This window comes from Triturus cristatus, chromosome 1_2 (assembly GCF_964204655.1).
Source record: "Triturus cristatus chromosome 1_2, aTriCri1.1, whole genome shotgun sequence".
Taxonomy (NCBI): Eukaryota; Metazoa; Chordata; class Amphibia; order Caudata; family Salamandridae; genus Triturus; species Triturus cristatus.
The window spans coordinates 1,153,759,864-1,153,831,952 of record NC_140580.1 but is presented as its reverse complement, the minus strand read 5'-3'; positions in this window follow the sequence as shown (position 1 = coordinate 1,153,831,952).

The following is a 72,089-nucleotide window of genomic DNA, read 5'->3' as shown; positions in this document are numbered from 1 at the left end:
TAATAAAAATACTTTATTAAAAAAAAAAAGTCTACTTGTGATAAGAGCCTGGGTGACCGTTCGTCTGGTGTTGAGTGGGATCCACTTTAAAATCTTGCGTAGCCTTTACAGGATGTGGAAGCATGATGGGGAGAAGGTGTTCATCTGTCTGCTCATTGAGAGGTTGGTGTCCAGGATGATCCCTAGGTTTTTGGCATGGTCCGCTGGGGTGAGTGAGGGGCCAATTTCAGAGGGCCACTAAGAGGCGTCCCAGGGGGTGTGGTTGTTGTCCAAGATTAGGACTTTGGTTTTGTCTGTGTTGAGCTGGAGGCAATTGTTTTTCATCCAAGCAGTGACGTTTCTACAGCAGTTGGCAAAGTTTGCTTCGGCGGTGCTGGTTGAGTCTGTGAAGGAGAGGATGAGCTGTGTGTCATTGGCGTCGGATACTATGTTGATGCTGTGGGCTCTTACGATGTCCACGAGGGGCATCATGTAGACGTTGAAGAGTGTTGGGCTGTGCGTTTATCCTTAAGGGACTCCGCAGAATACGTTTCTTGGGTTCTGAGGTGTAGGGGGGGGGGGAGTCTAACTCATTGAGTTCTGTCTGTGAGGAAGAATAATATCCACTTGAGGGCTGGTCTGAGAAATCCAAGTGCTGAAGCTTTCCGATGAGTGACTTGTGGGAGACTATATTGAAAGATGCGGAGAGGTCAAGGAGGAAGAGTGCGGTTGTTTCTCCTCTGTCGAAATGCTTCTGATGTCATCAGTCGCAATGAGGGCTGTCTCTGTGCTGTGGTTGGTGCTAAAGCTTTACTGAGAGCTGTCTAAGAGCTGATTGAGTGCTAGGTGGTCTGCGAGTTGGGTATTGGTGGCTTTCTCCATTACTTTTGTCTGGAAAAGACAGGAGAGAGATGGGCCTGTAACTTCTGAGGGTGTTGGGGTCCGCTGTTGGTTTCTTCAATAGCGTGTTGACTTCTGCATTTTTCCAGCAAGACCGGAAGGTGACAGTGGTTATGCAAGTGTTGATGACAGTGGTGAATGTAGGGGTGATAGATTATGGTTCTTCCAAAGTTGTATGTGAAGTGGGGACATGGGTCTGAAGGGACTCCTGAGTGGATGGTATTCATCAGGGCAGTAATTGCATCGTTTGAGAGGGGCTTCCAGTTGCTTAGCTGCAGTTTGGTGACGAAGGAGGTGTCTGGCTGGTCGGGGAGATCATATCGGTATGCTATGGGTCATTTGTGTTGTAGCTCTTGGCATAGAGATATTATTAACAGTTGGTCACGTTAACAGCAGTCGGTCTTGAAAAGAAGAAAAAGTATAAAAGAAGGTATCAACCATATGACGGATGCTTTTTTCTCCAGAGCTTTCATGTCCCTCAATGGTCACAGTAATACAAGAGACAGCCTTACCAACCTTGTAAGTCCTCCAGAGGTAGAGGAGGCCAGCCATCATCTGAGGTCACAGGGAAACCCCCTACCAAACCAGGACTTCCTTTTTCCTTCCTCTCCATTAGTCACTCTGGAGGGGGTAAACATAGTCAATCTACAAGAGTGGCTCTTAATACTCTCAGACAGATGGGCTTTGAATATTGTTCAGAATGAAACCTGACCATCACTTCAGTTCAACTGACAGTCATTCAAAATACAAAAGCAGACTCGGTCAGTCGTACATTTCAAGAAAATCCTCACTGGGCTCTTAATGACAACATCTTACAAACCATCTTTCAAGATTGAGGTTATCCCCATATAGATTTGTTCGTACCAACCAGGTTCAAAAGGAAATACTCTTTTGATAGATTGGCCAAAGTCATTTCTGTATGCATTTCCTCCTGTTCCACTGATACCCAGTGTTATGATCAAGTTTTCTCATTTCATGACCAGAAGGATTATGATAGCACCAGCATGGCACTAACAGTGGTGATTCATGGATCTATCCTTCTATCCGAGTGACCACACAGGAAGCTGCCATCCAGACAATACCTCTTGAACAAGTTTGAGGGCAGCGCCCTGCATCCAATCCTTCCATCATTGAACTGGGCAGCCTGACTCCTGAATGCCTACAATATAGACTTCTGAATCTGTAGCAGGCCTGTATTGACATTCTTTGAGAGGCCAAAAGTTCTTCCTCCAGAACTTCTTGTGCCTTCAGATGGGAACGGTCCTGTATTTGGTGCATTCAAAATAATCACAATCCTTCCAGATGTCAGGAAGAGGTGGCAATTCCTTGTTTACTTCATATGAAGAAGTTCGGTCTGCATTTGTCATCTCTTAAGGTACATCTTGCATGCATCGGAAATCTCCTCCATCAATGTCATTAGAATGTCTGTTATAAAGGATTTCTTGGAGGATGTTAGGAAAGTGTTCCCTCCCGCTAGATTTCCTTTTCCTCTTTGGGAACTTAATATAAAACCTTCCAAATCATACCCTTTGAATCTGTTCACAAAGCTTCGTTACAACATATTGCTTGGAAGGCCACTTTTTTGTTAGCCATCACTTCTTCCCGTAGAGTGAGTGAGATACAGGTCTAATGTGCTAGACAGTGTATCACAAGCATAGAGTAGTCTTGAGAGCCCACCTCAATTTCCTTATGAAGGTGTGCTCAGACTTTCATGTCAATCAGACAATTTCTTTATCAACATTTTTTCCAGATCCTTCAACCCCAGCAGAGAGAGCCCTTCATACACAGGATGTAAAAATAATTTTATAATTGTATAGCTAAAACAAAAGAAATAAGACAATTGAAATCTGATCATGTATTAGCAAATTATCATCCTGTAAGAACAGGTTTACCCGCAACAAAACATTCCTTCTATAGACAGAAAGTCTGTTGCATATTACTATTTTACCAATTAGCTAACAAGCCTTTTCCTGGTAGACCTAAAGCGCATTCAATAAAAGAAAAGCCACAACAAGTGGCTTTTTTGAGAATGTTCCCATTTCAGAGTTTGTAAAGCCGCCACTTGAAAATCTATACACCCATTCACTAGAAACTACTGTCTGGATTCGGACTCCATGGTTGTTGCTGAAGAAGGGTAAGCTTTCCTGAGGAACCTTTCGGATTAGAGCAGTTTTTAGGTCTCGCCTGAGCCAGCGCTTTAGCGTTGCTCTGGCGAGAGCTATAGAAAACGGGGATTTGGAAGTGGAAACGAGTGCTTTTCAGGCCCCCAACTACAGTGCATGTGCGCCCGGCGCGCGCACCATTTGGCAGCCTGCGTGTACATTTCGCGGACGCTTTGATGTTCTCAGTGAGCCGCGCGGCCACTGCGAACATCAAAGCGCCCGCGAAATGATTACTTTAACTTTAGCGGCCGCACAAGTGAAACATACCCTCTAATTCTTCTTTGGGCCACACCTAACCAACCCTTTCATCCTTACAATCTAACGTTCGCACCTACTTGGCAGACAAGGGAACATTAGCACCCCATCTCTACCTCACATACATGTTTTTTTTTAACTAAGGCCATGTGCTATACTTTTGTGATTTAAAATAGGGTTCCCTTTTTTAAAAACTATATCGGTACTTAAATGGAACAGAACAAGCTTTTGTAATTACTTCTTGATCCAATGCCATACCTAGATATCGCCAACTCTAAAAGTTTCACTACTTTCGCTGCAAACAAACACGGTAAGTTTTTTAAATTACAGAGCTACATCTCCTATTTGTGCCGTTTTTAAGGGTTCCTAAGTACTTATCCGATTTGTGAAACCATCCCTTTTAATATAATTCCTTAAACAGCTTTTTTGTTCATCAGTAGAGCTAACAACTGGCAACGTATAGTCTTTTTACTAAAAACAAAGCTTTGTATGTATCATAATCACTTGCCTATGGACTGGATTTTAACTATACAGTTACGTTAACTAATAATCTTTTTGGGGAACGGAAACTGTAGGTACCATCTAACACATTAAAATATATATAATACGCTTAGGTATTTTTAGATATATACACACTATAGTAAAGTAGACACAAGCGTTAATGAGGCACAGAGTATTTGCAGCTACAACGTTCTAGAAGCGCGCCAGAATTAGCGCCCCTGATGCTCTTACTTATTTATTACATTAATTTAACGCAAAGCAAAAGGGAGTCTTTTACAGCCGCCTTCTCTGTATGTGCACTTTTTAGTATAATGCAATCCTACGCACTACATACTCCTAATATACAAACTAGCTTTCGCTCTGTGCCTGTACATGCTACTACCATAGCTTGTATAAGCGCCAGCCTTCAACATGGTGCGGATTAAACATCGAAGTGGTGCCTTCCCTTATTTAGACATTTTGGCCCAGCAGCTACTTTAACCGCACTGCTGGCTTCTTTTATTTCTGAGGCCCATGTTCTTTCTTACAGTTCGCTAGGCTGCAGTGTAAGCTTGTACAGTTAGTGTTAATTTCTTTATATACAGGAATAGAATACTGCATGCATTTAAAATAGTGACTACACTTACAGGCTCATATACATCATTGTTTCACACACACACTACTTTGAAGAGCACTTTGCATTACTTTTTAATTTGCGCACTAAATGTCACTGCACTTGCAAGTGTGAGATCGATATCACTGTAGATATAGGTGTGATATCACTATTACTGCAGATGTAAGTGTGGAATATCTATTATAGCAAATATTGGTGTGAGATTGCCATCACTGCAGATATTGGTGTGAGATCACTATTGCTGCAGATATAGGCCTGACATCACTATCACTGCAAATATAGGTGTCAAATCACAACAAGCATTGGCATAGCCAATAGTTTGCGCCTTTGGGACCTTATAAGTGTTTAGCCATGCAAAAGTTGCATAACTAAATACTTATAAGGTCCCAAAAGCGAGACCTATTGGCTATGCCAATGCTTGTTTCTTCTTCCTCTCATTTGTGGGATGGGCGTACTATTCTTTTCAATGCTTATGACTATTTTATTAGAATCCCCTGGAATAGAAGGAAAAGTTACTTTCCTCTAATCCTAGTTCTCTTCCAGGGGAATCCGCATCATAGTCTTGAGCAACCGTCCCACCTCCCCAGACAAGAGGGCATATAGTGGTTTTATCCGTTAACCCAGGGTCCTCCTATTTCCTATAAAAATGATCTGACCGGACTGTCACCAATGGGGGATGATGGATACACGGGGTACAGTGAGGCTCTTAAAGGGACAGTGAGAGTTTTTGCATGCTTTGCATTTCAGCCTGGCTGCTAACATTGCCCTTCATGCCCTTTCCTTTTAAAAAAACGGGTTGTGAAAGATTTCTTTGGGTCACTTTATCTATTTAGTGACTATTTTATTGATATATACATATATATATTTTATACATAGATATATATATATTAAAGTGCTCTGGGATCATGCGCATGGGTGGAACTATTTAGCGCTTATGACTATGATGAGGATTCCCCAGGAAGAGAACTAGGATTAAAGATAAGTCACTTTTCCAGAAGTTAACCCGACATGTCTGACTCTGCCTAGCCATGCCAGCCTTTCAGGACAGTGCTGACTTGTGCCTGACCAAGACAATTCTAATACCTTTTAGAGGCAAGCCTACCTTGTGACTTGACTTTGACCCAGCCCTACTGTCTTCTCGATTGTTTGTGTGATATGTAACTGACTCTGCTCCGGTGCTATCGGCCTTTTAGAGCTGATCCTGGGTTGTGACCGACTGTGCTCCAGGCCTGCGGGTCTTTCAGGGGTAAGACTGACATGTGAGTTGATTCTTCCCCAGATCTACTGTCCTTTTATTTATTTTGATGTGTACAGAGTCTCCAGATGTTCCTCTGGGCCAGCCCTCTTCTCTATCTTTATCCAAATTTAAATGTTTTTGTGAAATCTTCCCCTGGAAACAGAGACAAATTGAGAGCCTCTCATCTCGTCACACTTGCATTATTACTTGCTGTAGAACCCGATTTATACTAGTCCTCCCCAACCCGAAGTATCGCAGCACTGAGCCTCCATCCCAGCTGACCATCAAGGGCACGCTATCACTCTGCTGGGATTCACCGCCTGCAGGATCCGAAGGCCCTGTGGCAGGCCAGGGGGCTGGTTCTCCAGAATGGCATATTTCATGACCTCGTCTGCTTTAAATAACGTTTATTCCTCAGCCTAAAGGTCTCTGAAGTAGGCAACCTGATTTTTTTTCCTCCATTTACATACTCTATCACCAGGTCTTCTTGCAAGTTTACAAGTAGGACCAATGTATACTGGAGAAGTTTATCTATCATAAGACACATTGAACAACTAGAGGCATCGAGGAGTGAAGTCTTCTAAAAAAAAAACATAAAGTGATAAAATACCTCACTGGAGCATCAGAGTGAAAGACTGTGACATGCACTTAAAAAAAATCTTGTTTACACGTTTTAAGACGTACAGCCTATATTAATTAGCTGTCTCCCTGCATCAAGAGTGCCGGGTGGTGCTGCCGCCTTATACTATGGCTCTGAGTTCTAGGCTCACACCCATGCTACGAGCCCCTTCCTAGCCTTCTCCCTGCCTGAAGAATGCCAGGTGGTGCTGCCCCCTTATACGAAGGTTCTCAGTTCTAGGCTCACACCCATGCTGCAAGCCTCTTCCAAGCCTTCTCCCTGCCTCAAGAGTGCTGGGCGGTGCTGTCCACTTATAGTATGGCTTGGAGTTCTAGGCTCACACCCATGCTTCGAGCCTCTTCCCAACTGTCTCCCTGCATCAATAGTGCCGGGTGGTGCTGTCACCTTATACTACGGTTCTGAGTTCTAGACTCACACCCATGCTACGAGCCTCTTCCTAACCTTCTTCCTGCCTCAGAGTGCCGAGTGGTGCTGCCCCCTTATACTATGGCTCTGAGTTCTAGGCTCACACCCATGCTACGAGCCTCTTCCCAACTGCCTCAAGAGTGTCGGGTGGTGCTGCCGCCTTATAGTATGGCTCGGAGTTCTAGGCTCACACCCATGCTTCGAGCCTCTTCCCAACTGTCTCCCTGCTTCAAGAGTGCCGAGTGGTGCTTCCACCTTATACTATGGTTCTGAGTTCTAGGCTCACACCCATGCTACGAGCCTCTTCCTAGCCTTCTCCCTGCCTCAGAGTGCTGAGTGGTGCTGCCCCCTTATACTATGGCTTGGAGTTCTAGGCTCACACCCATGCTTCGAGCCTCTTCCCAACTGTCTCCCTGCATCAATAGTGCCGGGTGGTGCTGCCACCTTATACTATGGTTCTGAGTTCTAGGCTCACACCCATGCTACGAGCCTCTTCCTAGCCTTTTCCCTGCCTCAGAGTGCTGAGTGGTGCTGCCCCCTTATACTATGGCTCTGAGTTCTAGGCTCGCACCCATGCTACGAGCCTCTTCCCAACTGCCTCAAGAGTGTCGGGTGGTGCTGCCGCCCTATAGTATGGCTCGGAGTTCTAGGCTCACACCCATGTTTCGAGCCTCTTCCCAACTGTCTCCCTGCCTCAAGAGTGCCGAGTGGTGCTGCCACCTTATACTATGGTTCTGAGTTCTAGGCTCACACCCATGCTACGAACCTCTTCCTAGCCTTCTCCCTGCCTCAAGAGTGCCGGGTGGTGCTGCCGCCTTATACTATGGTTCTGAGTTCTAGGCTCACACCCATGCTACGAGCCTCTTCCTAGCCTTCTCCCTGCCTCAAGAGTGTCGGGTGGTGCTGCCCCCTTATACTATGGTTCTGAGTTCTAGGGGCACACCTATGGTACGAGCCCCTTCTCACCTGTCTTCCGGCCTGAAAAATGTCAGGTGGTGCTATTGCCTTATACTATGGTTCTGAGTTCTAGGCTCACACCCATGCTAAGAGCCTCTTCCAAGCCTTCTCTCTGCCTCAAGAGTGCCGGGTGGTGCTGCCCCCTTATACTATGATTGTTAGTTCTAGGCTCACGCCCATGCTATTTGAGGCGAAACTAAAAGTCCTGCCGAATTTGCCTTTATTGGACTTAAAAATGTAAACAATTAACTCGAAATGATTTTTACGAGAATAAAAGGAAAATACATTTTCCAGTGGCCCTGCCAAGGCTCAACCCCTCTGTGTCAGTTTGTAACCCCAAGCTACGACAACGTTACAAAATTCATAGTGCCTAAGGGGATTTTTATAATGTGGATGATCTAATATCAAAATTGAAGTAACACCAAAGATAATCAGAGTCACGGTGAGAAGAACAGTTGCTACAGCTCTTATGTCTAGAAACAACAACGCTGATATCAATTGAAGTCAAACAAGTGTCTGTTTGTAGAACTTTTTGTCGATTATTTGTTTTGATGTAAAGATGTAGATGTAAATTGTTGGATTATAACAAATACATTTGTCATTAGCAGAGAGTTTCTTATTGTGTTTTTCTTTATCTTTGGATTGATTTACCAATTTTTCTTATATATGCTCCCACTGTAAAAATAAATAGTTGATTTTGACTTTAAAAATCTGGCAGTCGCTTACCTTATTTTGTTCATGGCGTGAAAGCACATGAAGGGCATAAATGCAAAGTAGTGTAGCCGTGAAAATGTTGACACGTTTCACTGCCTCTTATGTCTGCAGCTTCCTGAGGATAAATCCGTCTTTACAGGACTGTGCATACTCACAGCATCCGGTGTTTGTCATTCAAGCCCACACTTTCGAACTAAAGGTGGGTCATCTTACTGAGGGCTTTATGACCTGCTCTTAACATGTTGACTTATGAGATAAATCATCATTCACACTGCTGTACGTTTGCAAGGTTGCAATCTAACAACTCACAAGTAGCACATACAAGACTGCAAATACTAGTGCAAGCCACTCGGTGGATGAAAATGTCCTTAAATCAAAGAGGGTCTCCTGTCTCAAGAGTTTTTACTTAATGGAGAGTCAGTCACCAGCCAGGGTGTTTACTTAAAGGATGTGCAGCTGTCGGGAGTGGTGCCCCTTCGTAAGTGTGTTTACCCCAGTATTGGAACTTTCATAGATTCTCATGCTTTGTATCATTCCCCGTCGTCGGAATGGGAGCCTCGGTAAACAAAAAAAAAATATATATATATCATAACCATAGAAACAAAAGAGAAAAATAGGCCTAGGCCTCATCTCATTTTGTAGTATATCACCCTCTTTGTGTAAAAGAGCCCAAACTTTTGCCAGGACCAATCAGCACAGCCTCACCCCTTGGAACCTTCCTGAGAGAGCTCAGAGCCTCAGATTTTTCTACCGCACGTTGTGCTAGGGAGTCTCCACTGAGCTCTGCTCAGTTTCTCAGAACTTTACTATTAGACATCTTTATTTGCCATCTTTTGTGACATTATGTCAGAAAAGGAGAAGAAAGCCTTATTCAGACCTTGTGCTTCTTGTGGGAAGAAGAGACTTTTTGTGGAAGATAAGCATGAAAACTGTATTTACTGCTTATACCCGGAACACAAGGCCACAGACTGCAAAATTTGTCGGACCTTCTCCACCAAAACCTTGAGAGACAGAGAGGGTCGGTTGCTGACGTGGCTACAGAAGCTGAAGACCAGGACGGAGGTTCTCTCTTCGGATGAGGAGGATTCAATTTCTGGCACCTCCTCCAGGAGGTCTAGGAAGAGGGGTAGGTCATCTCCCTCCACCTCTGCGGAACCCCCTGTCAAAGCCCCTCACGGGATCTCTGAAAGGTCTGAGGAAGCTGGTCCCATGCAATCTCCTCACGGAAGTGTAAAGGAGAGGCAGGGACGGGCTGCTGGTGTGGATGTAGCCCTTAGGGACAAGAAGGAGTTTGCAACATCTTCTCCTCCGTCCCAAAAGGAGAAACCTGTGAAGAAACATGCTGCAGGAGCTCCACAGACAGTTCCAGTGAAGAAACAGCATCCGTCGACGCTGGCTAAAGCAGGTACGTGGACGACGATCTCCATAGTTAAGACTGTTTCCATGGGGTCGTCGACGGGACCGTCGACGATATCTACTTCATCGTCTACGACGGCTTCTTTCTCGTCTTCGACGGCGGTGTCGACGACGAAGACCACATCGACGATGACGACGACGAGTTCGTCGATGTTGATGACGACGAGTTCGTCGACGAGACCGTCGACGGTTGTCCCGTCGACGATGAAACATGCTCCGTCGACGAAGAAGAAGGCTCCGTCGACGACCCTACCGTCTACGACGATTCCTGTATCGTCGACGACCTCGTCGTCGACGACAATTCTCGCCCCGTCGACGACGGCTACCCTTCAGTCGACGATGTCATCGTCTAGTTCGTCGACGCATGGAATCCCTTTGACAACGACTCTGTCGACGGGACCGTCAACGACGAAAAATTCAGGATTTGCCATCCAGAAGTTAAAAATTACACCGGACATGACTTCACCAAGGCGGGTCACGCCTTTGCCACCATCCATGCTTCTCGATGACTCGGAGGAGGAGGAAGAGGATGGGCAGTATGGGGACGCCTACAGCCCTTCAGATCTGAATGTGAAACAGCAGGACACGGATACTGAAGAGTTTTCTGGTCCAGAGGTGCAGGAGGAGCGACAAAGCTTTTCACAGGAAGTACATCCCCGCTCTCTGAGGCAGGATAGGATAGCCTTGCCAGTGGCTTTAGTGACGGATTTGCAGATGATGCTGCAAGACTATAAAGCTCGTTTTCCGTCACTCCCAGACATCACACCGGTGCGCCCATCTACGTCTGTGGTACCGCGAGACATGGCAATGGACTTGCCACCTCTGCCTAAGGATATACCTCGTACCGCTTCACCAGTGGTACCGTTAGTGGTTCCGCAGTCTTCATATTCGGAACCTGCCAATCAGGACACACAAGATTTGGATACAGATGACGACGATGAGGGGCACGTGATTCCCCTTACTGATCCAGGGGATCCGGATGGGGACCCTGATGACACTGGTATGCAGGATCCGGATGCTGTAGGCCGGGAGACAAATGTATCGCCCCCCGGCAGATATTGGGGGTTTCCATAATCTGATGGAGCGTGCATCCAAGAGGTTTGGTCTGCCTCTTACAGTGGAGCAGTCGGACTGTTTCCTATATGACTTTAAAGCACAATATAGAAAGTCGGTCAGATCAATTCCCATCATAGAACATGTCTGGGATGAGGGAATTAAGACGATGCAGAACCCAGCGACGGTCATCCCGGTTCTTCCCCGGCTGGAGAAGAAATACAAGGCCCCTGAGGGCAGTCCTGCATGTCTCCTAGGACAACCTAAGCCGGATTCCGTAATATCTCAGGCCGTGCAGAGCAAGTCAAAAAATCCGTCCACTCCGTTAACCACGCCTCCGTATAAAGAAGGCAGGCGGCTGGACAATGTAGGAAAAAGATTCTCCACCATGGCCAGCTTGTTGGTCCATGCGGCTAATTCTTTGGCTATTCTAGGCAGGTACGACCGCCAGATGTGGTGCGACATGGAGCCGTTTATGGACCAGCTACCAGAGTCGAGTCAAGAGGAAGCCAAGCAGGTTCTCATGGAAGGAGAAAGATGCTCTTCGGAAGTCATTGACTGTGCGATGGACATAGCCTCTACTGCTTTCAGGGCTTTGGCAGGATGAGCGGTCTTGCGCCGTCAAGGCTGGTTGAAGGCGACCTGGTTTCGCCAGGAGGTCCAGAATAAGATCTTGGACCTTCCCTTTGACGGGGAGATGCTTTTTGGTAAGCATGTGGATGACGCCCTCCAAAGCATAAAGAAGGACACGGACACAGCTAAGTCCTTGGGATCTTTGAATTATCGCAAGGTGCCATTCAGAGGAGCACGTGGTCGAGGGTTTTCTACTTACAGAGGAAACCAACGTCAGTATTCCACACAATCAGGACAGTCCTATAAAGGTCAATACTCCAACCAACGCCAAGGTCATTTGGCGTCTTTCTCTCGTCAGTCCCAGAGAGGACATCAAAATCGTCAGGGACGAGACAATGCCAAGAGGCAATAGCGGCCTCCTGGCTCTGGCTACTGTTCCTCCCCTACCAAGAACACCGGTTGGGGGCAGGATCTCTTTTTGTCTGGACAGCTGGGTCCTTTTAACATCGGACAGGTGGGTCTTGAATATTGTTCAGAATGGCCATACGTTGGAATTCCAAGATCTTCCTCCAACGAGAGCTCCGGACGCCCGTCCATCAAAACATCTCCGCTTGTTGCATCTCGAAGCCCACCAACTTTTCATCAAGGGGGCGATAGAGCCCGTACCTCTTTCGCAGAGGGGCAACGGGTTTTATTCCAGGTTCTTCCTGGTTCGGAAGACGGAAGATACATGGCGTCCTATACTAGACCTAAGGGAGCTCAACACCTATCTCATCAAACTCTCTTTCAGGATGGTCACTCTCCAAGATATTCTACGACTACTGAATCCGGGAGATTTTTTGGCGTCCCTGGATTTGGAGGATGCATACTTCCACGTTCCGATCCACCCAGCTCACAGGCAATATCTACGCTTCACAGTAGGCAAGAGCCATTTCCAGTTCAAGGTGCTTCCGTTTGGCCTTCGGTCGGCACCTCGGATATTCACGAAGATGCTGGCACCAGTCGCAGCTTTTCTAAGGAAGCAGTCCTTGGAAGTGTTCCCATACTTGGACGACTGGCTCGTCAAGGCTCCGTCGTTCAAGGCAACTTCTCAGGCCGTGTCAACTTGCATACGGTTGTTCGCCCATTTGGGTCTTCAGCTCAACAGGTCCAAGTCGGTGCTGATACCCTCCAGGTCACGAAAGTTCCTTGGGGATATTCTGGACACAAAGCTATGCACGGCTCGTCCGTCGGAGGAGCGTCAAGGCAAACTGACCACCTCCGCTCGTCAAATACTGCACAGGAGATATGTATCGGTTCGACGGTACAAGTCCTTACTCGGATCGATCTCATCCTGCATACCTTTAATAACGCATTGCAGGCTTCATATGCGTCCTCTGCAGGAGGAGTTGGACAAACAATGGCGCCAGGCAGAAGGGTCGTTCAACGACAAGGTGTGGATAACACCTGCTATGCGCAAAGCCTGCGAATGGTGGCTGGTGAAGGAGAACATCGCAGGAGGATTAACGTTTCGGATCCCTCCTTCTCCTATGGTGGTGACCACAGATGCTTCCTTAGAAGGCTGGGGAGCTGTACTCCAGGAGCTTCAGGTCAGCGGTCACTGGAATCCAGCAGACAGACTACGCCACATCAATCTCTTGGAGCTGAGGGCCATTCACTTAGCCTTGCTGGCGTTCCTTCCCAGACTTCAGAATCGTGCAGTGCTGGTCCGGACAGACAACACGACGGCCATGCACTATATCAACAAACAAGGGGGAACAAGGTCGCGGACTCTGTCCAAGGAAGCTCAGATGATCTGGGATTTTGCGATCTCTCACAAGATCACTCTGCAAGCCGAGCACCTAGCAGGGTGCCTCAACATCACAGCGGATGCTCTAAGTCGACAGACGGAAGTGACTCACGAGTGGGAGTTACATCAAGCCACGCTGGAGGCAGTGTTCGAGAGATGGGGTACTCCGACCATAGACCTCTTTGCGTCCCCGGAGAACGCCAAGTGCCGGTTTTACGCAAGCAAGGTTCCCCATCAAGGATCTCTGGGGAATGCCCTTTCGATTGCCTGGTTCGGCGCATTTTGCTACGCCTTTCCTCCCATTCCCCTCATTCCTCGAGTTCTCAGGAAGGTCAGGGCAGAACCATGCAAGATGATTCTCATTGCTCCAGCGTGGGCACGGCAGTTCTGGTTCACGGAACTCCTACTTCTCTCCCAGGATCGCCCGATTCGCTTGCCACTGATTCCATCTCTGTTGTCGCGAGATCAGGGGCAGGTGCTCCATCCGGATCCGAAGTCACTTCACTTGACAGCGTGGCTCCTGAACACAGAGAATTCCGTCATCTGAATCTCTCCAGGGAGTGCAGGGATGTTCTATCTCGGCGCGGGCGCCAAGCACTAATAAGACATACAGGGCAAAATGGAAGAGATTTTGTCTGTGGTGCCAGAGGAATAAACTCCATCCTTATAAGTCCCGGCCACATCAGGTTTTGCCTTACATCCTGTCACTGGCTAAATCAGGTTTGGCGCACTCTTCTGTCAAGGTGCATTTGGCTGCCATCGCCCGTTTTAGGAGGAAAACATCGGGGCCATCTCTATGGTCCTCAAGGATTGTGAAACAGTTCCTTAAAGGGTTGTTTCGGATGTTCCCTCCAGTCCGAGCCCCCCTCCAATCTGGCGGCTCAACCTGGTGCTGGCGCAGCTCATGAAAGCTCCTTTTGGGCCGATTCACAGGGCGGACTTGAAGTTCCTGTCGTGGAAGCTAGCCCTCCTTTTAGCATTAACTACGGCGAGGAGAGTGAGTGAACTCCAGGCTCTATCCATAGTGGAGCCTTTTCTGCAATTCAAAAAGGATGTGCTAGTGTTGAGAACCAACCCAAAATTCATCCCGAAGGTGCCTTCGGAGTTTCATCTGAATGAACCTTTGATTTTGAATTCTTTTTTTCCGCGGCCTTCTACCCAGGCGGAACGACCTTTGCATTCTTTGGATGTCCAGAGATGTCTGAAATTCTATCTTGAGCGCACACGCTCTTTCAGGAAGTCTACACAGCTATTTATTGCCTACAGTGCACCACGGAAGGGGTTGCCGCTCGCCAAGAGTGGCATTTCCCGCTGGATTTCCAGTGCATATCAATACTGTCATCAGGCTGCGGGCAAACCCTTGGATAGAAGGGCCCGCGCTCATTCTACGAGAGCGATGGCGTCTTCAGTGGCTCTTTTTGCTGGAGTGGCTATCAAAGACATTTGCAGGGCAGCTACGTGGAGCAGTGTACACACCTTCACGAAACACTACTGCCTGGAATCGGTGGGACGAGATGACGCTGCTGTGGGTCAAGCAGTCCTCCGGAATCTTTTTCAATGAGAGGTGAGCTTTCCCTACAATCCCTCCATCCTGGTAAGCACATTTGGTTCAGTGATAATTGTTTTTTCATGTAAACTGAGATGGTTGTGTAAGGCCATGTGTCTTCCAAATGTGCTTTTCTGATGTACTGCTTGCTATTCTGATACAAAGCATGAGAATCTATGAAAGTTCCAATACTGGGGTAAGAAAACAAGTTACTTACCTGTAACTTTGGTTCCCCAGTATTGGTAACTTTCATAGATTCTCATGCGCCCACCCACCTCCCCTGGGAAAGCTCTGCCGGTTTACTGAGGTAGTGGCTGTTAGCACAACGGCTACGAAAATCTGAGGCTCTGAGCTCTCTCAGGAAGGTTCCAAGGGGTGAGGCTGTGCTGATTGGTCCTGGCAAAAGTTTGGGCTCTTTTACACAAAGAGGGTGATATACTACAAAATGAGATGAGGCCTAGGCCTATTTGTCTCTTTTGTTTCTATGGTTATGATATATATATATTTTTTTGTTTACCGAGGCTCCCATTCCGACGACGGGGAATGATACAAAGCATGAGAATCTATGAAAGTTACCAATACTGGGGAACCAAAGTTACAGGTAAGTAACTTGTTTTCTACTACTGGCCTTGTTTCAAGGTTTAGTCCTCTGCCCCTTTGAAAGACCTGCCTTATTCGGAAACTGCCGAGACAAAGACCTCAGGGACCTTGAAAATAAAGGGCCCAATTTACAAAGCCATTTGCATATGCAAATCTGTCTTACACAAACAAATGGCTCGGTTTAGGACTATAAAATATTCCTAAACAGTCACTTTGCAGACCCAAATCCTTTTACTCCTGAGCAATATTATCCCACAATTGCAAAATATTGCCCATGCGTGAATCCCAGTCTAGTGGTCGGGAGTGGAGGTTGCACTGTGTTGGTTTCCTTGGAAAGTTAGGAACAGCCACAACCTGCGAGTATTTTGATATTCTTAAACTTCTCTCCAGCTGTTTCTCACTCTACAAGTAAACATTTACTCTTGGTAATGCACAGGGTAGTGGAACATCCCTATAATGTGTGGGAATATAGGCCGAGCTGTTTCTCCACAACACAAATATCTTTACATTTGTACTGTACAAAGAAACTCGCATGTCACCATATTTAATTGTATAATGTGTACAATTGCACCTTGGGGAAATGTTTTTGTCACAGTGAAAAAGGAACTTGCAAATAATTTCCAGGATTATACCTGAAAGCTGCAACTGGCGGAGATAGTCACACATACCCTAGATTTTTTTTTTAAAGAATTCTAGAAAGCGGTAAAACTGTGCCCATGTGAGGGTGGTGCAGTTCAGGTTCTTCAATTTCCCCCTATTACCACGGACAGAGTGATTTTGCAGTCACACACACACATACACATCATACGCTGGTGGGGCCCATAACACCAACATTCTTTCTATCAATCTCTCCGCACCTACTCAGAGGGGAAAACATTGGTTCCGAACTACACTGCTTCCTTGATGGGAACTTTATCACTTTTCCTCTGGTATCAAACCCTCGCTTCTCTTCCCATCAAGAAATATAGGTCAATGAATCATTTAGTTGGGATTAACTTAATGACTCCTTAATTCTCTAAAATTATTCAATAATACATTTCAATAAAAGAACAACCCGACACATGAATTCAATTAATATTTCTTTATCTAAATCAAATGCAGGTTAAATCCTAGTTAATAAATTTCATCTTTTGTCATATTTACCTATTCTGGCTATTTGTCGTTTTCTAAGTCAGAATCTGGTCCTCAGTCAAATCGTCAAAGTTCTGTTCTATCATGCAGAGTCACCGTCCTCTCCGTCAGCATAACATCAGGATACTGGAAATGACGTTCAAGAAGTGGCGCGCTCATACCTCTCTAGTCTACCATTATTTATACTAAAATTTACATTCCAAATGTTGCAATTGACATTTTCAGAGATTCTCATTGGCTAATTGAAATACATTTAAATGCATCAGGAAACATTCAATGTCGTTCCCACGTATTAAAAGTTCCAAAACAAATGTATGGGAATATTAGCAATCCATAGTTCAGGTTGCAACAATTTCTGTTGAAGGGTTGGCCTTTCGCCCAGAGCAGCCTTGATGGGCACAGTGATGACAGTTCACCGGCAGGTCGCAGCTGCTGAAGTTTGCGCAGGCGCATTTCTCCTTTCCCTTCATTGATTTGATTTTCAACCATGAAGGATGCGGGTGTTTTCGTCGGAGGAAGTAACTGTCCTTCCCTAGTCACAATCTCTTTGTCCTTCACAAACCATCCTTTTATTTTACTAAACAAGGATTTTTTCTTCTTCTCGGCTGAATGATAATACATTTTCCTTTCTCCCGTGAACCCCTTAGTCTTTTCTTCAACTGTACGATCTTTAGTCCAATAGCAGCGCGACTCTCACTAACGCACCAATCCTGGCGCGTCTACGTCACTGTCACAATCCTCAAATCCCAGCGCGACTCACACTAACGCACCAATCCTGGAGCGTCTACGTCACCCTGTAATTCTCCAATCCTAGTGCGGCTTTACACTAACGTACCAATCCAGGGCGTTTTACACTTCTGACTAGCTGTCCAATCCCAGCGCGGTCTTCCTGACGTCAGCAGTCGCTGCGGCAGCTCCTGCTCCTGACTCCTGTCTCCAGTCTACCCCTCCTTTACAAGACTACTCGGTAGACTTTGTTTCAATTTTACAATATCATTAGTTACAACATATAAACATCTCCATTGTCTGCTTCGCTAACCACAGAATAGCAATAGACCTTTCTCACGAGAATCCTGTTTTTCCCGAGAGCAGCGCTTACCTCTGCCCTACTACAGAATCGTTACTTCCGTTGATAAAGTAGCACATCCCTCTACTTCACCCTTCTATCAAGCATCAATTAACTGTTTCTCCAGAATTAAGACACATAGTTGGAAACGCAATGCTCCTGAGAAATAAAACCAGAGTTTCACAATTAACCCGAATGCTATTTCATTCACGCACTTTCACACAAGAAAATGTAGTACATTCACACAGAATCCTGTCTTTTCCGAGAACAGCGAACAGTCTGTCCTACTACAGAATTATGAGATACGTTAACAAAGCAGCGCTTACCTCTACTTTGTCCTTCTAACAAGCTCAGACAACACCTGCTACCTTTTCAGTGATAAGCGTTATCGGTATGCCAATTGGTTTCCTGGTACTTAAAGACCAAAATTTCACAGGTACCCTTCGCTATCATACACACTCTTTTTACACAGAAATGTCTCTAACAGCAACATACGACGATGTCACCAAATCGAACCCAAACAATGTGACGCGCAACTTCAATTGTTACACGCTTTTCCTTGTGTACCTACAGTGCCAACAATTCCGTCTTTCCCGAGAGCAGCGTTTTCTTTTCTCTGCCCTACTACGGAACTGTTACCGACTTCCTACATCCCAGAAGCCGTACAAACTACATAAAACTCAATACGACTTCAACATATAGTGTTAGTACATATATCAATACCAATCAATAATCGATAAGCTATATACAGGCCAAAAAAAATCATTAAACCAAAACAATAAAAACCATCCTCTGCTACCAGAAAAACTGGTGCAGTTCAGGTTCTTCAATTTCCCCCTATTACCACGGACAGAGTGATTTCGCAGTCTCACACACACACATACACATCATACGCTGGTGGGGCCCATAACACCAACATTAATTCTATCAATCTATCCTCACCTACTCAGAGGGGAAAACATTGGTTCCGAACTACACTGCTTCCTTGATGGGAACTTTATCACTTTTCCTCTGGTATCAAACCCTCGCTTCTCTTCCCATCAAGAAATATAGCTCAATGAATCATTTAGTTGGGATTAGCTTAATGGCTCCTTAATTCTCTAAAATTATTCAATAATACATTTCAATAAAAGAACAACCCGACACATGAATTCAATTAATATTTTTTTTTTATCTAAATCAAATGCAGGTTAAATCCTAGTTAATAAATTTCATCTTTTGTCATATTTACCTATTCTGGCTATTTGTCGTTTTCTAAGTCAGAATCTGGTCCTCAGTCAAATCGTCAAAGTTCTGTTCTATCATGCAGAGTCACCGTCCTCTCCGTCAGCATAACATCAGGATACTGGAAATGACGTTCAAGAAGTGGCGCGCTCATACCTCTCTAGTCTACCATTATTTATACTAAAATTTACATTCCAAATGTTGCAATTGACATTTTCAGAGATTCTCATTGGCTAATTGAAACACATTTAAATGCATCAGGAAACATTCAATGTCGTTCCCACGTATTAAAAGTTCCAAAACGAATGTATGGGAATATTAGCAATCCATAGTTCAGGTTGCAACAATTTCTGTTGAAGGGTTGGCCTTTCGCCCAGAGCAGCCTTGATGGGCACAGTGATGACAGTTCACCGGCAGGTCGCAGCTGCTGAAGTTTGCGCAGGCGCATTTCTCCTTTCCCTTCATTGATATTACTTCGTAAATGTTGGATTCAGTCGGTGGCCATTTTATAGCAGGCCCAAATGGTCAACTTAAGCAAAGAAACACAAAAACGTAATTAATACATTGAAATGGTTAAACAGTGTTATTTCCCTTGCTAATACCCATATGTGTGTGCATTTATCTAGCCATATGCAACGTTCAAAGCCATTAATACTCGTTTATTTAAGCATAATTCACGATAAGATCACATAAGCAACGTTTATCCTATTAATATGCATACAAACTTAGTTTACATATTATTTTAGCCATGCAAAGCAATCCCACGTGTATTCTCTCGGTTAATAAGGTTGATTAGTTTCCATACAACAAACTGTTAATTATTATGATTAATTATTAATCGTTTTAATACAAACATACATAAATGGATTGGGTACATAAAAGGAAAACATTTTACCCACTCCATCAAGGGTGCAGGTCAGTGGTTGCAGGTTTACAACATGCTGTGTGAATCTGGCCCAAAGGGCTGGCGGTGGGCAATCTGCCACCCTATTCAGGGGCAGATGGACTACAGTTTTTTGCAGTCGCAAACGGGAATACGGCCCATTTGCATCCGCAAAATTGGTCAGTCCCATGTACAAACCATATTTTGCCAGTTGCTGACCTATTACGACTCGCAAAATATGTTTGCGACTCGTTATTAGGAAGGGGCGTGCCAAAGGCGTCCCTTCCTAATAGTGAGTCTGACTGCAATGTACGATTGTTTTGCGACTGCATTTGCGGTCGCAAAACACTCTCAGTTTACCATCCTTTTCAAAAGGCTGGTAAGCCACTCGCAAACAGGAAGGGGTCCCAAGGGGACCCCTTCACCTTTGTGAATGGGAGCGAAAATATTTTAAGAGCAGGCAGTGGTCCGGGACCACTGCCTGCCCTTAAAAAAATTAAACTGAAAAGTTTCATTTTTCTTTTTTAAAATGCATCCCGTTTTCTTTTAAGCAAAACAGGCTGCATTTAAAAAAAAAAAAAAACAGCTTTACTAAAAAAGCAGTCACAGACATGGTGGTCTTCGGACCCCAACAGTGGAGAGGTGTGGCTCACTGGTTAGAGGCGGCAGACCCGTAAGCAGAGGACGGCCCGGGACCAGGGTTCGATTCCCGACGCGGCAGGGTCGTGGACCAGGGTCAGCGGGCTCGATAATTCTCACCTCGGTGCCTACTCCAGTCAGGGACCACACTCGGCAACTCTGGGCATTAACTTGCCTCATCTTCACAACGGCCCCCCCAGACCGCCGGGGATGCTTGGTCGCACCTTAGAGATACCCATTAGGGACCATCTCTCAGGGTGAGCCAGGACGGTTTCCCCAGCGGTCAAAGCGCGGAGATACTCCTCCGGGAGTCGATTCTAGCGCTATATAAACCCACAATTAAATTAAATTAAATTAAACAGGCCTGGAGTGCTAGCCATTCCCAATGGGGTCGCAAATTGCGGCTGCCTCATGAATATAAATGAGGCATGCAATTGGCCACCCCATTGGGAATAGAAACCAGTGTCTGAGACACTGTTGTACGTTCACTTTTGCGAGACCCAGATTGCGAGTCGCAATTCGATGCAATTTGTGACTCGCAAAAGTGAATGTTCGTAGATCTGGCCCTCAGATTCCAGAGCATACCACCAAACATTCCACAAGAAAAATCAGCCTGTCCACTCCATCTGAACTGGTTGCTTCAAGAGGAACAGGTGATCCAGGCAAAAAGTGGAAGCAAAGCAGGAGTATAATCGTATCGGGAAAGTCATATTCTTCCACTATCTGTTGTAAACTGTTATAGAAGCAATATAAGGGAAGATAAAAAGTAATTGTATTCTGCTGGCCTATGAACTGAAAGAGAACACAGACCATCTAAAATGGTACACAAATGTTATACCAAAAAGATGAATTTTTTTTTACTTTTCACCAGATGTTTCCACAACTTATGTTAGAGTAATTTATGTTGGTGGAGCCCTTCTCAAAGCAAGTTAAATCTTATTCCTACCCATATTGAATTATTGGAACTCTTGAAGAACTTTCTGGGTTTGATTGTCCAGTCTCCAATGTTCTCTAACATCTGGGGATCGGGATAAACCGCAGCAAGAGGACATCTCTCCCAGCGTCGAGTCCAAAAATGTAGAAGCTTTTTTGGACACAAGAAACACAAATGTGTTACCTTCAGAAAACAGATTATTAAAGATGTGCCTTATCTTCAACCAACAACAGAACAGATGTTATTTTATATAGAATCATTGACATCCCACAGCAGTGTCTCATGCTTGTTTGCACTTGAGACCTCTTCAGGAACAAGTCGAAGACTTATGGCGTCAAATATGTGGAGGCTACAAGGATAAGCTGTTGTTAACTCGTTCTGTTTTCAGATCTCTAGGGGTGGTAGTGTCTGAGTATGCATGATTCAGATCATTTCCTTTTAAAAAGAAGGGCATCAGTTCTATCGCTCCTTTGAAAACGGCACCCTGGAGAAGCTTCTAGAGGTTTTCGAGAAAGCATGCAATCTTCATAGACTTCCAGAATCTTTAAAGGAAGCCCTTGATCTGATGCTGTTGTAACCGGATAGGGATCTGGTGGAATTTGGGTTTATAGACTCCTTTTGATGATAAATACCAATGTGAAACTGTTGGCGAAAACTTTAGCAAACCTGCTCCTTCCAGTGATGACCTCACTGGTCCTCCCGGACCCGTGCAGATTCATACTAGGCCAGAGTACCCAAATGAAACTGTGTAAACTCCACCACATCATGGACGCGGTGGCAGAGACTGGTTTAGAGGTATCCTCGGTGGCTTTGGACAGAGAAATGACTTTTGGTATGCTGGAATGGACTTGTATGTCTGCAGTGCTGGGGGCTACGGGGTTCAATCCCAGATTCCAGTGTTGGATCAGCTTACTATATACAGCTCCGGTGGCCAAGAGTCAAGACGGGGGCATATATTTAGCACAGTGGCCTACAAAGAGAGGCACTAGGCAGGGATGTCCGCTTTTGCCCTTACTGTTCTTGCTAGCTGTGGAACCTTTGGCTTTACGACTCCGGGAACACATGAAGGGCTGGCGTATAGTGATAGGCAACATGACGCACATAGTGCCCATGTATGTGGACGATACCTTGGTGTACCTTACCCGTTCGATAGAGGCCATCCCGAAGCTGCTCCACAAGTTTCAAATGTTCAGAAGCTTGTCTAGATGGCACCTTAAAGGGCGCAAGACAGTACCATTCTCACTGGCAGCATATGCTCTGCTATCTCCAAAGGAGCTGCCAGAGGTCAGACTGACTTGGGATATTGACCAATATCAGTATCTGGGCATACAGACTAAACACTCGCATGAACTCCAGCATGCAGTCAATATTGATAGCGTACTTACAGAAATGGAGAACTCTCTCAAATTTTGGAACATGCTTCTAATATCGGTAATGGGGAGAGGCATTGGCAAACATGTCTCTACACCCGCCCGGATGCTATTACCAGAATCCCTTGGGCGACATTCTGGGAACTAGGTAGACTACTGATTTCCCTGTATGAGCGGGGAAGAGGAGCAGAGTACAATTGGTGCACATCAAGAGAGATAAGAAAAAGGGAGGCCTAGGACTATCGGATATGAAGCTTCATTAAATAGCATGTAGCTCCAACAAGCGGGCCAGTGTTGCAAGGAGTGGGATAACTGGGAGAAAACATTGCTGAGCAGTTTGACTGATACTGATAAGGTGTGCCATTATTTGATGCAAGGCCAGAATCAAACCAGAAGACTACCAGCAGGAGTTAAAGGGTAGCCACAGCATGGGTTGCAGAGGTCACCGTTTTCTAGGACACTGCCAATGGAGTGGATCAGACCATTCTGGGACATAGCTTGGGACATGTCAACGGAGCAGTGGCTAGAGGGCAGTTGTCTCTCCATGGTGGACCATTACTTGGCAGACTCCTTTATCACCTTTGTTGAAGCCTGTGAGACCTTTGAGGTAGGTTGAGGCCAATTCCTGCAGTTTGCTAATCTGACCAACACCACAAGAGAAATCTGGACAGAATTCCCCAATTCTCCCAAGGTGCGTGCTTTGGTAGAAGTAATGATAGACGGGGCTGGGGCCACCACCTGATAGCCAGAGTCTATAAGGCTCTGAAGGCTGATGCCCGGATGGTGGCTAAAACACAGTGGGAGCAGGGTTTACGGGAGGCCGTACCCAAGAGTGAATGGGTGACCGCGTGCACCCTATTCCAAACGATCGCCAGCAACCCAAGGCTTCAATTGATGCATTTTAATGTCTTACCTAATCCTAGCGAGATTCAATAGACTATTTCCAAATAAACCCCCCACCTGTCCTAATTGTGGATCTGATAACGCCACATTTGTACATATGCTCTGGGATACCATACAGATCCAACATTACTGGGAAGAAATTGCAACGACACTCAGATGAGTGACACGGATAAAGCTGGTTCCCACAATGAAACAGTGTGTGCTGGGGCTCGTTCCGAAACCCAGGAAAGGGTGAATGATGTACAAATTCACTGTCCTGGGTCTGGTGTTGATAAAGAGGCACATAACCATACATTGGATCTCGAATAGGGTGCCTGCGTCCACGACCTGGTTGAGTGATATATTCGAGAGGGACGGCGGAGGGTGGTCCAGATGTATGACAATGCTTCGGATGAGCTAGAGCTATGGACAGAGATGAGACACCTGCTCCCTTCTCCTTGGAACCAGGCGACTGGAGAGGAGGAGACCGAATAATCAGACGACTGATTGACTGGTATTACCTACAAGTATCTCGTAGCAGATTGCTGGACTCTGGGTTTAGCCACATAGAGGCCAAGGGAGCGGGGTGTAGGAGAGGAGCGGAAGGTGATATCTGTTCTATTATTATGCTGAATAAAAAGTGTTGTACCATAGACCTCCAAAGGATTGTTTTGTTTTCTCTCATATTTTTGTAACTACATTGTTTTTCTCAGCAAAATTGTTTAAAAAGAGCACGAACAGGCACTGTCTGAATTGGAGAGGACCACTGGCTTCACACTCTTCTGTTGCTGAACTTGACAGCATGACTCCTGAAATGTCTCAAGAACAGACCTTTCTAATTTACTACAGACTGCATGAGCAGTCCATAAGTTCTTCCACTGCTTCTCAGTGAAAGTGACTCTGCTTATGATGCTTGAGTAAGTAGAGGGACCCTGGAACATGTCAAGGTGAGAGGGCCCTCCCTCACCTTCTTTCCTTGACCAAGCCTTTCCTACAAATCATTGTCATCAAATTTGATCTAGCAACATTTAAGTCTTAAAAATGCTCTGCTAATACATCTTTCTTCAGTATCCCAGCAATTAAGTATTTGTATATGGAAAGTCTGTCCACCTGCAGGAAGGTCATGTTCTCCTTGGGATCTAACTGAAGCCCTTTGTAAATTAATAGAACCTCCTTTGTAACCTCAATCGCCTGTCTTGAATAGTAGAATACTAGTGAGAAGAATGAACTCCTTGTGGGCCATAGAGTTGTACACCAAAAGAACTTGTTGTTTTCTCCTTCTGAGGGGATTTTTTATTTTCATAAATGTCAAACAGCAGAGAAATGGTTTTATATATTCAGTGTCAAGAGAGGTAGTAAGCCCTGCTTTTACGGAATCAAGCGTATTGAGAATTAAGAATAAGTAATTGTAATTTTTGGAGCAATTTGTAAACTATGGAGCTATATGACAGACTCACCTGCTGCTACTCAGTTCATGGCGAGGTTGATCCTGTCATACTACATAGCACCAAAACACCTTATATGGGGGGAGTTCCAGAGTCACAACAACCAGGGCAAGAGCCAGCTAGTGCTGCACATCTGTGTGGCCAGTGGGGAGATTGTCATCACAGCTACTTGAAGGTAAATCAATCAAACAGAACTTCTAAAGCGAGCCAATCACCCTAGAGGTTATTCAGGGGAGTCAGTTCATACCTTTGCAATACATAACTCCTGAGGTTGGTTTGTTTTCAGAATCTTTGTTTATCTTCAGATATCTCCATGTTTGCCTTTAATTCTGATGATTTTAACACCCCTCTTCTTGGAGTGGATTATGGGCTTACTGTGGTATTCAGTGTTTATGCATATTATGAAGATCTCATGTCAGAGAAATGAATTACTGGTGATCCTAGTTTTCCATCATGGGCACCTCTATCCAGAGGTGAATGTACATGACACCGAGGGACTTTGTATTGCTTTAAAATCCTAATCACGCATTCAAAGGGGGCATTACTAGATGGCAACCATACAAGAGCGTTTAGTATCAACGCTAATCTAAACTTACGAATGTTACTCTCTGTAGCACTACTAAGCTCTTAATCAATTGGTGGAGAATATTTGTGCCAACCAAAAACAGGAGCAAATAGTGGGTAGTAATGAGGCCCATATAAAAGCCTCATAGAAACCGCCATTCCCCCCAAAAAGAGCATAATGAGCAACACTACAGGTTGTAATACCTCATCACATCCACAGAATCCTGCAATTGCCAACAAATGAACCCAGGAGAAGTCGGCACATATAATAAACAAAGTAAGGATTACATTGTTTTGGCTACTAAAGGAGATCGTAAAGCAAAGAGTACAGATTCAATCATAGGATCATGTTAGATATAATTGAAACAAGCATTGGCAAAGTCAATAGGTTTTATTCTGCAAGAGCTTTTGGCTTTTTCAATGTCTTTTAGCCATGTTGTACAATGGCGTGGAGTGGAGTAGCATGGTGTAGAGTGGTGTGGAGTGGCATAGAGTGGAGTGGCCTATAGTGGAATGGTGTAGAGCAAAATGATGTGTACTTGTGTAGAGTAGAGGGGTGTAGAGTGCAGTGGCATAGAGTGGAATGGCATAGATCAGAGTTGAGTAGACCAGACTGGTGCAGAGTGGAGTGGGGTAGATTAGAGTGGAGTGGCATGACCGAGAGGCATGGAATCGAGTGGAGTATAGTAGCATAGAGTGGAGTGGAGTAGAGTGGTGCTGTATGGAGTTGAGCAGGATAGAATGGTGTAGAGTGGCACTGTGTGGAGTCGAGTTGCATGGCGTAGAGTAGAGTGGCATAGAGTGGAGGTGCAAGGAGTGGTGTGGAGTGGCGTAGGGTAAAGTGCACTGATGTAGAGTGCAACAGCATAGATTTGAGTGGTGCAAAGTAGAGTGCAGTGGCATAGAATGTTGCAGATTAGAATGGCGCACAGTGCACTGGGCTAGAGTGCAGAGGAGAGTGGTGTAGAGTGCAGTGGCATAGAGTATACTAGTGAATAGTGCAGTGGTGTAGAGTGCAGTAGCATAGAGTAGAGTGGTGCAAAGTAAAGTGGTGCAGCGGGCAGTGACGTTGAGTGTAGTGTGTAGAGTAGAACGGTGCAAAGTAGAGTAGAGTGGTGTGTGTAGTAGAGTAGAGTGGTGCAGAATAGAATGGTTTAGAGTGCAGATGTGCAGAATAGAGTGGTATAGACGGCAGTGACATATAGTACAATGGTGCAGAGTAGAGTGAAGTGGCATAGAGTAGAGTGGTGTACAGGAGAGTAGCATAGAGTGCAGTGGTGTAGAATGGTGTGGAGTAGAGTGGAATAGAGTGCAGTCGCACAGAGAAGAGTGGCATAAAGTAGAGTGGTGCATAGTAGAGTTCAGTGGCATAGAGTAGAATGGTACAGAGTAGATTAAAGTGGCTTATAGTGCACTGAAGTAGAGTGGAGTAGCATAGAGTGCAGTGGCGTACAGTAGAATGTAGTGGTGTAGTTTAGAGTGCAGTGGCATGGAGTAGAGTGGTGTAGAGTAAAGTGGCATAGAATGCAGAGGTGTAGAGTAGAGTGGTGCAGAGAAGGGTGGCATAGAGTGCAGTGGCCTAGAGTAGAGTGGTGCAGAGTAGATTACAGTGGCATAGAGTAGAGTGGTTCAGAGTAGAGTGTTATAAAATGCAGTGGCCTAGAGTTGTGCAGAGTAGAGTGCAGTGGTGTAGAGTAGACTGGCATAAGGTGCAGTGGTGCAGAGTAGAGTGGCGTAGAGTAGAGTTCAGTGGCGTACAGTACAGGGTAGGGGAGTGGGAAGAAAAAGAAGCAACATGGAAGGGGGACGGGTGGGAAAGAATAGAAACTACATGGATGGAGAATATGGGAGAAGAACTGAAAACACAAGCACTCACATGGAGTGCTTGAACACAAAGAAAAAAGTAGTTACAAAAACAGGAGCAGTGGATGGACACAAGTACTTGGTCTATGCTCCAGGGGAGGGCCAAACAGAAGAAGAGGACATGACGCCCACATGCTGTGACAAAAGGTAAGCTATGGATGAGCTGTGAGCCCAATGTATGGCGTGGTGATCTGGCTCCTTCTTTAGCACATGTAAAGCAGTAGCTGGTCTGGGGCATCTTAGGGAGTTTGAGGGCTCTGGGCCAAACATATTTTGGGGACCCCTTTTTGGAGCAACTTTGACTTTATAGACCATTCTCTGCTTATTAATAACTGTTTTGGCTAGGTCAATTCTTACGGCATACATCGTACGAAATACTGGTCTCCGGGCCACAAACAATTCTGGGGACCCCGAACTGGACAATTTAGACTTAATAATGGTAAAAATGTCACTTCCTCAAGACATAATTCCCTGTATCAATTCATAAGTAAAGAAGAAAGATCACAATTTCAAGAGCCCATCTACTTACAAGACCTACAACTATATATCACGAAACAGAAGGCCCAGATTTGAACATCAGTAAACTTAAAAAGAAGAAAGGTATTTAGGTCTGTTTAGAAAAAAACTACTTACATTCAAAAAGATATGGGGCATACTGCAGCCTTTTCAGGAACACTGTATGTTTGCATACTAATTTTGTAGACATCCAAGTGCTCTGCACCGAATCACGATTTATCTAGTTGCGGACAGCCTCTAACTTTAGAAAACTGGGTTTCGTTTATATAACTTGTAGGAAGCTGACTCTGTATATGGTATCTCCACCAGGTGTTCCCCAAAAGTGTAAAGGGCTAGATGTAAAACCCAAAGTGCTCTGTTAATGGTGGTGTGGGCGAGCAGCCTTAAGCCTAACACAGAGGAGTGTAAGATATTTATTGCATAACATTGACCAATAATGGACACAAGACTTAAAAAAGGAGATCCACACCAAATTTAGAAGAATGTACTTTGTTTGTATTTTATTTTAAGACCAAGATCTTTGCAATAAAGTAATTACATTTTTGGATAAAAATACTTTTTAGTTGTAAAAATCAACACTTAGATTATTTTCAGCACAGTTCAATGTTATCCTAAGGGGGAAATAATATTGCGGTTAAACTTGTAAGTATCACACTTTGGGCCCAAAGGTCAGCAAGAAGCATGGGTCAGGTTAGTACCAAAACTGCACCACCAGCAGCACAGGGACGATTGGATGCAGAGGTCAAAGTCAGAGTAGGTCCAATGCTTTTCAATGGATACGGCAGGTGCCTGGAGCCACCCTGCTTGCAGGTAAGTGGATCGGTTGCAGGGGCCAAGCTTTAGGGGTTAGGACCAGCTCAGGGGGGACCACAAAGCAGCACCAAACATACACCACCAGCTGGAGAAGGGGTGGCCGTGTTATGTCCCTCGACGGCCTCTCAGGATCGGCTCGTTGCTCAAATGGGTCCACCTATTGACACCCTTAATTCCGAGAAGCTATAATAGCACGGAAGCTTAAGGTGGTCAATCGGGGGAAGGAAAGGATGGGAACAGCGGGGAGGGAGACCTGAAAACACAAAGGGAAATATTCAAACAATGCTACATACACCTTTACCACCCTTTACTTGTAGGGAAGACCCTTTCTGTCTACAATACCTGTAAAGGAAAGAACTGCCATCTATGGTTAATCAAGGAATATCTGTGCAATCCTGTCACGAATCACCATGTACTACCAGGGACTGTTATCGTCGTGGAATCCACTGAAACCCTGATGGGTAACTAAGAGCAGAAACAACTTTTAGATTCTACACGATAATGCCCTTTGGAACGTTATTTCTCAAAGGTTAACGCCCCTTCTTACCCGCCATGCTCTGGTATAGGTCGTGCTTCACAAGGGAGGAAGGTGCAATTTCCACCTCTCACTGGTCCCCCCTGCTATAAGACAGACAACAAAACACACAGCATTCCAATTAAACATATATAGGAGAAAACCAAGTTCTATGATTGTAGGCGTAATACTGCCCTCGGCACACTCATACTAACGGTATGATTGTTTGGCACCTTTGACTGATGTCCACTCAGGCACAGTATCACTTCGAGTCCGAACGTGCTTTTGTCATGCATTCCAGCGTGTTACGTCACACATAATTAGACATCATTAGCAAGGTTCGTTTTCATTCAGCGTGTTCAGTCACACACTTAATACATCAGAACATAATGTTTGTAACGCTTGAGCTTCATACCATATGCTTCTATAGAGATTCGTATACCACCTGGTACTCTAGCTGTGAAAGCAGACAATAGTTTCGTGTGCGCTCCATGCCATGCCGAGTCCTTTCCCTCAGCGCTATAATATTCCAGAGCCACGCATTAGCCAGCAACTCCTTGCCCAGTGGAAGGTATCGAATATTGGTGTCACCGACACCCTTACCGCCTCTCTGAAGATTTCCTGGGTCTGACTGCAAGCCTCTGTAATCGCCAACCCGCTTCAATAATCTGCGGCGTTTCCCTGTTGCAGACGGCTTACATAGCCTGCCGGGAGTTTTCGTTTTCGGCTTCCTGTGCGCGTACGTGGCGCACGGCCTGCTGGGAGCAGGTGCGAACGTGGTGCACGGCTTGCTGGGAGCGGTAGTTTGTTCTGCGGCGGACATGCGCCCTGCCTCTGCGCTTCCCTCCAGCCGGCCTGTAACCCGCGTAGGACGGCTTTCCACTTCTCCTCCTTCTGCGGCGGGACTTGGAAAGCGGGGGCTGGTGCCAGGTACGTGACATCACTTCCCTCTCCCCCCAACCGTTTACCCGGACCTGGTTTGTTGGGGTATTTAACATGGAAGGCCTTAACCCTTCTTGGAGCGTGCATTCCTGTGGCTGGTTCTCATGAGTTCTCTTCTACACCGTATCCTTTCCAAGACACCAAATACCACAGTTTGGAGCCCCTCATCTTGGAATCTAGTATCGCGCGAACCTCGTACTCTGGTTCGTTGTTGACCCAGAAGGGACTCGGTTGCTTTTTCACCGGTGTATAGGAGGGTTTTAAGAGAGAAACATGAAAAACAGGGTGTATTTTCATGGTGCTTGGAAGTGCCAATCGCCTTGTTAATCCGGTAGGGTCCGATGTATCGGGGATTAAAGACGCTATATTTGCGGAAACGAATATTTCTCGTGGAGAGCCAAACTGCATCTCCCACCCTATAGGTAGGATTAGGTTGGCGGTGTCTATCGGCTGCCGCCTTGTACTTGGCCTTGGCTTTGTTCAGATTTTGGTAGGTTTGCTTCAAGGTGTGTTGTATGTGGTTTATTCTTTCCTGTGCTTCTGGCACCTGGAGATGGGCGGTTGGATGGGTCAGGGGTATGATCCGGGGATGGAATCCGTAACTGCTGTAGAATGGAGCTGTTTTCGTGGACTGGTGTTTTGCGCTGTTATGCGCTACTTTGGCCAAACACAGGAGTTCCACCCATTCATCGGAGTTCTGAGCAACGTAACATCTCAGATATTGTTTTAATGTTTGATTTAATCGTTCTGTTTGTCCATCTGACTGCGGGTGAAAACTGGTGGATTTGGAGGATTATATGTGAAGAGCCTTACACCATGCGGTCCAAAACCTGGCTGTGAACTGGGGGCCTCTGTCCGTGATAACAGTAGATGGGAATCCGTGTAGCCTAAAAACATTTTGCATCAACAATCGTGCCAACTGTGCTGAGGTGGGTTCCTGGGCACACGCTATGAAATGCCCCATCTTAGTAAGGCTGTCTATCGCTACTAGTATGGCTGTGCAGCCTTTGTCTTTTGGCAGTCCTACAACAAAATCCAGTGATATTGTATTCCAGGGCACCATTGGGGTAGGAAGCGGTTGTAACAACCCATGGATTTTCGCATGTTCGGTCTTTGACTGTGCACATTTTTCGCACTTGTGAATCATGTTCCTGACGTCTTTTTCCATCAACGGCCACCAAAACTGGCGTCGGATTCTGTCTAGGGTCTTTTCTATTCCTGTATGTCCTGCACTATGATAGGCATGGCACCAGTGAAACACCTCTTTTCGTAAGGCCACGGTCGATATTAACAGCTGATTGTTATTTACCAACAGTCCTTTAACCAAGGTCCACTGGGTATGTCTTTTCAACCAATCCTTCCAATAACGCTTTCGCACCCCTTGGGCTACTTTCTGTAGGAAGGAATCAGTTTGTAGCAGCCCAATTACTTGTTAAGGCTGTAGAATGGAATGCTTCGTCTCAATCGTGTTTCTGGGATCTGTCTCTTGTCGTGATAGAGAGTCTGCCTTTTTGTTGTCGGTTCCGGGTCGATAGGTCACCATAAAGTTGTACTCCGAAAAGAAAAACATCCATCGAAGCTGCCTTTAGAGAGAGCATTCTAGTAGATCTCATAAATTGGAGGTTCCTGTGATCTGTATATACGGTTACTATATGTCTAGCCCCCATCAACCAGTGTCTCCAATCGCTGAAAGCGGCCTTAATAGCGAGTAGTTCCTTTTCTGCTACAGTATATCTACTTTCGGCCTCGTTCAGTTTTCTGGACATATAAGCAACCGGATGCAATTGACCGGTTTCCTCTTTTCTTTGTGATAAAATGGCCCCTATAGCCACGTTTGAGGCATCGGCCTCTACGATGTATGGTTTTTACGGATCGGGATGAGCCAAGATGGGAGCTGTCGTGAAGGCTTGTTTTAACGTTTGAAACGCACTGTCGGCTTTGTCATCCCAGCTGAACGGGACCTGTTTTCGCAGGAGTTTAGTAATCGGTCCCACAATGGAAGAGAAGTGGCTTATGAATCGCCTATAAAAATTGGCGAACCCAAGAAAACATTGTACGTCTTTAACATTGGTGGGTCTAGGCCAGTTTTTTATGGCCAAGATTTTGCGCTCGGACATTTCTTGACCTCCTGGGGATAACATCACCCCTAAAAACTCCACCTTTTGCCTGTGAAACTCGCATTTGCAGAGTTTGCAATACAGTTTATTCCTTCTCAAGGCTTCGAACACCTGTTTTACATGGCTTACATGGTCACCAACAGAAGAAGAATAAATCAAAATGTCATCTATGTATGCAACTACAAAGATGTCTAAGAATTCCCGCAATACTTCATTTACAAAATACTGAAACGCTGCGGGGGCGTTACAAAGGCCAAATGGGCATTACTGTATATTCATATAGCCCATACCTGGTACGGAAGGCGGTTTTCCATTCATCGCCTTCCATTACTCGTACCAAGTGATATGCTCCTTTCAAATCCAATCTGGTGAATATGACGGCTGTTTTAACTTGTGCTAATAAAACAGGAATCAATGGTAACGGGTATCTGTTTTTTATGGTGACATTATTGAGGGCCCTATAGTCTATGCAAGCCCTTTTTTCACCATTAGCCTTGGGAATAAAAAAAAGGGGAGAAGCAGCAGGGGATTTAGACGGACGTATGAATCCGTTCTCTAAGTACTTGTCAATGTATTCTCTCAAATGTGTGTTTTCTGGTTCAGTCAAGGCATAAAGCCGTCCACAGGTAATGTCTGCCCCAGGCATCAAATCGATTTGGCAATCGTAATGCCTATGTGGGGGGAGAGATTCTGCCAACTTCTCGCAGAACACGTCTGCGTATGCTAGGTAATAGTCTGGTAAAGCTACATCAGTTTCGGCCGCTGTTGCTATGTTATGCACTAAACCCAAATCCTGCCCAGAGAGGTTTACTTGCAAACATCCGTGTTCTTGACACCAAGGACTACGGAAATCTTCGGTTCTCCTAGCCCAATCTATCGTGGGATTGTGAAGTACCAACCACGGTAACCCCAAAATAATACCATATTGGGGGGCTTGAATCACGTTAAAACTTAGTCTCAAGATGGCTGGTACCACAACCCATTCGCACCGGCTCTGTATGATACCGAATAGGACCCGTACCTAATCCGGTTCCGTCTACAGTGAGTACCTCCTCCGGATTGTCCTTGGCCTCTAGGTTTAATCCTATTTCGTTAACGACCTTATCATCTATGAAAAGCCCTGTGGCTCCGGAGTCTATCATGGCTTCTACCTCTTGCCATCCAGTAGTTGTCTTCAATCGCACTGGGGCAAAGAAATGGTGGGGAGAACGACTACTACTGGATTGAGAAGAAGGGACGGTCACCCCACCCAAAGATTCCCCTTCAATTATCTTTGGGTTCTTCAGTTTTCCTGCACTAGTTCAGTTACTGCCACCTGTGGTTTTTTATATGTGGCAGTATTCCTAGGTTTACTAAGACATTCTCTCTTGCTGTAAAAGTGCTAAGGTTGCCAACACATCCTCTAAGGTGGCCATGATCGCAACGAACCAACCGGGAGAGGTATATTATTTAGAGGCAGATTATTATGTCATGTCCCTCGTCGGCCTCTCAGGATCGGCTCGTTGCTCAAATGGGTCCACCTATTGACACCCTTAATTCTGAGAAGCTATAATAGCACTGAAGCTTAAGGTGGTCAATCGGGGGAAGGAAAGGATGGGAACAGCGGGGAGGGAGACCTGAAAACTCAAAGGGAAATATTCAAACAATGCTACATACACCTTTACCACCCTTTACTTGTAGGGAAGACCCTTTCTGTCTACAATACCTGTAAAGGAAAGAACTGCCATCTATGGTTAATCAAGGAATATCTGTGCAATCCTGTCACGAATCACCATGTACTACCAGGGACTGTTATCGTCGTGGAATCCACTGAAACCCTGATGGTTAACTAAGAGCAGAAACAACTTTTAGATTCTACACGATAATGCCCTTTGGAACGTTATTTCTCACAGGTTAACGCCCCTTCTTACCCACCATGCTCTGGTATAGGTCGTGCTTCACAAGGGAGGAAAGTGCAACTTCCACCTCTCACTGGTCCCCCCTGCTATAAGACAGACAACAAAACACACAGCATTCCCATTAAACATATATAGGAGAAAACCAAGTTCTATGATTGTAGGCGTAATACTGCCCTCGGCACACTCATACTAACGGTATGATTGTTTGGCACCTTTGACTGATGTCCACTCAGGCACAGTATCACTTCGAGTCCGAACGTGCTTTTGTCATGCATTCCAGCGTGTTACGTCACACATAATTAGACATCATTAGCAAGGTTTGTTTTCATTCAGCGTGTTAAGTCACACACTTAATACACCAGAACATAATGTTTGTAGCGCTTGAGCTTCATACCATATGCTTCTATAGAGATTCGTATACCACCTGGTACTCTAGCTGTGAAAGCAGACAATAGTTCAGTGTGCGCTCCATGCCATGCCGAGTCCTTTCCCTCAGAGCTATTATATTCCAGAGCCACGCATTAGCCAGCAACTCCTTGCCCAGCGGAAGGTATTGAATATTGTTGTCACCGACACCCTTACCGCCTCTCTGAAGATTTCCTGTGTCCGACTGCAAGCCTCTGTAATCGCCAACCCGCTTCAATAATCTGCGGCGTTTCCCTGTTGCAGCCGGCTTACATAGCCTGCCGGGAGATTTCGTTTTCGGCTTCCTGTGCGTGCGTACGTGGCGCACGGCTTGCTGGGAGCGGTAGTTTGTTCTGCGGCGGACATGCGCCCTGCCTCTGCGCTTCCCTCCAGCCGGCCTGTAACCCGTGTAGGACGGCTTTCCACTTCTCCTCCTTCTGCGGTGGGACTTGGAAATCGGGGGCTGGTGCCAGGTACGTGACAGGCCGGGTGCAGGGTGCTATTTCAGCGTCGGGGACCCAATGCTGTTCATTAGAGATTCTTCTTTTGTCAGACAGGCTGAAGGCATTACACCAGAGGATGCAGGAGGGAGACCAACGACAGCGGAGGTAAGTAAAGATGTAGGTCATAGGGGAACCGTTGGTTCGTCTCATCACGGCCCAGGGGCTTCGGGTGCATGGGTGCCTTTCGACGTCAGAGTCTTCTTACCGGAGCCGGTGGCGGTCAGTGGTAGACTCAGGATTCACCCTGCAGGTGCCACCATGGAGATCAGGAGAGGTCAGCCAATGCTGGATTCAAGGTTAGGATTGCTGGGGAGACTTCACTGCACAGGTGAGCCACTCAGACTTGGGCCGTGGGCGTCGGGTGCAGAGTGGGTGGGAGAAGCGGATCCGCCTAGATCCGGGGTCTTTGAAGTTAGTTTCTTCTGGACAGGTCCACTGTCCACTGGAGTCTTTTTCGAAGGCAGCAGTCCTCCCAGGGTTTTCAGATATCGCTGGCTGCAAGACAGGTCGCAAGTTCACAGAAGCTGGAGACAGGCCAGTAGGGATGGGGCTAATGCAGTTGCCGTCTTCAGTCTTTTCTGCAGGGATGTCTTCTGTCTTTTAAGGTCATTGTAGATCTGGGTTCCAGGTCTGGGGACGCCACCTCAACACTATATTTAGGGGTGTTTCAGAGGAGTAGCAGGTAGGCTTTACCCGGGGTGACTACTCCCTCTATTATGCCCGCCTCCTGTGGGATGGGGCATGGGCCTAGCCCTGATTGGAGGGGTCCCCCCATCTTCAACATGGGGGGGACTGAAAGATATGCTTCACCTTGTCTTCCCAGCTTAGGGGTGGAGTTGGCAGAGGTGGGTACACCTCCTATTCTTCTATGTTCTCCTGCCGCGTTTCCCACCCAAAGTGGGTGTGTAAACTGGGGACTACCATCTGCTGCTAGCAGAAGAGGCTGGGATTTACATTACTACAGCAGCAGGCCTTTGAAGCTTCCTCCTTCAAGCACTGGCCCTTCCTGGGTTAGGAGGTGTGACACCTTTGCCAAGGATGTGCATTGTTTCTGATCCCAGAGAGCAAGGGCTCTCTACCCAGGGTTCCAGAAACATGTCTGGTGGTGGCTGGCTGCCTACAGCCGGTCAGTGACCACACCAGGGTTTTTAGATTTTCAGGGGGCGCCTCTGAAGTACCCTCTGAGTACATGGAACAATAAATCTCACACTGGCATCAGTTTGAATTTATTTAGAAGAGTAGGTTGGTATCAAACACTCCTGTGTTCAGTTAAGCTATCATGGTGCTGTGGAACTCGAGTTGTCAATTTTCCAGGCCATGTATTTTCTATGGCTTCACTGGCAATTAAAATATTAAGGAATGGACCCTAATATTGCATGGGCATATCTGCTAATGCAGCTCTGCCCTCACCTGTGGTATAGTGCACCCTGCCTTAGGGCTGCTAGGCCTGCTAGAGAGGTGGCTCACCATACCCTTATGCAGTGCTGTCAAGTCGATTGTGTCGCTTCCTTCCTCATAGGGGCCTGCAGGCTGCAAGGGCACTGGCATGGTCCCGATGAAGGGAGTCCCATGGGCCCTCTTCAGCTCCCAGACCCTAGGTATACAGGGTATCATTTACTAGGGACTTACAGGGGGCAGAAGTACCAACTGTGGATATGTTTTGAGGAAGAAGCACTGGCACAGGGGACCTGGTTTGCAGGGACCGTGTGCACTACAATTGATACCACATCAGAACCAGACAAAAAGTGGTGGCTAACCAAGCAAAAAGAGACACTTTCTCACATGACAGCCCCCACCCCCAAACGAAAGAGGATGAAACTAACCTTCCCCTGGAGAGTCGTCATCTCCTAAGTGGAAGAACCTGGAAAGGCCGTCTGCGTTGGAATGGGGGTCCCAGGTCTATGTTCCACTAGCAGTTTTGGTTTTTCACCTTTAATCTGTTCTAATCACCTGAGTGGCCTCTGGTCTGTCTAAACTGTGAGAAGTTGGCCTGATACAAGGTGTACACTAGAATTAGTGACATCATATATCAGTCCAAACAACCCTTATGGTGATTGGTTGTAAAGTCAACCTTATAGACCAGCTATCCTAGTGGTAGCATGGACAAGAGCAGTCTTAGGCTAAACTCTGTATGGCATGTGAAACCAGCTTATATACCATATGTAATCCCTTGAATACCAAATGAAAGAACACCACAACAGATATATATAAAAATAGAATGTATTTATTCTAGTCAAACCCTCAGCACTCTTTATGAGATTCGAGTTAAGTACAACACAGTCTTATTTAAGCATACATTAAGTCACACAGGTAAGTAATACAGTTAGGCCCTAGGGGCCACGCAAACCATATACTAAGTAAGTGGTATAAGAACCACTGTCACGAACACAGGATAGGCCTAGGCCTATGGAATCGCTGGGGCTACACTATACTACCAAAGGTTAGGAAGTGGGAGGCCCACGGGATTCAGGTGCAGAGTGGAAACACTCACGCGTAATGCGTAAAAGTCGATAGAAATAGTAGTTATTAGAATTTAACAGTTTTAGGACACTTCTGGAATAGCTAGGAAGTCGAGACTTCGAAACTAGACCCTAGGATAGTCAATACCCTTGTGAGCACCGGAGTACTCAAGTTACCTAGCCCACGGGCTGCGGGTGCATAGGTGTGAACTTGCGTCGGGTTTCGTCGTTGACTCCTATGGATGCCTGAAGCAAAGTTGCTGACAGGCAGTCAGTGAAGAGTGTCCGGTGGATCCCAAGGATGGAATCAAGAAGGAAGGATACCTGCAAGCAGAAGGGACAGAGTCTAGGTCACCAGCCAGGAGCCGGGAAGGAACCAGAAAGGAACCAGGCGATGTCGTGCAGATGCAGGTGAAGAGGTGAAGCTTGTCGCAGCAGCCACGGGTACCAGGAGACGTCGAGGATGACCAGGACCAGGAGGCGAGCTGTCCCACGAAGGCTCTTGCTGTCGGCGGCGTCGATGTCGAGTCAGGACCCAACAAGCCTTGGCAAGCGGAACCCACGCAGAATGGAGGACTTGCTTCTGGTGCAGACCAGGAAGGTCTGGTGTGCTTCTCTTTCACAGAGGAGCGAGTGCCAGTCTGGAGGAGCCGGACCAGCAAGGTGAAATCAAAGGTTCATCGTCGCAGAGGTCACTAGCCAACGGGCCAGCAACCGGACAACACGTCGAGCAACTCAGGTGCAGAAGGGCCCCACGCAGAACACGTGAAGTGTGGGGAGCTGATCTTCTTTGCAGATGGTGCTCGGGATGGGGGCTTCTCAATTCCCCAAGCACAGCCTCGAGGAAGCCTCAGAAGTCGCGCTAGTCAGTTACTAGCCACTTTTCCCAAGTCGCCAGTCCCACGTCCCTCGTCGCCTCCACGGGTCTCAGCTTCACTGCAGATGTGGATCTGGGTCAGAGGTGTCTGGAAGTCTCAGCGCTGGTCAGTCTCTGCAGTCGTCCCTCGTAGGATCAGTCACAAACAAAGCAGCGGTCGCTGGATGGTGGCTGGTTGCACAGGGTGGTCACTCCTTGGCCACAAGGGAGATTTCTTCAGTCTCCTTCCTGAGGTCGAATGTCGAAGGTCCAGAGTTTCTGTTCAAGTTGCAGATTCAGGTTAATCTAATTTAGCAGGGCTCAGCTACCTACTGATATACTGGGCTAGTGGGCTGGGCTTCCTGCAAGGTCCCTCCTATGGGTGGGACCAGGAAGGGGGGTGGCTACACCCCCTTTCCTTTGTCCAGTTTCGCGCCAGAGCTGGGGCTGGAGTGCCCCAGCGCCGGTTTGAACTGGACTATGCATGGAGCACCTTGTGTGCCCCAGGCATGTCTCATTCCTTTCAGCACTCCCTGCCCCAATACACTAAAGTCTGTCTGGGGAGGTGCTAGCACCTCCCCAAGCAGGAAACCTATTGTCCAGGCCTCCCTGGCTGGGAGGGCTCCTAGCTGCAGGAGGTCAGACTCGTGTCTGTGGCAGCAGCATCCATTTTGTGATGCTGAGGCTTTGGTCAGAGTTAAACAGCAAAGTAGGATTTTAACATGTCTCTCCCTGTAGAAGGGAGGAATAATATCCCCATCACCAGAAATGGTATGGGGGTATTATCCCTAAGTGTTAGACACCTTACATGACATGTTTTGATAAAGCCAAACCATAGTTACCATAACCGTTTAAGATTATAAGGTACTTTAAGAGTATATGGTAGGCTACATCATAGAACAGCTATAAGGACATGGTTCCGAAAGCTGCAGACAGGCTCAGCTCATGCTAGAGCACCATCTCACATGTTACCAAGCACTCTGCCTCCAGGATTGTTAAGGCCTGCCATAGGAGTGGCTCACAGGTACACATGTGTCTATCTTAAGGGTAGATATAGGTATACTATATCTAAGCAAGGGGTGATTACACGACCTTGCCCCAGCTGAGTGATCAGCCAGTTGTGTCTGATTGGAAGGCCAGGCCAGGGGTGGCATAATACATGCTGCAGCCCCTAGGAGGCCTAGAGGACACCTATGCCCTGGGTACCTAGGGTACACTGTACAGGGTCCAATAAGGTGATCCTTACAAATTGGTTATGTACCTAGGGTACATGGAGTCCATTTTAAAGAGAGAGCAGACAGCCTGAGACCCTGAATGGCAGGATCTCAGGCCAACTAAGTCGAAAAACCAGCTAGACACTAGGCAAAAAGTTGGGGGTAACCATAGTCAGATATCCACCTTCCTACATAAACTAGGACGTGAGTGCCAAACAGGTATGGCCTCAACTTCCTCAAGCCCAGACCACAGCAAAGGCTTCCCTCTCTATGGCACTCCAACGCTGTCCTATAGGGAGTAGTCTTCTGCTTATTAAAGCAACAGGTTGGTCATATCCCTCTTCATTTATTTGGGCTAGGACTGCACCTATCCCATGCTCAGAGGCATCTGTTTGCACAATGAACTGCTTGAAGTGGTCTGGAGCTTTCAAGACTGGGGCAGAGCACAGTACATCCTTCAGAGTGTCAAAAGCCTTTTGACAGCTCACTGTCCAGTTTACTCTCTTTGGCATCCTTTTGGAGGTAAGCTCTGTGAGAGGAGTCACTATGGACCCATAGTCCTTCACAACCCTCCTATAGTACCCAGTGAAGCCAAGGAATGCCCCGACTTGGGTTTGGGTTGTTGGAGCTACCCAGTCCAGAATTGTCTGGATCTTGAATTGGAGTGGCTGAACTTGGCCTTCACCTACCAGGTGACCCAAGTACACAACCTTTCCCTGCCCTTTCTGACACTTATTTGCATTGATAGTGAGGCCTGTACTTCTCAGAGCCTCAAGGACCTTGCCAAGGAGGATAAGGTGATCCTGTCAGGTGGAGATATAGACAGCAATATCATCAAGATAAGCTGCACTAAAGGATTCCAGCCCAGCAAGGACTTTGTTCACCAACTGTTGGAAGGTGGCAGGGGCATTCTTTAACCCAAAGGGCATCACAGTACACTGGAAATGCCCATTTGGGGTGGAGAATGCTGATTTTTCTTTTGCTGCAGGGGCCAGACCTATCTGCCAATACCCAGATGTGAGATCAAAGGTACTGAGATATTTGGCTACCCCTAACCTGCCAATCAGTTCATCTGCTCTTGGGATTGGGTGTGTATCAATTTGTGTCACAGCATTGAGGCCCTTAAAGTCCACACAAATCCTCATTTCTTTCATTTCACCCTTGGAGTGAGGTTTGGGGACTAAGAAAATAGGCTGGCCCAGGGAAATCTCTGAGGACTCAATGACACCCAGTTCCAGCATCGTGCTTACTTCAGCTTGGATGCTCTCTCTGACATTATCAGACTGCCTGTAAATTTTGTTTTTGTCAGGTAGGCTGTCACCAGTGTCCTAGTTATGGGTACACTAGCTAGTCTGACCAGGGATGAAAGAGAAGAGCTCAGCATACTGATTTAGGACTAGCCTGCAACCTGCTTGGTCTGAAAAGACCACTCCATCAACAGACCCATCTTGGGGATTGCTGGAAAGGAGATCAGGTAGAGATTCACTTTCATTTCCCTGTCCCTCATCTGTGACCGTGAGCATGGTCATGTCAGCTCTTTCATAATAGTGCTTCAGGCGGTTGACATCCATCACCCTTTTGGGATGTTCGCAACTACCAAGGTCCACCGGGTAGGTGACCTCCTCTTTTCTTTGAAGGACAAGTTAGGGCCCACTCCACTTATCTTGGAGGGCCCTAGGGCCCACAGGCTCCAATACCCCTACCTTCTGTCCTAGTTTCAATTCTACCAAAGAAACATTTTGGTCATACCAGTTCTTTTGAAGCTCTTGGCCGGCCTGAAGGTTTTGGCTTGCTTTTACCATGTACTCAGCCATCCTGGAATGAAGAACAAGCACATAGTTCACTATTTCTTGTTTGGATTCTTTGAGAGGCTTCTCCCAACCTTTTTTAACAAGACTCAGCAGATCTGTAACAGGGTGCCCAAACAGAAGTTCAAAGGGTGAAAACCCCACTCCCTTCTGTGCCACACCAGGCCTTTGGTTTGTGGGTGGTATGGTGTGATGAACTTGTAATTCACTCCACACTCCTCCCACATGTGCTTTAAGTATGCAGACATGAAGTTTGTACCCCTGTCTGATACTACCTCCTTGGGAAAACCAACCCTGGTAAAGTCACCAAGGAGGGCATTTGCCATCAGTGGAGCAATGATGGTCCTTAGGGAAATTGCTTCCAAATACCTGTTGGCATGATCCACTATCACCATAATATATTTGTTCTCTGAGGCTGCTATAGGGATCCAGGGGCCAACAATGTCAACCCCTACCCTTTCAAAGGGTACCCCAACAACTGAAAGTGGAATTAAGGGGGCCTTCTGGTGGCCTCCTGCCTCACCGCTGGCTTGGCAGGTAGCACAGGACTGACAAAAGTCCTTCACCTTCTGGGACATCCCTGGCCAGTAGAAGTGATTGACTAATTTACTACAAGTTTTATACTGACCAAGGTGCCCAGCTAAGGGGACATCACAGGCCAAATTGAGGAGAACCTCTATAAAACCCTGAGGTACTACCACTCTCCTGGTTGCACCAGGTGTGGGGTCTCTGGCCTCAGTGTATAGGAGCCCCTCCTCCCAATAGGACCTGTGGGTGCCACTGATATCACCCTTTTCCTGTGCTACAGCTTGCTGCCTCAGGCTTTCAAGAGTGGGACAGGTTTCTTGTCCCTGGCACAGATCCCTTGTAGAGAGTCCCCCTGGGCCCAAGACATCTGCCTTGGTAAAGCCCAATCTTTTCAGGCTCATGTCCCTCTGAGAATAGCAAGTCCTCTTCCTTAGAAGAGATGTTCTGATTTGGGATCAGTATAGAAGCGTTTCCCCCAGGTCTTCTTGCCCCATCTCTTGGAGGACTGGCCAATTCTTCCAGGATCCAGCCCCTCTTTTTCACCCAGAGCTCTTTTCTGTGCCCTTGTGGTCACAAACCCCCATTCTGAAAGCCTACCATGCTGACATAGGTCCTCAGTTCAGCTTCAGCCCAAGGGGAAGTCTCCAAATCATTTCCAAGCAGACAATTTACAGGAACATCAGGGGACACAACCACCTCTTTCTGTCCAAATATTCCCCTCACCTCCTAGTCTAAAGTGGCCATAACCATGGGATAGACTGTAGTGACATTGTTAGCATTGGTGACTGGATAGGACCTTCCAATCAGGTACTCATCTGAGTGAACCAACTGCTGGGTCACTATTGTGACACCAGCCCCAGTATCCCTCAAGGCTTCTATCCTGGATCTATCAATCTTGGGAAACTGCTGTATTTTTTCATGTTATCTAGCCAGGCAGCACAGACTAAGGCTAACTCTCCCTCAAAGACTAATGTTGCCTCTGTGGGGCTACTGACATGGTCAGGTCACACCTCGCATCCAATCTGGATGTTAACAACTGCAGGTACTGCAGGTGTACTAGAGGCAATTTTCCTATTTTTACAGCTTGGGTCTCCAATTTGGTGTCCTAGTGCTTTACAATCATGACACCAAGCCTTGTTGGGATCCCAGTTCTTTCCCTGGTACCAACACTTAGATTGTGAAGAGACTCTGGGCCCTCCCCCTTGAGCGGGTTTTTGGGGGCCTGTAGAAGACTCTTTGTTAATTTTAGGGTTACCCTCTTTCCCTTGGAGCGGGCTTTTGGGCCTCTTTCTTTTGAGTTCCCCCACCAGTGTTAGTTTTGGTGATCCTTGTTTTGCCCCAGTGGTCTGCCTACTTCCCCAATGCCTGGGGAGAAAGTGGGCCTGGGTCTACCAGGAATTTATGTAGTTTCTCTTGGTGGCAATTACTCAAAAGGCGCTCCTTCATGATCAAATTATACAACCCTTCAAATTCATGGTCAGTTTGAAGACCCCTGTCCAATGGGAAAAACAATATCTCAGTTAAACAGGTAAGTCTCACACGTACAAATCTAGTCTTCGGACCCAAAGCTCAGCAAGGAGCAAGGTTGAGGTGAGTACCAAAAATACATCACCAGCGGCACAGGGACGGCTGGGTGCAAAGGTCAAAGTCAGAGTTTCGCCCAATGCTTTTAAATGGAGACTGGGGGGCCTGAGCCACATTGCTTGCGGGTAAGTGGATCGGTTGCAGGGGCCAAGCTTTGGGGAGTTAAGATCAGCATGGGGGGCACAAAGCAGCATCAACCATACATCACCAGCGGCACAGGGAAAGTCCAGTGCAGGGTGTTATTTCAGCCTCTGGCGCACAATGCTATTCAATGGAGATTCTTCTTTTGGCAAATAGGCTGCAGGCGTTGCACCGGAGGTTGCAGGAGGGAGTACAGTGACAGCAGAGGTAAGTAGAGACATAGGGGGTTGTACGGGCATCGTCGGTTCAGCTCACCAAGTCCCAGGGGCTTCCAGGTGCAGGGGTGCCTTTCGACATCAGATGCTTCTTACTGTAGCCAAACGCTGGCAGGGGGAGCATCTGGATTCACACTGCAGGCGCCGCCGTGGAGATCAGGAGAGGTCAGTCAATGCTGGACTCGGGGTCCATATCACTGGGGAGACTTCACTGCACAGGTGAGCAACTCGGACTTGGGCCGTGGGTGTCCGGTGCAGGGTGGCCAGGAAAAGTTGATTCACCTGGATCCGTGATCCTTGGAGTTAGTTTCTTCTGGACAGGTTAATGTTAATGTTACTGGGTATTTGTAAAGCGCACGTCTACTACCGGGAGTGTCCCGGCGCTAACAGGGGGGACCAGTGACAGAAACCCTCAGTAGTCAGACTGAAAACACCGATCATTAAAACAGCAATGTTTTTAGTTTTTGACGAAAGCACAAGAGATCATCTTCACGGCGCAGCTCAATGGGTAAATTGTTCCACAGCCCAGAGGGCACTACCTGAAAGGAGCGACCTCCCAGACGGGCGCGTAGAAACCTTGGGGTCTGTAAAAAGCAGGAGGACAAGGATCGTAAATTACGAGCGGGAACATACTGCTGACATCTGTTCCTTAGATACGGAGCGCCGATATTGTGAAAGGCCTTAAAGGCCAGTACAAGTGCCTTAAAAAACACCCTCTTACGCACTGGGAGCCAATGTAGCGCTCTAAGGAGTGGGGTCGTATGTGTTCTGCGGTCGTCCATAAAGATAGCCCGGGCAGCAGCATTCTGAGCGACTTGAAGCCGGTTGATCAGATACTCGGGAAGGCCTAGGTATAAGAGGTTCACGTAGTCAAGACGAGACAATATTAGAGCTTGCACGACTATCTTCCTATGAGATACAGAAAGTAAAGGAAGAAAGTTGCGCATCATCCTCAGGAGGCCAAAACAGGTGCCCGCCACCGTTTGAACTTGGGAATTCATGGACAGGTTATTATCCAATTTGACCCCCAGATTCTTAACCGTGGTAGCCAAGGTGGTCGGGGCAGACCTATTAGAAGGCCACCATTCTCGCCATTCTTCACCCGGCTTGCAGCCGAAGAAGATCATTTCTGATTTCTCTGAGTTACAGCATAGTTGGTTCAAATTAAACCAACTAAATACCGCAGATAGACAAAGGTTGAGCATCTTCCCGTCCAGGACTTCGCCTTACCGCACGTAAACAATAATTGCGTGTTATCGGTGTAGGAAACTATTCTGGCGCCAAAAGGTTCAACCAGCAATGCAAGGGGGGCCATATACACATTGAACAGAGTAGTGCTCAGTATAGATCCCTGAGGGACGCCCACATTCATCAAGTGAATGGGTGCCTCAAAAGGGGGGGACCAAACTGGTCCACTGTCCACGAGAGAATGGAGACTTTTTCGAAGGCAGCAGTCATCCCTGAGTTTTCAGAGGTTGCTGGCTGCAAGACAGATCGCAGGTTCGCAGAAGCTGGAGACAGGCCGGTAGGGCTGGGGCCAAGGCAGTCGCCTTCAGTCTTCTCTAAAGGGATGTCTTCTGTCTTCTTAGGTCATTGCAGATCTGAGTTCCACATCTGGGGGAGCCACCTAAATGCTAGATTTAGGGTCATTTTAGAGGAGTAGCAGGTAGAGCCAATGGGCACCTTACCTGGGGTGACTACACCCTCTATTATTCCACCCTCCTGTGAGAGGGGGCCTAGGCCTATCACTGATTGGAGGGGTGTCCTCATCTTCAATATGGCGGGGACTGAAAGATGTGCTTCACTTTGCCTCCCCCACCTTAAGGGTGGAGATGGCAGAGGTGGGCACACATCCTATTCTTCTATGTTTTCCCGCCGGGTTTCCCTGCCCAAAGTGGGGGTGTATACCGGGGACTGCCAACTGCTGCGGCAGGCTTTTGAAGCTTTCCCTTTCGAGCTCTGGCCCATCCTGGGGGAGGAGGTGTGACACCTCTGCCCAGGATGTGCACTGTTTCTGGTCCCAGAGAGTAGGGGCTCTCCACCCAAGGGTCCAGAAACATGTCTGGTGGTGGCTGGCTGCCTACAGCCAGTCAGAGACAACACCAGGGTTGGTAGGTTTTCAGGGGGCACCTCTGAGTACATGGTACAATAAATCTCACACTGGCATCAGTGTGGGATTTATTGAGAGTAGTGTGTACCAAACATTGCTGTGTTGAGTAAAGCCATCATAGTGCTGTGGAACTTAAGTTGTTGAGTTTCCAGCCATTGTACTCTCTATGGCTTCATTGGCACTTACAATATTAAGGAATGGACTCTAATATTGTAGGGGCATATCTGCTCATGCAGATCTGCCCTCACCTGTGCTCCCTGCCTTAGGGCTGTGATGCCTATTAGAGGGGTGACTTACCTATTCCCTTAGGCATTGCTGGCTGGCATGGCACCCAGGAAGGGTGCCATGTTGACTTTGTTGTTTTCTCCCTCATGGTCATGCTAGCTGCAAGCGCAGTGGCATGGTCCCAGTGAGAGGGGGAACCAGGGGATCCTCTTCAACTTCCAGGCCCAGGTGCCCAAGGTACAATTTACTAGAGACTTACAGAGGGCAGAAGTACCAATTGTGGATATGTTTTGGGGAAGATGCACTGGCACAGGGGACCTGGTTGGCAAGTAGCCTGTGCACTACAATTGAAATTACATCAAAACCAGGCGAAAAGTGGGGGCTAACCACTCAAAAAGAGGCCTTTTCCCACATAACTCAAATCATAAGCATTAAAGCTTTCGCCAGCAAAGTAATGTCCCAGTTTATACAAATGCTAATATTGGCCTCAGACGTGACAAAGGAAAGCTGTTCCCAAAGTTATACATATAGAGTTTACAAAGGTATCAACTCCAAACCCTGGCCTCTGAACTATCCTTCAGGATAGACATTTTGGACAAACCTAAACCCCAGACAGCAAATCTGGTCTGCATGCTACATCGATCTTCCAGACTCAAACCTCAGACAGCAGTCCTATCACTTAAATATCTGACAACAATACCATTCCTCAAATTACACATATCTTACAGTTGCAGGCCTGTTCTAGCATGGCTACTTTCAGGTTACATTGACTTTACACTAGCAAATTGACCACATGCCTTCATTGTAAGCGAGAGACACTTATGAGGCATGACTAGTATCCTGCCACCTTGCTCATTGGTATGGTCATTGCAGTATTTTGAACCACTGACAGACAAAATCAAATGCATGTTTTCAGTGTGACACTAGTTGGTATAAGATGCCTTTATGAAGAAAAGAAATAGATTAGGGATTTAGAGCCTAGCTGGTAGAAAACAGTGAAACCAGAAACTCACAGGTGTAGATCTCTTTAAGAACAGAATGGCTAGCCCCTCTCTGCATGTGGCGTGGACGGATCCTGGTGAACAAGCTTCAGCAGGGCCTGTTGTCCACATCTGTGGAGTGGTAGGTTTTGACAGGTGGGCAAGGTACCAGACATCCTATGAACGAACGGCATCAGTCACCGACCAACTTAAGTCAGAGCAGGCAAAAATGAACTGATAAAATAATGTACATGGGGTCAGGCAAACCCAAGCCCAAGAAAAAAATGACAAAGAAAGCAAATCAGCAGAAACAATGTGATCAAAAGGCCCAGGCATCCCTGGGGACTAGATGGTCAGGTGCAAGAAAAGAAGCAGATGTCAAAAGGAAACTAGTTCATAATATAGTTTAGCAGCAAATCCCAAGTGTTAGAAGGGAGTCCATATCGCGGCTGCCATTAAACACCAACAGCCAATGATGGAAGAGCTGCAGTCCCTGCCACAACCCGCAATGAAACTTTATCAACCTCTTTTCAGGTCTGACCAAGAAACGGCTTTAGCTGTATCGCCACCTGTAATTAAAAAATGGATAAATATAGAATACATAGATACATACATACAAAAAAATTAACCATCGCACAAGCTTGCCAATACAAGCCTACTGGCTTTCCTAAGGCTTCTTTAAAAGTGGCGGAGCGCGGCGTCAAACAGTGTGTAGCATTTCGCATCAAATCTGAATCAACTTAAAATACAAATAAAGGTTACCGCAAAGACAAATTACATCAGTGTTGCCCACATTAAAACAGAAACACTTTGCCACAAAACCAATAGATACAGCAGCAGTATATGGACATTGCTGCTATTCTGTTTTCAGGCAAAGGAGTAGACATAAGTTTGTGGACTAGTCATGCTGGAGGTGGTATATTGGGTGTGACTTGATGACAGGATGATACATATCTTGCAGCCATTTTGGAAACAAGTAGTAGCAACATTTAGTAGTATCTTAGCATCTATAAGATCTAATCTCTCGCGTCCAGCCATAGGACATACTCCACCGGTGACACGATGGTTTGAGGCTGAATGCTCGAGGGCGTTCAAACAACTCTGTTCTGCTCTTAAAATACAACCTAGGGATAAAGATTTGATAAAGAAGCTACGAGCCGACTACAAGAAAGCTACAGTAACGAGGATAAAGCAGCTGCGGGAAGAAGCTTGGGCTAATCTATGTGAGGCCTTGTGGAACAAGGATAGTCAGGAGATCTGGAAGGTGGTGAACGCCTCCTTTTTGCAGAAACAGGGTTGTACCTCTCTTGACCTCCATATTGATGCATTTACTTGGCTGTCCTATTTTCAAAGTCTTTTTCAGGGTCAGAGGGATATATTATGGGAAACAGCGTTTACAACGCTGTCATCACATTGCATAACTATTACAACGCGGTTGTTACAACGACCACGTTGTTAGAACGCGATGCCTTTACATCACAAGTCATTAGATCGACTTGCTGTAGGGGACGCTCTAACCTAAGGAATAGTATAATTTACTATTCCACCACCTTTCCTACTGTTGCGCAGGCTGGAGTTGGAATAGTAAATTATACGATTCCTACGTCCAGCGCGCCCCCTACAGCAAGACCATCTCATGACTTGCGATGTAAATGTATTGCGTTCTAAAAACGCGGTGGTTGTAACGCCCGCGTTGTGATAGAATGCGATGTTACAGCATGCTATATTCATATATTACGAAAGATGCAGAGGCTTTGATGGTGGCCCAATTAGGGCTGAATTTCTCTTTGGAGGAAATAGAGTGTGCACTCTTTCATTCACCTGCCTTAAAGGCACCAGGACCGGATGGGGTCCCATTGGATATTTTCCTTTTACATACATATCTGTGAGCCCCACTTTTGACACAAGTTTTTAATGCTGTTTCAAAAGTGGGTCTCGCAACATCCTGGAAACAGTCTGTGATCATTCTCATATACAAGAAGGGGATCCCTCGAATCCCGCAAATTATCATCCAATTTCCTTGTTGGACAGCACGGCTAAGTTAATGGGGAGATTGCTTTTAAACAGACTGGAGGAGTGGCCTTCTGAAAATAATGTTTTAGCGGAACTTCAATATGGGTTTTTGGGAGGAGCATGATCGTTCAAGGTCTTAATTCAGCCTTGCTCACGGCAAAACATGTTTATGCCAAAGAGGGTCAGTTTTATATGGCTTTTATGAACTTGTCCATGGCGTTCGACTGGTGAGCCACTCCAAATTGTGGGCGCTCCTGGAGTCGATGGGCGAGGACAATCCCATAATCCTTTATATAAGAGAAAGGTATAGAGAGGCAGGGGCGGTCATAAGGTTTGGTAAAGAGGGGGAATGTACGAAACTGTTCAAAATTGAAAAAGGGGTTAGACGGGGCGTATGCTCGCCCCCTTACATTTCTACCTGTATACCAATAACCTGAATGAAGCTTTGACAGTACAGTGTAGGGATGTTCCTTCTGCAGGTGGTTTATTGCTCCCCGCTCTTCTCTACGCAGACGATGCGGTCTTGATGGCCAGAGCTCCTCTGGCCCTTCAGCGTTCGATTGGTATTTATTCAAAATATATGGCGGAATTGGGCCTGTCAGTTAATAAATCCAAAACCTTTGTTATGACTGCAGGCTTGGGAAGGAAAAAGTATTTTTCATTTAATTTAGACGGAGGTCCCTTGGTATGTATAGAGTCTTTTACGTACTTAGGTCTCCTTTTTGATTCCTAACTTAACGGGTCTGCCATAGTAGAGAATAGAACCAACATGCTGAAACGAAGTGTAGCTGTAATCTGGAAGTTTGCTTCTAATCTGGGCAAAAAACCTTGTAGGAAATTGGCAGAGGTTTACTCGGCAAAATCGGTTGCCATAGCCACCTGCGGGGCCGAAATAAGGGGCACGATTCCAGTGGGGATGTTGCAAACAGTGGAAAACAAGTTTGCTAAAAAGCTTCTATCAGTCCCTCAGACCTGTTCAAATGTGATTGCCCATAAAGAACTTGGTTTGGCATTTGTTACCGATATGATAAAATTAGCCCCGCTCTTTCTTTGGCTGAGAATGTGGAAGAGGGACTCTGTTATGTTAAATCAAGTGATTCTAAATTATATTATTAAACTTGACCGAGCAAACAGAATCCGATGGTAAGCCCTTGTCAAACAGTCATTTACAGACTTGGGGTTAGCTTTTCTGTATACATCCCCCTCTAACAGCTTGTCCTTTCCTAAGACTCAATTAAGAGAGGCTTTTATAAATAAGTGTGATTTGTCTCAAACAACTTGCACCGTTATTTATTAACTAGAATGAGACTGAATTTGTTTCCTTTAGTGGTAGGCTATCCAGCAAAAACATATTCGCTAAACCAATCACCACGATGCCCTTGTGACAATCAATCTATGCAAACCATGTCACACATGTTATTCTTTTGCCGTTTTTATAACACAGAAAGGAAAAATGTAATTTATCCATTGATAAGAAAACTGAGTTTATCTTCCCATGCCTCTGCTCTTACAGTTATCGACACACTGGAAACCCCCTTCGTTTATTATCGGATTGTGAATTCTCTATATTCAGTCTTGCGTATCAGGAAAGATGCATCAGCGAGGGGTTTGCCCTATTAGATTTGTTTGAATAAGTTTGTTTTTATCACTTATCAAGATACTGTAGGATGTGTTTACAACACCCCAAGTTCACAGTGGGATTATGGGGAGCTTGTTTTAGAATGGTGCTGTTTTTAACTGTTTGCTTTTTAAAACCGTTTTCTTATTTTAACTTGTAGAAAATGAATTGTTCTTTGTTGTTTACCTTGCTGCTAACATACTGTGTCGATTCTGTGGATGTCTTGTGGTTTCTCTTTTATTGTTCTGTGCTTGTTAACTAGTACACTGTCCTTTTGTTGTTCCTTATGTGAACTTTTATGCATTTATCAAATGCGAATGGGTATTTTGACTTGATCTGGCTGAATTTCTAAGTTATCTTAGGACGCTGCAATGTTTTGTTTCTTTTTCTTTAGACTTGTTTTCAAATAGCTTCAGAAAGTAATATATGTTTACTGGATACTATCTTAGTTTATACAGTGCAGGAGAAAATGCCTCTCAGCTCGCATTCTTCCTCTTGTCACCCCGAGTCCAGAGAGGTCTGCCTGGGGTTGCATGTGTTTGTGTTCATTTGCTTTGATCTCCAGTTTGTGACCAGGAAGCCCTTCCCTTAAGAGTGTGTGCGCCAGGTAACTGCACCGAGCTGAGAATGTCAAACAATGCATTTGCCCCAATTGGACTTTCCCAATTTATTACTAGGGAGCCCCACGAAAGGTGTGGCCCAGGGCAATTGCCCACTTTGCCCATGCCTTAAAAAAACTCTCTGTTTCACAAACTGCTTTTTCTGCATTTAGGCAATGTAGTTGAACTTTTGGTTCACAAAACCAGAGTGAAGTGTGCATCTGGCAAAGGCTTATGACCATCACACCAAAACATATGCTTCACGAAACCAGGGTGAAGTGGTCTATGCTTTTCAATCCAAATAACAGACTAACATGTCCATTCATATTTCACTATACTAATCATTTATAGGTTCCAGAGTAGCGTTCTACTCGCCGAAAAAGTGCTTCAACACCTCATCAGGGGTAGCAAGCGCCATATAAATGCAAACCTTTTCCCCTCTTCTATCCCGCCTCTACCCTCCTCAATCCAAATAACTGACTAACATATCCACCACCCAAATTACTTTCATATTTAACTATATAAATTCAACACTAATCCTTTATGGATTCCAGATTAGTGTGCTACTTGCCGCAAAAAACGCTTCAAAACCCCATCAGGGGTGCAGGCACTATATAAATGCAAACCTTTTTTCCCTCTTCTATCCCTCCGCTATCCTTCTGAATCCAAATACCTGACTAACATATCCACCGCTCAAATTACTTTCATATTTCACTATACTAATTCAACAATAATCCTTTATGGGTTCCAGAGTAGCATGCTACTCGTAGAAAAAGCACTTTGATGCCTCATCAGGGGTAGTAAGCGCTATATAAATGCAATTACAATACAATCCAATCTGGCAAAGGCTTGTGACCATCACAATGAAACACATGCTTCACGAAACCAGGGTGAAGTGTGCATCTGGCAAAGACTTGTGACCATCACAATGAAACCCATGCTTCACGAAACCAGTGCACAGTGTCCATCTGGCAAAGGCTTGCGACCATCACACCGAAACACATGCTTCACGCAACCCGGGCACAGTGTGAATCTGGCAAAGACTTGTGACCATCACAACGAAACACATGCTTCACGAAACCAGTGCACAGTGTCCATCTGGCAAAGGCTTGCGACCATCACACCGAAACACATGCTTCACGCAACCCGGGCACAGTGTGCATCTGGCAATGGCTTGCGACCATCACACTGAAACACATGCTTCATGAAATCAGGGCACAGTGTGCATCTGGCAATGGCTTGTGACGATCACACCTAAACATATGCTTCACGAAACCAGGGTGAACTGTGCATCTGCCAAAGGCTTGTGACCTTCACACCGAAACACTTGCTTCACAAAACCAGGGTGACGTGTGCATCTCGCAAAGGCCTGTGACCATTACACCGAGACACATGCTTCACAAAACCAGGGTGAAGTGTGCATCTGGAAATGGCCTGTGACCATCACACGAGACACATGCTTCACAAAGCCAGGGTGAAGTGTGCATAAATATTTCATCAGCTCCCCCTCCTTGCTAGGAGGCTTGTTCTCCAAGCATTAATTCTCTCCTGCTTGGAGTATGGGAACGTGTTATACCCAGGTGCAACAAAAGCTGGGTTAAAAAATCTTCAAGTGGTGCATAACGTGTCTGCCCGATCCCTTCTCATTGTCCCCAAATGCAACTCCACCCAATAGACTCTAGCCACCCTCCACTGGCTACCTGCTGAGCAGAGGGTCAGATTCAAAGCACTATACATTGCTCATAGGGCATTCCAGCTGAAAAGGCTCGTCCATCCTCAAACCACTGATCTCCCCCTATGCACCAAATAGAGCCCTCTGATCCTCAAATGCCCGTATGGCTGCGGCTCCGCCCATTCAGAGAGCATTAAGTGGAGAATGTTCTTTCAGCTGCAACGTAGCTAAACTATGGAACTCCCTCCCCGTCATTTTGAGAGTCACCGACAATGAGCTCAGGTTCTGTAAACTATTAAATTCATGGCTATTTGACAACTGACCTCCCCTTGAACGCAGTGGTTGGTTTCTGTGTCGCGTTGCCAGTGCAGGGATGCCCACGGCCAGGTGTGCGCTCTATAAATCCGCATAGAATAGAATAGAATCCTTCATCTTCCTTTAGAGTCAAAGAAAAGTTTATTCCATGAGGAATAACGACATCCACAATCCGATAAATCATCCTCTCATTGGGCAACCAATGCACCTGCCCCCTTTTTTAAATTGAATAAGAGACGGACAGGATATCGCCATTCTAACTCGTCACTTTGCTGGACGCTGACATCTACTGGGTCATACTGGATACTTAAACACAAGATTGAGAACCTTAATACGACATCTTCGTATAAACCATCAAAGACCTGCTACAACAAGTTACATACCTTCAGGATATTTCTGTGCCATAGACTGTCTGGGGTACTGATGGAACTCTGACATTCATGGGCCGGAAACATAAGCAATCGATGCAATTGATGTTACTTGTGCTTTACGTAAACCTCACTCCACTCTCCCATTCAAGGTTTCTTAAACTGTAATATTCACAAACATTCATCAGGATTATATGGTTCACACTCTCTGTTCCAACTTCCTATCACGTTTTCAAAGTATAAACAAACAGCAGCCAGTGCAGGTACAGAAGCTGGGACGAAGCCGACGCATGCTGAGGGATGTGGCCAAGGGGTCAGGCTTCTGCATTCTGGATGCGTTGGAGTCTCTTCAGCCGAGATGTTAATAATGCCAGGATTAGGGTCTTTTGTGTCCATGGTGGAAGTTCTCTAGGATTCCATGGGATGTTCCTAAGACATCTAAGAAGGCCAAAGCAGTATGCAGGCTAACTTGCTGTCTCCCCAGATACCCCATCTTTTACTGCGTGCTTGGGAGTGGGCGATGGTCATGGATTGTGTTATGTACATGCATCAATCTGGATACAGGTAAGTTGTTTCAGCAGCTTTATTTCAGCTCAGCATAGCGGTCCACCAGCTCCACCAACCTTCCTTCAACTCCAATCTCTCTCAATCCCAATCATCTAACCCATTGCATTAGCCAATTCCACAGACCAATATTCCAACCCCAAGATTCCCTGTTAACGCATACACACACACCCAAATATAAATACAACACATCTTTTTCCCTTAACAAATAAAGTAAAGCAATAGTAATACATAATAAACAAGGAAGAAAAACTTGGAGCAATAATAAAACAAAATTAACAAAGAACAAAACAATAAACTTTATAATACATTTACTTGTGGAAGGCACTTGATGAAATGATTTTACCTTAAACACAACCCCCTAACCTAAGCACTGTACAGTTAAAAATAAGAGCTTCATACACACCTTACATATGAAAATTACTATACCATAAAGGCCTCCTCTTAAAACACTCTTACTGGTCTATTAGAAATAGAACACCTGCTCCCCATTGAAACCTCCAATTCAGATAGCACACTCATTTTTCTGTACACCCTCCTATCCATCCCTCAATCAGAACTAACACAGGTACTCACATCACAATACTTCACAAGTCTGGACATATTCCACACCTCACCAGAATCTAGAACTACTATATTCTTCTTAACTTCACTGATCAAGAAAGGACCCATAGGGAAAACTTCTCACCTTTAAGGAATTACAAACTAAATATGCTGTCGCACAAGGAGAGGTTTTCCGATACTCACAGATGCGACACGCTCTTCTCACAAACGTTCCAGACCTCCCTTCCTTGGCAGACTCTTGTCCCCTAGAGGACCGCTTGCTCACTGAACCACTCTTGACAAAAGCTATCTCCTGCACCTACCGTAAACTCTGCAATAACTTACCTGACTCCTTTCAGACTCTTCGAGACCGCTAGCAAGCGGACGTAGGACTAATGGAGGACTAGGACTGGCAGACAGCACTAATGTCCCCTAGGGAAACAGCGATAAATCACCGCTTCCGCCTAATACAACTAAAAATACTCCACAGGTCCTATCTCTCCGGAGTACTCTTGGCCAAAATAGGTAGCCGTGCGGATGCGTTGTGCCTTAGGGGCTGCGGCCAAGACAGTACTTTTTACCATGTCCTGTGGGACTGTCCTCATATACGTCCCCTGTGGGACAGGGCAACCAAAAAAATGAAAGACACACTTGGTAAACACTTTCAATTATCGCCGCGATTGGGGATTCTGGATATATGCAAGGCCACTGATTTGACAGACATAGAGCAGCAATGGGTTGCTTTGGGATAATTGCTGGTGAAACGGGCTATAGGGATGCACTGGGGATCCAACAAACGGCCATTAACGATTGGATGGGTGACAGAGATGGATAGATGCATGACTGAAGAGAAAGAGGTCTATAAACAAAGGGGCTGCCCTAAGAAGTGGGACAAACAATAGGGAGGGTGGAATGCTCTTAGAGGGGAGATTTGTACTTCTCCATCAGAAGACATGGCGATGAGAAGAAACCGAATCAGTGACCCTCCAACTCATTAATATTTGTAGCATGCAAACGTCGATGTACTGTAGTGCATGAAAATTGGACTACACTGTGATATTGTAATGATGACTCTGTGCTTTACATTTAATAAAAATTGTTATTAAAAAAGAAAGAAAGGACCCATAAATGTTGCCCCTCCCTTTCTTACAAAACTTGGTCTTACCACCCACACTTTATCACCAGCTGCACATTTGTTGAACTTCACGTATTCTTAGAATCATATCTGGACTTATACTTCTGTTGAAAGCAATTCCTTCTATCAGAAATCTCACTTTGAGAAAATGTAAGACTATTCCCTCTCACTTTGCCGAGATTTAACCACGCAGGATTCAGTTTAGAGGATGACCGCCTACCTTTAAGTGGGAAGTAAGGGGACTCAGCACTAACACAGTGGGGAAAATTACAGTGTATCCACCAAGTTTCACGTAATACCTCCTTCAAAGACAAATTCCTGTCAACTGCCCTCTGAACACAACTCTTCACCAGCCTATTGGTTCACTCAATCAACCCACTTGCTTGTGTAGTATATAATGCTTTCTTAAGATGATGTATCAATAATCCTGACAAAAACTCATTCTATTTGTTGAGAACTAAACTGCACCCCATTATCAGTTATCAGAGTTTCCGGAATACCCTCACAATAAAATTAATCTTTCAAAAATTCATTGACAACACGTGTCCACCTTGGGCACACATCTGGTCACTACCCCTTTAGACATTTAGTCCCCCAACATAAGAACACACCGCTCATTGTAAGCTAACAATTCAAATGGTCGTGCAATATTAAGTCCCAGTTTCATCCAAGGCTAGGATAGATCTCTATTGGTGGAAGAGGGGCATTCTGTACTAATGTATTTATTCTTATCATTCTGTGCACACAACAAACATTCCTTGACTACAGTTTCAACATGATGGTCCATTCTCAGACACCACTACCACTCACGTAGTCTTCACTTGGTCAAGTTCCTTCTCAGATATCCTTCATGTGCTATATTGACCAACTTCTCCCTTAAAATCACCGGTGGTACCCCTTATCACCTTTATAAATTGTATTGTCCCAAATGCAAAGTTCTTCACGCACATTCCTAAATCCCCTCAACTCCTCTGAGGCATCCTGGACCTCCAGCCATCCTTTTACTATATATTCTTTTAACAATTCCAACACTTCATCTAGCATCAGTCCAGTCACCATCCTTAACTGCATTCTCACTTATCCAGCCGACCAAAAACACATTATCTAAACGACTCTCACTTTCAATAGGCATTTGGATAAACAATGAGCAGCATCATTCTTTGGCCCAGCAAAATACTCCAAAACAAAACTGACGCCTGTTAGACCCTCTGTCTATCTTCTTAGCCCTGGTGAAATACAATCAGGAGACCTGCAAGTGAAAATTTGAGTCAAGGCACGCTGATCTGACCTCACAATGAAAGGCAATCCCCACAGATAAAACGTAAAATGCAATATTGCCCAATAAACCACCAGTGCTTCACCCTCAATAAGCTACCACTTTCTCTTCCCCATCAAAATATTGAGACAATACTGCTACTAATCCGCTCAAACTTGAATCAGTTGAAAGAACAGTCTTCTTGCTTGGTTCAAAAAGACCTAACACTGGTAAGGCCCCAATACGTTTTTATAAATCAATTTAAAGTTGAGTAACATTCACTGGTCCAGTCAAATTTCACATTCTTCATTAACAGAGATTCTAACGGTAGTGACAAACTGGCAAGATTGGCAATAAATTTAGAGCAAAATTCTGCCAGACGAACAAAAGAACAAACTTGATCCTTGCAAATAGGCTAAGGTGCCTGTAAAATGCTCTTTGCCAAATCCACCTTAGGACTCACTCCTTCACTAGATATTTTATGGCCAAAATACATAACTGATGTCACCCTAAATTCACAATTTTACTTTTTACGAGTACGTACAGCTTCTTGCAATTTAAACCAAACAGATCTGAGAGTAGTGTTGTATTTCTTGTGATCCTTTTCATAAACCAAAATGTCATCCTAGAAGAACAACAGCCTGGGAAGACCCTCTAAAACTTTCTTCATTACCTTTTGAAAATATGCTGCAGCCGACACAAGGTCAAAATGCATACGTAAATCTGTAAGCCCCCAAAGGAGCAACAAAGGATGTAAAATGCTAAAGCACTGGATGCAGGGGAACGTAATGATAGGCCAATGACAGATCCATCACACTAAAAATTGTGCATCCTTGATCAATGCTAAGGTTTCAGAAATATTAGGTAGTGGTTGCTGATCCACCCAAATGTGGTTGTTCAGCCCTCTGAGATCCACACACATTCTTATCTTCTTGACCCCATCCTTGGGTGCCAAGACTACAGGCACGGGTAAGCCACTCTGACTAATCAATCTCCCCAATCCCTCTGAAATCGAGTCATTTCTTTAACTCCTGCTAAAGTGGTTGTAACATCATATACAGCAACTTTTTCGCCTTGTACACAGAAGGAACAGCACTCTTTTTCAATATGATTTTATGTTTGATCATGCCCAACCTCCCATCAAACACAACTGGAAACTCAGACATAATTTCACATGGCATCTCACCAATCAATATAAGCATCACATGTTCCGGTGAGTTGGGATTCAATGTTACAGTCATGTCATCCTGACGTCTCAATCCCAATAAAGTACCACCACGTTTGGCTCCATACACCTTCCCCACAGTTTCCCTGTCCTTGAATTGAATTTTCATCACTGAAAAGCCCAGCATGTCAATCTTCACACCACCATAACCAACAGGATTAATATCAGAGGGAGACATCTCCTTGACATCCACACCTGTTATACTGTCCCAGTTCTTGTCGTCAATCATGGTGTAAGGTGACCCTGAGTCTGCCAGAATCATGACACTCTTACCACTGATCTTCACTTCACACTCAGGCATAATCATCGGCTCACCATCAACCACATCATCATTCTGAATACTAAAAACCATTTTCCTCTCATCATCCATACAATTCACAGCCAACAGCTTAACAGAACTGCCACAGCATACAGGAACGGTGCCCTTTTTTACCACAAGTTTTACATGTCAGAAATCTGGCAAAACATCCGTGGCTGTTTGTGAGAAAATGGCTCTGTATATACTGTTCCTTAATAGGTACAGGGTGTACAGAGTCCACAGTCCCCCAGGGTTTGACAGAGGTTAAAGTTAGATATAACCTTACTCTATAAAGTGATAGCTTGGTCGAGCAGTAAGGCAGTATCAGAGGACAGTGTAAAGCATTTGTTGTACACACTCAGTCAGCAAATGGTCTCACACACTCAATGACTGAACTCTAGGCCAATGGTTTATATATAAAAAATATATGCTTGTTTTATTTTGGAACCAACACTTGGATTTAAAATATACTTTCTCATAATGAGATGTTTCATATAAATACTTTTGCAATATGCAATTGACTTTTGTAAACAGTTACAAGTGGTTGCAGTAGGCAACTCTATTTTAAACACAACAATGCATTGAGCTCAATGGTAAATTCAAGTTATTTGTATCAGATTAGATTACTTTTGGAATTCCAGGACTGGATCCTAGATTCAGTCCTGGGTCAGTACTCAGAATCAAGTGATGAAAGTCGACTTAATTACTGTAATGATTTTTAAACAATATTTAGCTATTTTAAAAGTTGACACTTAAAAAATATTTCAAAGAAAACAGTCAATGATTCCTTATGGAAGAAAATTCAAGTTACAGGTACTTTTGTAATCCAGTACTGGGTGCCTAGACTCAGTACTGGGACCTTTATCCAAAACAGGTAAGTAATTAAGTTTTCAGATATTCTACGATTTTTGAAGAATATTTAAAGATTGCAGAAATCGACACTTAGAAGAAATTTCACAGAAAAACAGTCAATGGTTTCCTATGGAAGAAAATTGGGTTAAGGGTAAGTACAGTTGTAAGTATTTTTCAGAGTCAGTGTTGGGCACCAAGATCCAGCACTGGGAGCTCACCTAAGAGCAGTTGAGTAATTTCGTTTTCGTTACTCGGCTGATTTTTGGTGAATATTTTGAGATTTGAAAAGTCCACACTTGGAAGAAATTTCAGGAAAAAGCCAGTCAATGTTACCCTATGCGGAAAATAGAGTTAGCGGTTTAAGGGTAAGTACTCGACTGGCAGAGTTGAGGTTCTGGGCATAGACTCAGGGGTCCCCCAGGGTCAGGTAGGTACAGTTGGTTCACCCTCAGCGACTCTAGGGCGGCCGGGTGCAGAGAGAGTTAGGCCCAATGTTATCCTATGAGGGATAGGGGGGCCCTGGTTGGTGGCTGCTGTCTGGCAAGCCACGCGGCTGTGGGAGCTGGGCTCCTGGTCACTTACTCAGGGCAAGTGGGGAAGTAGGTAGGTGTAGAGTTTTCACTGCCAGGGCCACTCGGGCGGCTGGGTGCAGAGTGCTTTTGAGCCTTCGGGCGCTCAATTGATTTCAATGGGAAATCTCCGGTTTAGAAAAAGACTGCAAGCTCGGGGACGTGGACTCTTCAGGTGCCACCACCACTTCGAGAGGTAAGTTGGGTAGTTGGAGGATAGGTAGGTAACCCGGGATTGGGCACAGGTTGCCACGGGGCGCCACGTGCAGGGGGGCCTTTTGGTGTCGGGAAATCTTACCCTCTGTTGATCGCGGTGGGGGGGCACCTTGTTCTGAGGCTGCAGGCTTCTTCAGGAGTGTCGAGAGAGGTCCTTGGGTGCCGGACTCGGGGTCACAGTCGCCGTGGGGTCATCCTCGGGGTCTTTGTTCACCCCGGCACTGGCCAGGCTTGGCTGGTGCAGAGTGTGCTGGGTTCGCGGGTCCGGGCTGCTGCCAGGGATTAGACACAGGTTTTGAGTAGAGCCTCTACTCATGGGAGTCCCAGGGGCTTAGAGCCAAAAGGTAGCCAGGTCCTCCAGGGTTGGTAAGGTTGCTGACCACAAGAGATGCCGGGTTGGAGCAGGAGCAAGTTCGAGGGTCGACAGGCCGGTAGGGCTGGGGCCAAAGCAGTTGGTGTCTTCCTCTTTTTAGCAGCTGCAGGGCAGGTCTTCTTTCTTCTTGCTCTTCTTTGTAGTTTTGAATCTGGAATCTGGGGAAGGACGGTTCAGGGTGCCCCTAAATACTAGATTTAGGGGCGTTACAGGTAGGTGAAGGGTGGGACCAATGGGTCCCTGTCCTGGGGTGGGTACACCCCCTATCCTGCCTCTCTCCTGTGGGAGGGGGGCAGTAGCCTAGTCCTGATAGGGTAGGGCTCCCCATCTTCAAGACGGCGAGAGCCCGGAGATGTGCTTCACCTCGCCTCCCCCACCTGAGGGGTGGGGTTAGCAGGCTGGCACATCCCCTGTCCTTATTTGGGGTTTCCGGCCAAAGCTTCCCGCCTGAGTGGGGGGTTGCAACGGTAGCCTGGGGAAGCTCACAGAGGCGGCATGCCTTTGAAGCTTCCCCCTGTCCATCCTGGGGGAGGAGATTTAGCACCTCGCCTCATGTTGCAGGCCCAGGAGAGCAGGGGCTCTCCTACCCAGGGGTCCAGCAACATGTCTGCTGGGTGGCAGCCTAGACAGCCTCAGAGCAGACGTGGATTGTAGGTTAGGTTTAAGGGGGCAGCTCTAAGATGCCCTCTGGGGTGCTGGGTACATTAAATCCCACACTGGCATCAGTGTTGGTTTAATGTGCTGAGAAGTTTGATACCAAACTTCTCAGTCTTTAGTGTTGCCATTATGGTGCTGTGGAGCTCGTGTTTGACGAGCTCTCAGCACCATGTATTCTTAAATGGCAGCACTGCACTTACAGTGTTCAGGAATGGACCTGGGCACTGTAGGGGCACAGGGCTCCTGCTCCTGTGCCCACACCATTGGCATAAGGCACCCAGCTAGAGGGGTGGCTGATGTATGCCATGGCAGTGTAGGTGATGGGCATGGCACACAGGGATGTGTGCCATGTCGACTTTGTTTTCGTCTTGCACCCAAACACTCAGCCTGCAAAGGTAGTGTGTGTGTGTAAGGGTACAGGGCCTCTAAGGGTGGCACAAGGAGTGCTGCAGCCCTTAGAGGCCTTCCCTGGTCACAAGGCCCTGGGTACCTAGGGTACCATTTACCAGGGGCTGACATGTGGCCAGGGTTTGCCAATTTGGGTTTGTTTTGTTTTAGGGAAGGAATATAGGCCCTGGGCACCTGATTGGCAGGAGCCCAGGGCACACTCAGTCAAAGTACATTCAGCAATTCAGAAAAAAGTGGGGGAATACCATGCAAGAAAGATGGCACTTTCTCACACAACCCCCCCCCCCCCCCCCAAACGAAAGGTGATGAGACTAACCTTGTCCTATGGAGTCTTCAATGTCTAAGTGGAAGAACCTGGAAAGTCCATCTGCATTGGCATGGGCAGTCCCTGGTCTGTGTTCCACTTCAAAGTCCATTCCCTGTAGGGAGATGGACCACCTTAGTAGTTTTGGATTTTCCCCTTTCATCTGCATTAGCCATCTGAGAGGTCTGTGGTCAGTTTGAACCAGGAAGTGAGTACCAAACAGGTATGGACTCAACTTCTTCAGGGACCAAACCACAGCAAAGGCCTCCCTCTCAATGGCACTCCAACGCTGCTCTCTGGGGAGTAGCCTCCTGCTTATAAAAGCAACAGGTTGGTCTTGGCCTTCATCATTGGTCTGGGATAGGACCGCTCCTATCCCTAGCTCAGAGGCATCAGTCTGCACTATGAACTGCTTGGCATAATCTGGAGCTTTTAGAATTGGTGCTGAGCACATTGCTTCTTTTGGGGTGTCAAAAGCCTTTTGGCAACTAACTCTCCAGTTCACCTTCTCGGGCATCTTCTTGGAGGTGAGTTCTGTGAGGAGGTCACAATGGACCCATACCCCTTCACAAACCTCCTGTAGTATCCAGTCAAGCCAAGGAATGCCCTGACTTGGGTCTGGGTTGTTGGAGCTATCCAGTCCATGATGGTCTGGATCTTGGGTTGTAAGGGCTGTACCTGGCCTCCACCTACAAGGTGGCCCAAGTACACCACAGTGCCCTGCCCTATCTGGCATTTGGATGCCTTGATAGTGAGACCTGCATTGTGCAGAGCCTCTAAAACATTTCCAAGGTGGATCAGGTGATCCTGCCAGGTGGAGTTAAAGACAGCAATATCATCAAGATAAGCTGCACTAAATGACTCCAGCCCAGCCAGGACATGGTTCACCAGCCTCTGGAAAGTGGCTGGGGCATTCTTTAACCCAAAGGGCATTACAGTAAACTGATAATGCCCATCAGGGGTGGAGAATGCTGTCTTTTCTTTTGCTCCTGGGGCCATGCCAATCTGCCAGTACCCTGCAGTTAAGTCAAAGGTACTGAGGAATTGGGCAGCCCCTAATTTATCTATCAGCTCATCTGCTCTTGGGATAGGGTGAGCATCTGTCTTGGTGACAGAGTTGAGCCCTCTATAGTCAACACAGAACCTCATCTCTCTCTTTTCACCTTGTTGATGAGGTTTGGGGACCAGGGGCTCTCAGAGGGTTCAACGACCCCTAACTCCAGCATCTTGCTGACCTCAGCTTTGATACTCTCCTTGACTTGGTCTGACTGTCGATAGATTTTGTTTTTGACAGGTGCACTGTCACCAGTGTCCACATCATGGGTACACCAGTTTGTCAGACCAGGGGTCAGGGAAAAGAGGCTCGCATACTGCTGCAAGACCTGCTTGCAGTCAGTCTGCTGGTGGGCAGAGAGGGTGTCTGAAAAGATCACACCATCTACTGATCCATCTTTTGGGCTGTAGGAGAGGAGGTCAGGGAGAGGTTCACTCTCTGCTTCTTGCTCCTCATCAGTCACCATCAGCATGGTGATGTCAGCCCTGTCATTGTAGAGCTTGAGGTGGTTCACATGGATGACCCTCTTGGGTGTCCTGCTAGTGCCCAGGTCAACTAGATAGGTGACCTCACTCTTTCTTTCTAGGATAGGGTAAGGGCCACTCCATTTGTCTTGGAGAGCCCTTGGTGCCGCTGGCTCCAAAACCCACACCTGTTGCCCAGGTTGAAATTCAACCAGTGCAGCTTTTTGGTCATACCAGTGCTTCTGGAGCTCCTGGCTGGCCTCAAGGTTCTTGGATGCTTTTTCCATGTACCCAGCCATTCTGGACCTTAGGCCAAGCACATAGTCCACTATATCTTGTTTGGGCTCTTGAAGAGGCCCCTCCCAGTCCTCTTTTACAAGACAAAGTGGTCCCCTTACAGGATGACCAAACAGAAGTTCAAAGGGTGAGAAACCTACTCCCTTCTGTGGTACCTCCCTGTAAGCGAAAAGCAGGCATGGGAACAGGACATCCCATCTCCTTTTGACTTTTTCAGGGAGCCCCATGATCATACCTTTCAATGTCTTGTTGAAGGCCATTGGTTTGTGGGTGGTAGGGTGTAGTAAACTTATACTGTACTCCACACTCCTTCCACATGTGTGTTAGGTAAGCAGACATGGAGTTGGAACCTCTGTCTGAAACCACCTCCTTAGGAAACCCCACTCTGGTGAAGACACCCAGGAGGGCCTTGGCTACTGCAGGAGCTGTAGTAGTCCTAAGTGTAATTGCTTCAGGGTACCTAGTGGCATGATCCACTACCACTAGAATAAATGTGTTCCCAGAGGCTGTGGTAGGTTCGAGTGGACCCACAATGTCCACTCCTACCCTTTCAAAGGGGACCCCCACCACTGGTAGTGGGATGAGGGGAGGCTTTGGGTGGCCACCTGTCTTGCCACTGGCTTGACAGGTAACACAGGAGCTGACAAACTCCTTCACCTTTTGGTGCATCTGGGGCCAGTAAAAGTCACTCACTAGCCTTTCCCAAGTTTTGGATTGCCCCAGATGTCCAGCTAGGGGGATGTCATGAGCCAAAGTTAGGAGGAACTCCCTGTATTTCTGTGGCACTACCACCCTCCTGGTGGCTCCAGGAGTGGGGGTTCTTGCCTCAGCATACAGTAATCCCTCTTCCCAATAAGCTCTGTGGGTACCACTGACATCTCCCCTTGTTTCTGAAACAGCTTGCTGCCTCAGGCGTTCAAGAGTGGGACAGTCTCGCTGACCTTGGCACAGCTCTTCCCTAGAGGGTCCCCCTGGGCCCAAGAGTTCAACCTGGTAAGGGTCAAGCTCCATGGACTTAGTTCCCTCAGGGGTATCCAAATCCTCTCCCTGGAGAGAGGGGTCCTGAATGTTTTGCTGTATAGAAGCTGGTTCCCAAGTCTTCGTGCCTTTTCTCTTGGTTGGCTGGGCCATTATTTCAGGCTCCAGACCTACTTTTTCACCCTTCCTCTTGCTCTGTGCTCTGGTTTGCACACACACCAATTCAGGGATGCCCAGCATGGCTGCATGGGCCTTTAGCTCAACCTCAGCCCAGGCTGAGGTTTCCAGATTATTTCCAAGCAGACAGGCAGCTGGCAACTTTGGAGAGGCCACTACCTGTTTCAGGCCAGTAACCCCCCCCCCCAGCCTAATGTTACCATGGCCATGGGATGACTAGTGGTGACACTGTCAGCGTTGGTGACTGGGTAAGACTTCCCAATCAAGTATTGCTCAGGGGAAACCAGTGTGTCTTTCACCATAGTGACACTGGCACCTGTATCCCTCAGAGCTTCTACCCTAGTTCCATTCACCCAGGGGTACTGTAAGTATTTCTTTAAGTTGGGGGGCCACACAGCTACAGTGGCAAACTCCACTTCTCCCAAGGAGACTAGACTTGCTTCAGTGTGTTCCCAGATTTGCTCAGGGTACACCTCTGATCCCATTTGTATGCTTGCTGCCCCAGGAGTAGCTGTACTGGGTGCCTTAGGGGCTTTGTTTTGGGGTCAAGCTACAGTTAGGTGTCCTGACTTCTTACAGTTATTACAACAGGCCTTTAAGGGATCAAAGTTCTTCCCCCTATATGGTTGGGGCACATAGGGAGTAGTTTGGGTCCCACCCACCTGAACAGGTTTTTGGGGCCCTTTGGAAGACTCAGACTTTTTATCTTGGGGATTCTCACCACCTTTCCCCTGGGGAGGTTTTGTGACCACTTTCTTTTGGTCACCCCCAGTGGCTGTCCTTGTCACTCTAGTCTTGACCCAGTGGTCTGCCTTCTTTCCTAATTCTTGGGGAGAAATTAGACCTAGGTCTACCAAATGCTGATGCAACTTTTCATTTGCGCAGTTACTCAATATATGTTCCTTCATGAATAAAATATACAATCCAGTAAAATCCTGCACACCATGTCCAGCTAACCAACCATCCAGTGTCTTCACTGAGAACTCTACAAAATCAATCCAAGACTGGGTCTGGGTTTTGTGAGCCCCCCTGAATCTAATTCTATACTCCTCAGTGGTGAATCCAAATCCCTCAATCAGAGCTTTCTTCATGAGGTCATAGGATCCTGCTTCTGGCCCAGAAAGGGTCAGAAGCCTGTCTCTGCAGTTACCAGAGAACAGTTCCCACAGGAGGTTTCCTTACTTTTCTGATATCACAAGCCCTCTCAAAGGCTGTGAACCATTTGGTGATATCATCACCTTCCTCAAATTTAGGGACAATCCCTTTGGGGATTTTAAGGTCAGAGGTTTCCTCCCTATCCTTATTTTTATTATTGCTGCCACCATTGATGGGTGCTAAACCCATCTCTCTCCTTTCTTTTTCTAGAGCCAGGAGCCTGGACTCTAGCTCTAGTCTTTTGGCCAGCCTCATAAGGCTGTCCTCTTCACTGGTGGGTCCCCCAGTGTTCTCTCTGGTACCAGAACCACCTGTGTAGTCTCTAGGTGCCCAGATGCTAATCCTTGGATTGGAGGGTATGGGTGCCCTCTCCTCCCTAGGGAATAGTATGGGGGGGTTATTGTCAACCTCCTCTGCTTCCCCTTCCTCATCTGACTGGCCATCACCATGTTCAGATGGGTGGTCCTTAGCATACTCAGCCAAGAGCTCCTGGTGCCCTAGTTTGGTTGGATGCAGGCCCATTGGTAAATTTTTAAGTTTGCATAAGGACCTCAATTCCTTGAAAGACAAGTGTAAGTAAGGTGTGAGGTCGAGCTCCTCCACCAGGTCCATGTTATTATTGTCAGTAACAGCTGGGTTTGTTTGAGTCATTCTAACCTGACAGTTCTAATCCTCTACCCTGACTATAGAGACTTTTATTTTTCTAAAATTCTAATGGGACTTAAGCAAGGCTCTAGCAAGACTTTTAGTAATTTTGGAAAAGACCAATCAGAATTCTAAAGGCAATTTTTAAGAGTTCTGTCGTGTGATCAGATGGTAACCAAGTAGTCTCACACTGTTTGAAAGATGAACATCACTCTCACAGCGAAAACACTTTCGCAGCTATTCCTTGTTTTCCTTACATTTAACATCTTTACTCTCCTCCTTAGCTCTCCTTGCCCACACCCTGTTTCAATGTTGATATTAGCAATTCCTTTAACAATGTTCATAATGCCCTTAGCACAATTCTTGCATTCTCTCATCTTACGTACTCACAAATTGTTGTTTTTCATGCCCTCTATAATGGCTATCGCCTCCTTCAGATTCGGATTCCTTGTAAAAAGATTTCTTTACACTGGTTATTAGTGCATCTCACTAACTGGTCCCTTATCAGTGAGTTAGTAAGATTCTCAAAATCAAAAGTTCAAGCTAAAGTTTTAAAGGAAGCCACATAACTTCCAATTTTTTCAGTCTTCCCTCTAACTTTTGTGAAGAACTTGTGCTTTTCTAAAACCACATTAATCTGTGAACGAAAATTTCCTTCCAGGATTAAAACCGGCATTTAATAGATATCCCCAGGATCACCTTCAGCCGTTCCCAACTGGACTTCATCTAAGCTTTAATAAATGTTTCTGCCTTCAACACCAATGTTATGAAATAGAACAGCTTGCTTCCCTAACTGCAGAAACCTTTTCACATCCAATGGCTAAAAGCTATGAATCAAATAATTGTTTCCAGTGCTTCAAAGGTAAAACCAGATTATCTTTTTCAGATAAAAGTTGTGGTGACGGAGACATGTTTGAAACTGCCATGGTTGAATTAATCAGCACAAACTTGAATACAAAATATTACCTTGCAGCTGTCTTCGTGCCACCAAATAACAGCTAAATTATTTCTAAAGTAATGTTCTAGCACAAGAAGTAGACTCTCAGTCAATCAGCAACTCCAATACTAAAGAAGCCGCAATCACAAATGCCCACCAAGTGGAGTGCTGCATTTGATCGTTAAATTGCTCCTGTGATTCACAGAATTTTCCAATTAAAAATGACCAGCCTATTCTCACAGGTGACCTACAGAACGACTTATCCACCTTCAACAATTGGATCTCAGACTGCACCATCAACTTGGCCCCCACAAAACCATCAGAATTCATGCTCAAGCATGCTGGTAAATGGAAGACCTAAGAGACTCCAAGCACTATTGCAAACAACTGGAAAGACAATGGAGAACCAGCATTGACAACACCTCTAGAGACACCTACAAATCTGCACTCGGTAGATACCATGCAAGGATGAAAGATGCCAGGAAAGCGGGCCAGGTGCTCAGAATCGAATCCTGCCCCATCTCCAGCAAAAACCTCTTCAACATCGTCAAGGAATTCACCAACCCAACAGCAGCCACCAAAACCATCATCCCCTCACAGATCCTCAGCAACAATCTTTTCAACTTCTTTCACAAAAAAATACTCAAGATCTACTTCAACTTCGTACCCCATCCCACTGTAGAGGACATCATCATGCAACCCCCCACCACCAGCAGGAGCAATCACCTCATAAGTAACTGGAGCCCCTCTGACTACGGTTGACACCACAGGAATCATGTGGACCATCCACTGAGGGTCTCCCTCAGACCCCTGCCTCACTACATGTACAAACTGGGAAGCACACTGGTCTGGGCCAACCTCACCACCATCATCAACTACTGCATGCTCAGCAGAAACTTGCCAGAAAGCTGGAAACACATGAAGGTCACTGCCCTGCTTAAGAACCCCTCGGCCAACCCCAAAGATCTCAGCAACAACAGTCCTATCTCGCTCCAATGCTTCCTGGCCAAAGTCCCAGAGAAAGAGATCAACAAACTGTTCTCCGCCCATCTTTAACAGCACCACCTCCTGGACTCCACCAAATCAGGGTTCTACAGCAACCACAGCACAGAAACCACCCTCCTGGCAGCAACAGACGAAATCTGGTTAATCATGGACAGAGGAGAACCCGCCGCTCTCATCCTGCTCGATCCCTCTGCAGCGCTCAACACTGTCTCCCATTGCACCCTCATCACAGGAATCCAAGGGCCCACCCTAAGCTGGATCACCTCCTTCCTATCCAACAGGAAACAATGAGTCAGACTCTACACTTTCACCTCCAAAGACAAGAAGCTTGTCTGCGGGGTCCCCCAAGGCTCCCCCCTCAGCCCAGCCCTGTTCAAAGTCTAAGTGGCACCTCTCGCCCATATGATAAGAATCCAGAACATCAACATTGTCTGCTATGTCAATGACACTCAGCTCATCCTCTCCCTCACCAACATGAACACCACCACCATACCAACGTCACTGTCTGCATGTCCGAAGTGGCTAACTGGATACGAGAGAACTACCTTTAACTCAATACAGATAAAACGGAGACCCTGAACTTTGAAAATAAAAATTATCCCTGGGACTCCTCCTAGCAGCCATCTGACTCGGGAGCCAAGCCTACCCCCACAGACCATGCCAGAAACCCCTGCATCATTCTTGACAACAAACTCTCGATGAACAAACATGTCAAGGTTGTGATCACATCTTGCTTGCACATCCTCAGAATGTTTCGCAAGATTTTAAAGTTGCCCTCGATGCACACAAGACGCATGGTCTCCCAGGCCCTCATCACCAGCATACTCGTCCATGGCAGCGCATTCTACATTAGCATCTCCGACCATCTCACGCAAAGACTCCAAACCATCCAAAATACCGCCGCCAGACTCATCCTAGATATCCCCAGAAAGTCCCACATCACTCCCTACGTCATGGAATTGCACTGGCTACCCATCCAGAAACGTTAAAATTCAAGCTGCTCATTCACGCCTACAAAGCTGTCCAAGACATAGGACCAGCCTACTCCAATGACCGACTCCAACTCTACCAACCCTAGACAGCCTCTCTCTCTCTCCCACTCTCTCTCTCTCTCCCACTCTCTCTCTCTCTTCCACTCTCTCTCTCTCTCCCACTCTCTCCCACTCTCTCTCTCTCTCTCTTTAATCCCCTGCATCCGCAGAAGCAAGACAGGAGGGCAAACGTTCTCCTTCATCTCAGCCTCATATTTATGAGGCCATGTAGCTTTGCACCTCAGATTTGATTTCTGATGGTACACGAGGTAAATTTCTTTCCTCTGAGACTACTCTCTTCAGTGGGTGTTGGACTTTTTCTCCCAAATTCCCTAGTTTTGTGGAGTTTTTTACCCTAGTCTCTTAGAATGCAAGCAGTTTTCTCTTTAGTTCTCTGGTGTTTCAGAGCAGTGAAGTCAGGATTGCAGTACATCTTTCGCACTGATATGAGAGAGGAGTTTTTTGGTGCTTCAAAGAGTTTCTCCAGGAAATTATGAGCTTTTTCATACTGTTTTAGAACACTGTTCTTTTTTTCTCATGCCTTTTCTTAGTTTTATAGCTATTGTTTTCTGTTTTACATCTTGTTAATAAGCACTTTCCCTTATACTTGAGAATTATCTCACTGTGTTTGAGTCTTTATCCTGGTCTTTGGGCCCTTTTTCTTGTTCGAAGTTTTATTTTCATGTTGGGATGGTTGTTCAGTTTTTCTGTATTTGTCCAGAGCTGTGCTCCTAATCTTTCATCATTTTTCCCTTTTCGTTTGGTGGCTCAGGGCACATTTCCTATACTATTAACCCTTAAGCAGAGCATCTGCACAGAAATAATTCAATTTAGGGTCAGTGAGACTGCCTTGTGATGTGAAACTGAAGCCGTGCCTGACTCAGCAGGATATTAATAACTCCCCCGCCACACACAAGCAGACCACAGGCTGCTGAGCCCTCACTGCAGCAGCAGCAGCCCTCAGGCTTGGGGTGGCAGCATTGCCATCACCACAGACAAGCAGACCACAGCCTGCTGTGCCCACAGGGCAGCAGCAGCAATTCTGGGGCTTGAGATGGCTGTACTACTGCAGCTCCCTGTGACTATTCCTTCTCATGTGAGGTACACAACACATACAATATAAAGATACTGCCTCTTGTGTACATTCACACACCTGACACAACCTTTTGTCATCACACAGATATAAACAGGTACAATACATGCAGGGCAAAGACACTACCTCTTGTACAAACTTACACATAATCACATGTGCAACACCACTTACGGTAGCATACATACAGCGATAGAACCTATGGCACATATGTGCATTAACACAAACAGAAACTAACATACTCAAATGTACAACCCCTGTTGTGCACACGCATACACAGGCACACAAACACACATCTATATATAGAAGTGGGATGGGAGCACACTGCCTCACCTCTCAGCACAGTTCGCCCCTTAGCATTGTGGTAAATGCAGTTCACAGTGATTTCTTACTTGAATTTTAGCTGTAGTGGTTCACCAAAGTTGGTGCAGGTTAGTGCTGTAAATGTCTAGACACATGTGTTTCTGGATATTATCCGTCATCAGTAGAGATAAAAAACGAAAATTCCTTCTGAGGTTGCTGGAAAGGCTGCTACAGTCTCTCAGGTCTCAGTATCTCTCTCTGGCGCACAGGTGCAGCTCCAAAAACTCGTCAGTTCAGTGGCTCAAGGAAGCCTTTTCAAACAGTAGGGGGATGGGAGCACACTGCCTCACCTCCCAACACAGTTCGCCCCTTAGCATTGTGGTAAATGCAGTTCACAGTGATTTCTTAATTGAATTATAGCTGTAGTGGTTCACCAAAGTTGGTGCAGGTTAGTGCTGTAAATCTCTAGACACATGTGTTTCTGGATATTATTCATTATCAGTAGAGATAAAAAAAACGAAACTTCCTTCTGGGGTTGCTGGAAAGGCTGCCACAGTCTCTCGGGTTTCAGTACCTCTCTCTGGCACACAGGTGCCTCTCCAAAAAGTCATCAGACATCTATATATATACTACATTTCACACATTCATGCACGCTCACACATACATTGGAACACATATTTGATACAGAATACGGTATATGTTAACTCAACGCTTGGCTCAGCAAAAACAGTTTGAAAAACACGTTTTTGGTGGGTGACTCGAGACTATACTAAAAGGATTCACTCTGGCTGCATGATTGT